Here is a 72,089-nt window from a genome sequence, read left to right as displayed (position 1 = left end):
CATTGTGTGAACCATTTGTCCTTGTCATTGTGATACATTGTGTGAACCATTTGTCCTTGTTCATTAGTCATTGTGACTCGTTGTGTGAACCATTTATCCTTGTCATTGTGACTCCTTATGTAAACTATTTGTCCTAGTTCATTAAGAATTGTGACTGGTGTGACCATTGCCAGGGTTGTCGTATACCTATCAAAAATAACTAACTACACTAACTATATAGCTAGGAAAGTCAGGTCGATCTCCTCAGGGAGGCAAGATATCTGTAAGGTCCGTCTATTTGGTCACAAATGGGGGGGGGGGTTGTAATTTGATTTCTAAACTAATTAAGGTTTTAAAAGAAGAGAAATAAAGAAAGAGCAATTAAGGCAGAAAATAGAAATAAACTATCAATAGAGAAGGGGCATGTCAGGATTTCGGTTCACTAAGGTAGTCCAGTGACTCAACTGTAAACAACTTAGATGAATTACTGCGACACGGATATGGAAAGGTCCTTCCAGTCCACTTTCTACCCTAGATTCCCACTAACTTAACTTCCGTCCTCGTCAGGGTAGTCTACTGTTCATAGCAGGTCTATTTAGTCCAATCTTCCGATCTAGGATTAAATTTAACCAGATTAAAAGGTGACTCAGAAGCGTGCACTCAACTAAGTCGGTAAATACAGTTATATTGCTATGGGGACAGAATCTCACAAATAATTCATCCAACTTATTTACTACATCGTCACATTTCAACCGTAGATCCCCTAATCCTAACATGAAACAAATTAGCTACTCATGCTATCAGTATCGTCAAAACTAACAACGATGAATAAACTAATATTAAACATGATGAGACAATAATAAAATTGCATAAAAGGTAATTAGGGAAGAATATTAAATGAAGTAAAATAAATAATTAAAGTAAATGAAAGAGAGATTAATATTAAAAAGGGAGAAAGAGATTACAATCGCAAGAATCCGGCGTAAAGAACAAACAAATCCGAGCGAGAAAATCCGAAAGCAAAAGTTACAGTGGAAGGAAGAAAAGTAACGCAGTCTTTTACTGTGAAGATGAATGATAAGATAAAACTTGGATCCTCATGACCTAGTTGAAGTACGTTTAAATAGAAAAAATGCCAAGTCTAATAACTAAAACGAGTTCACGGGCTAATTAAAGCTCACGACAGCCAAAACCAGTCGATCGAGTAGTCTGAAACCACTCGATCGAGCATTTCTCTAGATAATCTACTCGATCGAGTAGAATTGTTACTCGATCGAGTAACCTCTAATTCCAGCGCTTCTTGATCGATTAAAATATTACTCGATCGACCATTCTCAGCTATAGAAACCACTCGATCGAGTGTTCTTCCTCCAAAACAGCTCAAACTCGTGACCGACTGCTCCGTAGACCGTTCCTTCACACATCCTAATGCAAGATCTCACTCTGAACAATCTCGTCCCCTCAAAATGCATGCAAAAAAAGGACTAAAATGGTACGATTCGACTACTTTCGCGTTCATTTCTACAAAATGGACAAAACGAACCAAAGTAGCCAATTCGGGGCATAATGCAATATAAACAGTACGAAAGTACATAGAAATACGTGCTAAAATAGGCTAAAAAGACTATACAAAATGCACGTATCAAATCTCCCCAAATCGAACCTTTACTCATCCTCGAGTAAACAAAAATGCAAATAATGGAACGGAAATGAAAACTCAGAGCTAACTTAACTTGTCTACTTGAACCAATTTAATGCAACAAAAATTAACAGTTATAGCTATGCACTCAATACGCAAACGAGTTATAAGCTGTTCAGAAATATAGCCAACCTATCGACCTTGCAAGACCAACAAAATTGGACTCTCACGTGGTCACTCTTCTCTCATGAAGCAAAGGGTGAATAATATATGTGAAAGAGAGAAAGAGAAACAGTCACTTACCTAACTGCGACCTACATAGAATGCATGCAATAAAAATGAAAGATGATTCAAGTACTAATGCACACACTCCAACCATTAATGTCCGTCACAGCCGAGGGCTTACAAATGATATGGGAATAGTAAGGTTCAGGTGAGAAAAGGCAGGGTGTCACAAGGAAGGTCCACGGACAAATAACCATCTATCTTCCATGTCCGGTAGTCTGTGGTCAGCCAAGTCTGAGAGTGCATGGCACCTAGGCTCAGATACCTATCACCGTCTATGTAAGGTAAGTCACGAGGCAAGACGGTGAGGAGAGAATGGGCAAGAAAGGTAGCTACGCCACCGCAGACGATAGTGCCCATGAGCTTATCTTTCTGAGCCTGGAAGTACCTGGCGGTCAAATACGCGATGTTGACGGTAAAGGGACCCTCGCCGTCGATGTTCAGGTAACCGCCTAAGATGGAGAGCTCGTTGTTGTTGATGTTGTTTGGCTCCTTTCGACCAAAAATAGTGCTCCCCATCAGTCTAACAAAGTAACGGGCGGGAGGTAGGTGGACCTGAGCGAGCTTTCGCTCTTGAAAAGGGGTCTGTGCCAAAGCCCGCCAAAGATGACTAATGACCTTTCTAGGGGCGATAGTGGTGCCCGTAAAATAAAGGCCAAGTCGGGTACCAAACTCCTCAAGTGTTATAGAAAAGGTCCGGTTATACAACCGGAAGGACACAGAAAGACTAGTAGGGACAGCGTCGTGTGCCCCTGAGGAGAAGGTGAAGGAGCTGAAGAACTCAAGGCTCAGCTCCCTAAAAGTGTGGCCGCTCATAGTGATGAGTCCGGCCATCCCCGTGCCCCGTAAAAGCTCACAAACTGGCTCGTCGAAGCCGAGCCTCTGAAGTGACGTACGGCAAAGAAAGCGCGTAGGGAGAAAGTCACAGTCAACCAAGTTATAGAACCTCTCACGATGAATACTATTAATAAAAGTTACCTGCAGGTACTCAGGGTGGGAGTCAAGAGTGTCGTCCACTCAGATCGTAACACGGCCAGCAGCGGGTGTAGCACGACCACGACCGTGACCCCGACCTCTAGAACCTGAAGTAGAAGACCGTCCACTGACGGTACGAGGAATTAGAGCCGCCCGTAAAGCAGTTGCGACTGCGGGTGAGTCCGCCACAGGTGTGCTCACCACGGCTGAAGTAGAGGTTGTGGCTGCAGCTGTGACCGCCACTGAGGAATAAAGACTAGCAGCACTGCTAGCAGTAGTAGTGGCTGTGACTGAGGTGGTAGCTGAAACAGGGCTAGCAGCAGTGCTAGCAGGCGTAAAAACAGTACCATCAGCAGAGACTAAGAACACGGGAGCTGCGGTAATAACAGAAGTGGAGGCGGTGGTGACAGCAGGGACCACCGTCTCAGACAAGGACGGACTAGAAGTCGAGCTAGTTGAGGGCACGGAGCTAAAATCCATCCTAAACAAATAAGGCAGGGGAATTTGATAAGCGATTAACGAATTAGCAGCACTGAAAAACTGCAGTTAACAGCAGAGAATTCCCAAAGACGGCGAAAAATCCGACTAACAACCCTTATTCCCATAATTTTCCTCAAAAATTCGAATGGTAGCATGTAAACAGCGATAGGGGAAGGGTAGCAGATGACAAAAGCAACAATTTAAGCAACAATGGAGACAAATTGAGCTAATGGCTGCAGCAAAAGCCAATTAATAGTCGAGAAATTAGACTGAATTTAACCCTAATCGCGAATTTCTCACAAAAATTCGAATTAAACAAGTAAAAATAAACGAGGCATGGGAATTAAGCATCAAGTAAGACAAATTAGCCATTTAATCAACATTATAGTAAAAAAATTCGACCTAATATGAACATCGAAACCCTAATTCCTAATTCACTTCATAAGAAGCAAAATTAACGAAATTAAAATGCAAAGAAGTGTAGGAATTACTTACTTGATGATTAGGAACCTACAAATTGAGCAATTAATCGACTAACAAGCATATTGGGCGATTTTTTGACCGAAAATTCGCAAACCCTAATTCCTCTAATAGACCGAGTAAAACAGCACGAATTAATTAGCAATAAACAAAATGTAGGTGGTAGATTTGGCAAATGGGCAAGAAAAATTGAGATTTTGGAGTTCTTTTAATCGCAAATAAGGAAGAAGGGGTGAAAAATTGGGAATAAAATGAAGTAATAGGAAAAATAAAGAAGTTAAAAGGACTCCCTGTGTGCAATTTCCACTTTCACTCGATCGAGTAGTTTAGAACTGCTCGATCGAGAACTTTTTGTATTAATCTACATCGAGAACTCCCCTTTTCAGCTTTTGTCGATCGAGTAACTGGAAACCATTCGATCGAACAATTCCACTCTATCGAGCTCTTTTCCTCGTGTAAGCTCTTGAATTTGCGTAAAATTCCCCAAACCTGCATAAAAACACTCGCAAAAATATCCCAAAATACCAAATACGAAAAGTAACAGTCTATAGTCTTCTAATCTATACTAAAAATGTCTAAATTCTAATTGCCCTAATTAAAAGCAATAAACAAATACGACGGAAATTTAAAATTGTTTATACAAATTGGTACACGGTGCATTTCCCCGCTCATTTCTCAAAGCAATTCAGTAGCCCCTTGGAGGGCTCCTGACTGGAGGACGTCATCTCAGCAACATTAATCGTCCTCTTCAATTTCCACGAGCTTGAACTTGAATCGTTATGAGGAGAATAGTTGACGTCCACATACGCGCGAACTTTTCTCATCCTTACTCCTTTCTCACCAGCTTTAACGTCATCGCTCCCACATTGACTGACATTAATTGCACAAAAACCATAGAGAGATCCTTCATTATTTTCATCTGTACCTGCAGCAAGGAAAACAGACGAACTTTCCTCCTTTTTGCTTTCAACCTGAGGCGGAGGGGTCACGATAGCAGCACAATGTTCCAAATCTTCAGTTGGAGTATCAGTAGGAGGGTCAGTAGAAGAGAGGGCATTGCAAGGCTGAGCTTCCATGGGAGCCCTTCGGAACTTAGACTGATGGAATATCAATTCCTCGTCCCCAACCTGAAAAGTCAATGTCTTGCCCCCGACGTCTATTACTGCACGGGCAGTAAATAAAAATGGTCTCCCTAAAATAATAGGGGTATGGGCATCTTCGGGTATGTCAAGTACAACGAAGTCAACGGGAATAAAGAACCTCCCAATCTTAATAGTTATGTCTTCTATGACACCTAGTGGCCGTGATATGCTACGGTCGGCCATCTGAACAGTCATATTTGTGCAATTAAACTTTGTCAAACCAAGTCTCTTAGCCAGAGACAGCGGTAAGACACTCACGCTAGCACCAAGATCGCATAACGCGTTATCAATCAAATGGGTACCAATATGACACGGAATCCAAAAACTACCCGGATCTGACTTTTTGGGGGGTAAATTATTCTGAACTAGGGCCGTCCCTACCTCGGTCAAAGCTACCGTCTCATGGTCGTTAATATGCCTCTTACGTGGCAAAATTTCTTTCATAAATTTAACGTAAGAGGGTACCTATGTCAGCAGTTCGGCGAATAGCACAGTGACTTGCAAGCTTTTTAGGAGTTCGGCAAATTTGCCGAATTGTTGATTAGCCTTAGTGCTCTGCAAACGCCTCAGGAAGGGCACCGTGATGGGTATCTCGAGCCCTTTATTCCTCTCTTCCAATGTATCAGCCGGATCAAGCTCTAAATCCTTCGAACGGGATTTCTTTCCTCTCGAACGAGGTCTTTCAGGCGATGTTTCACTCGATCGAGCACTAGCAGGCTCTCGATCGAGTTGTTCTTTATCAGAACTACTCGATCGACCAGAAATATCATTCGATCGAGCAGATTCTTCAGCAAATTCACTCGATCGAGTAGTTTTATTTACTCGATCGAGCACTTCTTTTTCCTGGTCACTCGATCGAGTAGAAATTTTACTCTATCGAGTCCTTTCTTCAGCAGTTTTACTCGATCGACCCCCAGAAATTAGTCGATCGAGTACTTTCTTTGTTGCCAGCTCTTTTTCTTCAATAGAACACTGTTCATCAGCAGTAATTACCTTCCCCGGGTCTGATTTCGTTCCTTCATATGAATAACCGCTCCTCAAATTGATTAAATTCACCGTCTCATGTGGATTCTTATCGGCTTGTGACGGTAAATGTCCCGGTTTCCTTGTGGACTGGTTCGCGGCTAACTGGGCAACTTGAGTTTCAAGTGCCTTGATAGATGCATATTTTTGTTGATTACTCAGTTGCCATTTGTTCGTCATAGACTGCAACATTGTCTTCAACTCACCTAGCTCACTTACCCCACGCACCAGAAGATGATGCACCTTGATTAGGTGTAGGAAACGAAGGAGGCTTCTGAAAGCCTTGTTGAGCCTTATGAGGAGGGACGTATGGTTGTTGCTGCTGCGGAGGAGGGGTAGGATTGAGCACATTTTGACTTGTCCACCTCAAATTGGGATGGACTGCCCCTTGGTTGTTATAATAGGAACCCCCTCCTTGCCTGTATTGTTGAAAAGCAAGGACCTGTTCCTTCTCCGTAAGACAACCAACAGCAGTTTGACCGCCGTTGCTCCCACACCTCTCACATATGACAGTCTCCCCTCTAGTAAGCAAATAAACCGTCTGAGGCTCCCTAGCAGAATGAAGCTCCAGCTTATCAAACCTAGCATTCATGGCTTCCAGCTGAGCCACAACTTGCTTATCGACTGCATGAACTGTTCTAATACCATCCCTCGGGTTTCCATACTCAGCACAGTGGGTCGCCATCTCTTCAATAAGAGCCCATCCCTTATCATCGTCGGTGTTCTTTTGAAATCTTTCGTTGGATGATGCATCAAGTATGGCTCTGTGATCATCGTATAGCCTATTGTAGAACTGATTGGACAGGAACCACGAATCAAAACCATGGTGAGGAATAGACCTCACCAATCTCTTGAAACGGCAACAAGCTTCATAGAAAGTTTCATCCGGTGCCTGTTTGAAACTTGTGATCTTGGCCCTCAGCTGATTAGTGTGCTGCGGAAGGAAATCTCTCTTATAAAAAGCAAGATCAAGGGTCTCCCAGTCCGTGACCCTCGCGGCCGTACGGTCCAAATCAGTCAGCCACTCCCTGGATGAGCTAGTCAAAGAAAAAGGAAACAGAACCTCCTTAATCTTGTCTTGAGTTACCCCCTTTGTGGCGGGGATAGTAGAACAGTAGTTCGTAAAGACCTCCATATGCTTCCTCGGGTCTTCAACTGCCACACCTCTAAAGAGATTTCTCTCCACCAGATTGATATAGGACGGACGGATGTCAAATGTATTCCCATCCTCAGGCTGGAGATTGAACCCTTTGGAATTGATGACGCTTTAGGCTCCGAATGACTGGCAATGTCCGGCATCTTTACTGGTTGGTTTACAGAACTGAAAGTATCTTCTTCAAAAGATGGATTTTCTGTAAATAGGAAATGCTGAAGCTCTGGTTCGAAAATACTCAAAGCTACCTTTCGTGATTCTCTTTGCAGACGGAGTCTATGCCTGAACAGCCTCTCTGGTTCAGAATTAGCTGAAACTAACTCCAACCTATGTGACCTGGACATAACAACACTGAAAGAAAATGAATAAGAACTGCCTCAAGGAATAAAAGTTCCCTGAGACGGATAAAATAAAAGAAACAAAGACAGATAGGGCAATTGCCTCCCCGGCAACGACGCCAAAATTTGACAGGGCTGTCGTATACCTATCAAAAATAACTAACTAAACTAACTATATAGCTAGGGAAGTCAGGTCGATCTCCTCAGGGAGGCAAGATATCTGAAAGGTCCGTTTATTTGGTCACAAATGGGGGGGGGGTTGTAATTTGATTTCTAAACTAATGAAGGTTTTAAAGGAAGAGAAATAAAGAAAGAGCAATTAAGGCAGAAAATAGAAATAAACTATCAATAGAGAAGGGGCATGTCAGGATTTCGGTTCACTACGGTAGTCCAGTGACTCAACTGTAAACAACTTAGATGAATTACTGTGAGACGGATATGGAAAGGTCCTTCCGGTCCACTTTCTACCCTAGATTCCCACTAACTTAACTTCCGTCCGCGTCAGGGTAGACTACTGTTCATAGCAGGTCTATTTAGTCCAATCTTCCGATCCAGGATTAAATTTAACCAGATTAAAAGGTGACTCAGAAGCGTGCACTCAACTAAGTCGGTAAATACAGTTATATTGCTATGGGGACAGAATCTCACAAATAATTCATCCAACTTATTTACTACATCGTCACATTTCTACCATAGATCCCCTAATCCTAACATGAAACAGATTAGCTACTCATGCTATCAGTATCGTCAAAACTAACAACGATGAATAAACTAATATTAAACATGATGAGACAATAATAAAATTGCATAAAAGGTAATTAGGTCAGAAAATTAAATGAAGTAAAACAAACAATTAAAGTAAATGAAAGAGAGATTAATATTAAAAAGGGAGAAAGAGATTACAATCGTAAGAATCCGGCGTAAAGAACAAACAAATCCGAGCGAGAAATTCCGAAAGCAAAAGTTACAGTGGAAGGAAGAAAAGTAACGCAGTCTTTTACTGTGAAGATGAATGATAAGATAAAACTTGGATCCTCATGACCTAGTTGAAGTACGTTTAAATAGAAAAAATGTTCAAGTCTAATAACTAAAACGAGTTCACGGGCCAATTAAAGCCCACGACAGTCAAAACCACTCGATCGAGTAGTCTGAAACCACTCGATCGAGCATTTCTCCAGATAATCTACTCGATCGAGTAGAATTGTTACTCGATCGAGTAACCTCTAATTCCAGCGCTTCTTGATCGAGTAAAATATTACTCGATCGACAATTCTCAGCTATAGAAACCACTCGATCGAGTGTTCTTTCTCCAAAACAGCTCAAACTCGTGATCGACTTCTCCGTAGACTGTTCCTTCATGCATCCCAATGCAAGATCTCACTGTGAACAATCTCGTCTCCTCAAAATGCATGCACAAAGGGACGAAAATGGTACGATTCCACTACTTTCGCGTTCATTTCTACAAAATGGACAAAACGAACCAAAGTAGCCAATTTTTGGTGCATAATGCAATATAAACAGTACGAAATTACATAGAAATACGTGCTAAAATAGGCTAAAAAGACTATACAAAATGAACGTATCAACCATTTATCCTAGTCATTGTCAGAACCGTTTGTCCTTTTCATTAGGCATTGTGACTCGTTGTGTGAACCATTTGTCCTTGTCATTGTAACTCTAATTGTGCGACCCCTTTGTCCTTGTTTATTAATCATTCTGACTCGTTGAGCGAACTATTTGTCCATGTCATCGCGACTCGTTGTGTGAACCATTTGTACTTGTTCATTAGTCATTCTGACTCGTTGTGTGATACGAAAGTTAACAAACTTTTGTTGCAGCGGAAGCAAGAACAACAATAACCAGGCCTGTGTTAGAACTTCGCCTCTGAAATCCGATCAAAATAATAGTCTTTATGAAAATACCGATCAATAAGGAGCAAAACACCAGTAAACGAGATAATAAAAACAGCAACAACGCCGAACACCATAGTTCGGATCAACAACAACCCAATAAATACGGAACCACAATAGCAGCAACAATAACCCAATAACAAAACTGCATCAATAACAACAATAACGAATAACACTAACTATAGCAACAATAACGAATAATGGATGTACGAAGTAGACCTAATCTCTGCTCGAAAACCAACGCACAAATAATCAACAATGAACAGTACCGACGATGAACAGTAATGACGATGAATAGTAACTTGAATAGTGGGGTGAACAGCAGCGTGAACATTAATGGAAACAACGAAACAGAAGCAATGTATAGACCGGATATTTGCTCAAGTTAGACCTATAACTTGCTCAATGGTGATCGATTTCAGAAGTCCTATTGCTAGTCGATCTAGTTAGAGTCTTAACACACATCTTACTTAAACCGGAGTTGAAACGAACGCGTCGAACAGAGTTTTAGCAAATGCAAACAGTAAATACTAGGGTTTTTATTATCATTCAACGTATGATTATTAGGAATCAAATACAAGCCTTATATAAGCCAAGAGAAAACTGAAATAAAGACCTAAAACAACTAGCTCTTCTTAGCTAAAACTTACCTAAAACCCGACTTTCCTAAAGCTAATAGGACTGACTTATTATTCTTATTCTATAAAGTAAAATTACGAAATAAACTAAATTAATGTGTTTAGGAAATAAACTAACTTTTAATTGCTGGAAAATAAACACCTAAATAACAATATAATAGAAGATGGCGATATTCTATTTCCGAGGTTTGAACACCGTTCCACGAGCTGCACTAGTTTTTGAATGCAAGCTGAAATGCGTGATAAGCATAGCTCATTCCTTCGACATCTACCACAAACTCGTTATCCTCATTTGAGCTATTCATTCTCGGATCATCCCCTCCCTCCTTGAAAGGAACTGACCTCAATTCCCGCAACTTCAAACGATCAGGACCAAAAACGAGTATGAGCAAAAAAGTGACTTGGACAACAAACACCCAAAATAAACTCGAAGATAGAAATGAACCAGCCTTGCTACCAAGCCTCATCTCGATCCATCTTCTTAAGTACAACATGCCCTGGTGCCATCCTTCCCTCCACCCTCCGCGCACAAGACATGACAATTTCGGACACAACAAACCGCTGCTCAAGGTTATTGAATTCGCAGTATAACTAGCTATTTGGAACTCGAACAAAGAGTGGCCTGCACCCTTGGTTAGTTTAGCAAAGAATACGAACCTATGACCATCCTTAAGTGAGTAATATGTCTTCTGGGCATTTGCAACAACCACTTCCGCATCTCCATAACCATCATAAATAAGAGGTCAATTAAAATCAATCGAAGAATAACCGTCACGGCACTCCAATGCCGCCTCCACCAGGCCGGATTCAAGCTCCACACTCCTAGCTAGCATTGTGAGACTCGATCTCTTCTAAATACCACCAGAAATAAGTTCATAATCATTGCTTCGACCTCTGTTAACCACATCTCGATCATATTTCCATGGATGCCCCAAAAGAATGTCTCAAGCATCCATAGGAACCACGTCACAAAACATCTCATCGTTGTAAGAACCCATTGTAAAACAGATGTGTACCTGTTTCCAAACTTGAACCTTCTTATCATCCCCTAACCAATGTACAGCATACGGATTTGGATGAGAAGTGGTTAGGAAAGCTAACTTCAAAACCATCTCACTTGAACCTGTATTAGTACAACTTCCGTAGTCAATTATCACACTACACCATTTATCTTGCACTTAAAACTTAGTATGAAACAATTGGTCACATTACTCCAAATCAACTGAAATTGAATTAGCTTGTAGGGACTGAATAACCAACGTTTCATACACAGGTGCGACATAGACTACTCGGCCTACTCCTTCTCTCCCTTGATCTCATTGACACCAAATACATATCCCATAGTATCGTCCTCTTCATTAAGTAGCACATCCCGAACAGCCACCGCTGCCTTCAGTGTAATATTGCATTTATCTGGGCACGCATTCTGGTAATGCCCGAAACCTTGGCATTTAAAACAGCGAACTATCATCACACTTTGCTCTTTCGGAGTGGCTGCGGCTTTAGCAACCGCAGGGGCTTCCACGGATGGGTTCACGGCATGAACCACCGTGTTAGAGCATGTACCAACATCCCCTGAATTTGTCAATTCATTTTGCGACCAAGCTACTGATTTATTAGAGCCAACCGCACCATACTTCGATTTACCTTAAGCATTGACTTTCAAACATAAGCTACAAAGTTTGTCAAAATCAGAATATTGTTGTAGCTCAACTGTATTAGCTATACTCCGGAAGCTGCATCAATTAAAACTCATCACTCGAACGAACAAGTTCTCCACGTCGTGGCTGCCAACCTGGGTTAGTCTCATGAATACTTTCCAAAGCCTTACGGAAGCTTTCCATAAACGCATGATCGTTAAAATCAATATGGATAAATGATCAAGAGCCGAAGCTATGATACCACTTATGGTACGAAAGTTAAAATTTTTTTGTTGTAGCGGAAGCGAGAACAACAATAACCAAGCATGTGTTAGAACTCGGCCTCTGAAATCCTATCAACAGAAAGTCTTTATGCAAATACCGATCAAAAAGGAGCAAAACACCAGAAAACGAGATAATAACGACAGCAACAACGCCCAACACCAAAGTTCGGATAAGCAATTGTAACAACCCCATTTATCCAAGAGCCTTACTAGGAATTCCTAGGTAAATGAAGCTCTTACCATCTCGGATTGACCGAGGCGGTGAATAACAAAGTACGACAAAATGCAGTACTTTAAGTAAATAATATTAGATGGCCTAATTACTTTGTTCCAAAATAAATAACTGTAGTTTAATAAAATACAACTGCAGCGGAAACTAAATAAAACAAATGATAAACGGTGAATGTCCATTCTAATTGATCTAGACAGCTAAGAATATGCCAGTGCCTCATGCCCTTCTGCACCCTTTTGAGGCAGCTCCATTACCTGAAATCAATCTGCCTCCCAATAATTGGTTCATCACAGGTGTTTAACGAATACACGGTCAACAAAACGGTTAAGTAGGATTATCTAAACAACAAGAATAACACCATAATAAGACAATAAAATATGCAAATGCTCAAACGAGTTCACAATTCCGACATCCACACATCCTCCGTGACAACCATATATATATATATATATATATATATATATATATATATATATATATATATATATATATATATATATATATATAGAGAGAGAGAGAGAGAGAGAGAGAGAGTCAAGTTCAAATGAGTCCACCTAAAAAAATAAGTCCCTAAGTCCTATTTTAAGCCATTAGATCTTATAAGATTGATGGTTGAGATTTAAAGCAAAATCACACTCACCCACTAGCAATTAATGCTAAATTAATTTCTCTCTTTCATACATTTAATTCCCAATCCATCAATTAATTACATTCTCTTTCACATCAACTCACTTTATTATGCCATTTTCAATTCAAATATAAAAATTATGGTTTTAAAATCTGAATTTTTATTCCCGCGTAAAATAAAAGCGGTTTTTTAAAAAGCTTCGTAAATCTTCATTCGGACTCCGATTAAGGCGAAACAAAAGCCTAAATTTATTATTTTTTCGAGCCCGTCGTAATGGTGATATTTTTGTATACCATTGATTTTTCGAAAATTTCAGTACTTCTCGGTGAATTGAAAGTTACACCATATCTGCTTGAAGTTGCAAAATAACCTCTTGAAGTTACACTTTAATTTAATTGAAGTTACACCATATCACATTAAAGTTACTTCATATTTATTTGAAATTACATTATATCTCATTAAAATTGTAACATATCTACTTGAAATTACACCATCTATAAGTTCACAAATTCTCATTGAAGACATGACATATCCGTCACAAGCTTGTGACGGATACCATTTTACCTCACAATGTACCCACTTTTTCTCTCTCTGCAACACTATTCATGTGGTCCCCTTTCTCCACTAACCCATTTTGTTACCATTTTATCTCACAAAATATCCGCCACAAATGGTAACCCGTCACAAGGGAGACCAATTGCTATAAGTTACACCATATTAAAGTTACATCATATCTACTCCAAGTTAAACAATGCTTGATTAAAGTTACACCATATCAAGTTAAAATTACACTATTTCTCATTAAAGTTGCACTATTTTTTTTTATTAAAGTTACACTATTTCTGATTAATGTTACACCATATCTACTTAAAGTTACATTATTTTTTATTAAAGTTACGCTATTTCTGATTAAAGTTACACCATATCTACTTAAAGTTACACAATTTTATGATTAAAGTTATGATTAAAGTTACGTCATCTATGATTAAAGTTACACTATTCTTGATTAAAGTTACCTCATATATGATTAAAGTTATACTATTTTTTATTAAAGTTACGCAATTTCTGATTAAAGTTACACAATTTTATGATTAAAGTTACACTATTCTTGATTAAAGTTACATTATTTTTTATTAAAGTTACGATATTTCTAATTAAAGTTACACAATTTTATGATTAAAGTTATGCCATCTATGATTAAAGTTACCCCATATATGATTAAAGTTGCGCCATTTCTTATTAACGTTACGCTATTTCTTATTAAAGTTATACCATATCTACTTAAAGTTACACAATTTTATGATTAAAGTTACACCATATCAACTTAAAATTACACAATTTTATGATTAAAGTTCCACCATCTATGATTAAAGTTACACTATTCTTGATTAAAATTACACCATATATGATTAAAAAAAAAAAAAAAAAAAAAAAAAAAGTTACACCATATATGATTAAAATTACACTATTTTTTTATTAAAATTACACAATTTCTAATTAAATTTACACCATATCTATTTAAAGTTACACTATTTTCTAATTAAAGTTACACCGTATATGATTAAAATTACACTATTTTTGATTAAAGTTACACCATATATGATTAAAATTGAACCATATATACATTAGTACGAACTATTTTACACCACCACCAATGACCACCATTAGCAACTCTTATTTACGAAGCTTGTCGTCTTAGTTGCACCTGCCCTCTCCCCTGACCACCATTAACAACTCTTATTTACGAAGCTAGTGCCAGATGTATGAAAAACGAGCCTAGTAGATGCTGCGGAGACTTCGATCCCGCATACCACAGCAACCATGAACCACCAGTGCAAACTTCAAGCTAGGAAATCAAACAAACGTAAACTTATATAGGTGGGTAAAGTGGTATGTACCGAAACATGTTACACGAGTAGCAGTTAACCATATGAGATATGACATAAGAATCAGATGAGAGCATTATTGATTAGTGACACTAGAACTTTGATTAAATAAAATTTTATGTACTGTATGTTTATGACAAACGCAAAATAACATCCAGATGGAAACTAGCAGACAATAGGAAATTTTCTCCCTTTCTATTTTCCAAAACCCAATTACTCAAGTCTATTTCATATTAGTGGGATGGTACTTGACCCGTTTATGATTAAGACGGATATATACATCTTATAAAACAACATTTTAATATCAGCAAACTAGATTAAGAGGTGACATTGAAATATACAAGTATAATAGTTGGAAAAGGCAACAAAAATCATGAACAACTAAATCCTGAGAAACCCATAATTTTATTGCATTAGTTCATAATTAGTAATCCACCCAACTTAATTACTTTAAGTTGAATTTTTCTTTGGGAAATGTCATCAAACAAGTTGTAAGCATAATTCAGACGCAAAATTTAGCCGAAAATTTACTCCATCAAACAAGTTGTAAGCACAATAACAACATTAAATAAAATCAAGAATCAATTGCATAGCTACCTCTTGAACTGATTAGACGCCTTTTTTTATTTGCTTAGAAACTTAATTTTGCAGCTATAAAATCTCAAATTAGACACAAATCGAATATTTAAGATGAAATCACATCAGCGAGATAATCGAACCAGCCCGAAAAATCAAACTATTGACGTGTATTTATAATAAGATCTAAACTGAGAAACAACAACTCATACTAACAAAGATCTAGATACAAAACCCAACAACTAAATAAATCAATAGCAACAAATAAAGAATTGGAGGGAAATTACAAAAGCCATTGGAGATGATAAAACGGAGTGGCATGCTCCGGCAATTTTGCAGATGGCGACGGGTTGCGATGGTTTGGAGATGCAAGAGGATAAAGATGTTGGAGTTTGAAGTTGTGGGGAAGGTGACAGGAGATGAGAAAGAGAACCGGTGTGAAGAGGCGGTGGCTGCCGGCATCTAGAATGTTTGGTGGGTATGAGAGAGAGTTGAGGGTGATTGAATATGTGACGATGAGAGTGAATAAGGAATGAGAATAAGATTGGAAAATGAACAGAAATATGGGCATTGGGAAATGAATAGAAGATTGGAAATTGGGAAATATTAATGCAATTGGGTGGGTTGATGTGTTTTTTGATTTTAATCTCAGCCACTCATTAGGATTCATCTAAGGGCTTAGATGAGGACTAATGGACTCATCTAAACTAAGTGGACTTAGTTGAACCTAATTCTATATATATATATATATATATATATATATATATATATATATATATATATATATATATATATATATATATATATATATATATATCTATATAGAGGTGGGATCCGGTGAGAACAAACACTCGGTGAGAACGATTGACTCGGTGAGAACGCACATATTTACACCTTAATTAATTATTAACTAAACTCAGGTGTTGTACAATGTACATCAAATTCACTCAACAGGACACTATCACCCTTTTCCATTTATTAAACACGACATACCAACCCCACATTATAAACAACACACTACCCCAAACCACAATCTCATTCATCTCAACCTGCCACCAGTACCAGAATCCAGCGACCACCACTCATCGCCGACACTGAGCTCCGGCACAGACTGTCGTTGTCAAGATGCTGGCGGAAGGAGCACCACCGTCGTCTGACTTCTTCGTTATTCCGCATCCAAATCGCCTACAATGACTGAGCTGGAAGCCTGGAATGAGACTGGTTGGGGTTTGAGGTGTGATCTGGAACGTGTGCCTATTCACAATCAGCCTATTTCTAACTTCCCTCACCTGAATTCGCGCATCAACCACTGCCACGACCTCTACAAACATCTCAACCCACAACCACCACCACCCCTATGTCAACGACGGCGTGAACTCCATGAGATCTGAAAATAAATTGAACACCGGCAAAGCACGTGTGACAATGGTCCTCGTCAATCTTTCACCGACGATATCCTCGGCCAACGCAATAACACTTTACCGGCATCAACACCGTCGGAGCTAAACAGAATTGATGTATCCGGTTTGTTAATTGATGTATCTCAAACCAATTTTGATGTACCTAATAATCAATTTTGTGTATCTACTTTAGATACATTAAAACAGTGGCTAGATACATCAAATTTTAGAGTGGATACATCAAATTATAGAGCAGATACATTGAAAGTTTGGATCGAAAATGGCTTGATATCATCTCCGACGATGTTAACGCAGTAACACAATTCCATCAATCACCATTAACGGCGGCTCGAGCGGAGGTTATTGATAGTTTGGTGGCACCGTAATGTGAGAGACGACCGGAGCTCCGGTGATGTCAATGAATTAGAGTAGAATATTGAGGGCGCTAAATCAGGGATGATGTGTCACCAACGGGGATAGAGGAGAAAGTGTGCGCGCGCGTGACTGGTCGACATCACCGGCGTATTATGGGAGCCTGCCGGTGGTTTCTTCGCTAGAGGTGCACCGGTGGTGCGCTGATGTGATAACGAGAATAGAGTAACAGAAATGCACGGTAGGTGCGGCGACGGTGCCGGTCTCTCCCTTTGCATCTTGTCAACAGACGAAGTTCGGTGTTGGCGTGAGTGTGGTGGTCGCCGGATTCTGGTGATCGCCGGATTCTGGTGGTGGTAAATTGGGATAAAGGGGATTTGTGTTTGGGCCTTTGGATAGTCTTGTAATATTGGGGTTGGCAGTGTCGTGATAACAATGGGCTGATTGATAGTGTCGTGTATTTACTGTAACAATTAATAATGGCTTGGATACTTCGTTCTCACCGGATCCTAAATCTATATATATATATATATATATATATATATATATATATATATATATATATATATATATATAGAAGATTCTAGTAAGGCCCTCATATCATATGAGTCCCTAAGTTTTTATAAGGGCCTTTGGATGGAAGGGATGGAGGGATGAGATTACATCTCATTGAAGGGTTATAAATCTCTCTCCCTAATCCTTGTATAACTCCTTCTAATCTTGTATAACTCCTTCTTCATTCTAATCTCCTTACTCACTCACCCACTCATCATCCATTTCATTCATTCACTTCTTCAATCATTCACCCCCTCTCTCCTGATTCATTCTCTCCCAACAAAAAAAAACCCAAAAAATAAAAACAAAAACCAAACAAAAACCACATTTCAGCCGAACCACCGAACCACCCCACAACCACCGTTCCCTCCACCACTCGCCTGCCGGTCTCCTCTCCACTCCTACCGCCGCCGTCCCTTCCTCACTCACCAACGCCACTCACCAACACCACCGCACCACTGCCACACACCACCACCGCCATATCCCGCCTCCCTCCTTTTCTCATTTTTTTATTTGTTGTTCAAAGTCTCGCACACCCGACAACCCCACGGCCACCCGTACCACCTTTCTCCCTCCAGATCCCGCACCTCCTTTCCTCATTGGTCGATCTCGCCTCCTCTGAACCGCACGCACCAACACTCACCGCCATCATTTTCGTTTTTGAATTTTTATTTCAGATTTCGTTTGCTTTTTTCGTTGTTGTCGTCGTTGGTGTTGTCGTTGTCGTTGGTGTTGTCGTTGGTGTTGATGTCGTTGGTGTTGTCGTTGCTTTGTTTTTTTGTTTTTTTTTTGTTTTTGTTTGCTTTTTTTGTTTTTGTTTATTTTGTTTTTTGTTTGTTTTGTTTTTTGGTTTTTGTTTATGTTGAGGAGTGTTTTTGTTTTTGTTTGTTTAGGAGATTGTCGGTTTTGTTTTTGTTTAGGAGATTTTTGGTTCTTTTTTTGTTTTTTGTTTGTTTTCTTTTTTATATTTTTTTTTTTTTGGAGTGTTACATAATTTTTTTGTTTTTAGATATTGTTACATTTTTATTATTGTTATTTGGTTTTTATTATTCGTATTTGGAATTGGGTGTTTGGTTATATGTTATTTTTCAAGTTTTTTTTTAAGTTTCATATTATGGGCTAAAGTTATACAGTAATCAAAATAGAGTTATACTGTTAATGTCTAAAGTTATACATTGTATAAATTGAAGTTACACAAATTTTGGACTAAAGTTATACATCTTGTCTATTAAAGTTATACACTGCGTGCATTAAAGTTATACGCACGATATATAAATTTGTCAAATTTAAATATTTAAATGTTTAGATCTGACGTTTTTTATTTCAATTATTGTTATTGTATTGTATTTCATTGTTATTTGGTTTTTTTAGTTATTTGGTTTTTTTCTTAGACGAGGTTTTTTTGTTAGATTGGCGGGTTTTTTATTTTAGATCTAGTATTGGCGAGATTTACGGGTTTTTCTACTTTATAGTTTTTGTTTACAATTTACATTTGTGTTTTTTTTTGTTGAATTTTCAGATCTATATGTGAATACAACAAAAGTTATACATTGTATAAATTGAAGTTACACAAATTTTGGACTAAAGTTCTACATCTTGTCTATTAAGTTATACACTGCGTGCATTAAAGTTATACATCTTGTCTATTAAAGTTATACACTGCGTGCATTAAAGTTATACTTCTTTTCTTTTTTTAAAGTTATACACACGATATACATCTTGTTTATTTTTTCAGATTTGTTGATTTTTCTTTTTTAGATCTAGATGGTTTTTATTTTTTATATCTATTTGGTTTTTATTTTTTCAGTTTTGTTGGTTTTTTATTTTTGGACTAAAGTTATACAATTTTTGGACTAAAGTTATACAATTTTGGACTAAAGTTATACAATTTTGAACTAAAGCTATACATTTGGACAAAAGTTATAAGTTTGTTGGATTAAAGTTGGATTTTGGACTAAAGTTACAGGTTTTTGGACTAAAGTTATACATTTGATGGACTAAAGTTATACAAATAAGGACTAGAGTTATACAAAAATTGACTAAAGTTATACAAATATGGACTAAAGTTATACAAATATGGACTAAAGTCATACAAAAAGAACTTATATAAATTCCAATTAATTCATCGAAAATGGACTAAAGTTATACAAAAATGGACTAAAGTTATACAAAAATGGGCTAAAGTTATTTAAATAAGGAGTAAAGTTATACAAAAATGGGCTAAGGTTATACAAAAATTGACTAAAGATATACAAAAATTGACTAAAGTCATTGAAATTATACACACTTCTACTGAAGTTATACATTCGTTGAGTAGAAGTTATTCATATCGTTACTAGAGTTATACATTCATTGAGTAGAAGTTCAACACATTTCTAATGTATTTGTATATCTTTGGTCCATTTTTGTATAACTTTAGTCCATTTTTGTGTAACTTTAGTCCTTATTTGTATAACTTTAGTCCATATTCGTATAACTTTAGTCAATTTTTTTATAACTTTAGTTCTTATTTGTATAACTTCAGTCCATATTTGTATAACTTTAGGCAATTTTTGTATAACTTTAGTCTATTTTTGTATAACTTTAGTCCATAACAGTATAACTTTAGGCAATTTTTGTATAACTTTAGTCCATTTTTGTATAACTTTAGTCCATAAAAGTAACTTTTGCCCATAACTAAAAAATTTATAATAACTTTAAAAAAACGACATTTGTAAAAATAAAAAAAACAAGACGAATTTTACAGAAACGACATTTGTAAAAATAAAAAACAAGACGATATTTGAAATGTCAAAATATGCATTATAATAACTTTAATATGTCTAAGATTAATACTAACCAATAGAACAAAAAACAACTACAACCAAAAGTTATACAAAAGTTGTACCGTTAACACATTAAAGTTATACAATTTACGACTAAAGTTATACTCGTAAAACATTAAAGTTATACAATTTACAATTAAGGTTACACTTTTTATATTTTTTTTTGGGAGTGTTATTGTTTGTGTTATTTCAAATCTGAGTTTTTTTTATAAAAAAGCGAGAATTGAGAAAATAAGTAAAAAATAACGAATGAAAAATAAATAAATAAAATAAAAGATAACAAAAATAACGAATGGAAAAAAAACAACTCAAAACATAAAAACTAACACGAAAAAAAAAAAAAAAAAAAAAAAGTCGGCGGCGGTGGGGTTGGCGGCGACGGCGGCGGGTGGTGGGGTGGTGTCGGGTAGGGTGGTGGTGGGTGGTGGTGAATGAGGAAAAGATGAATAAATGATTTTTTTGAGTTTTTGATTTATTTGGATTTTTTGGGTTTTTTTATTTATTTGGATTTTTGGGTTTATTGAGGTTTTGAGAGAAGAGAAGAGTGAAATGTGTGAGATGAGAGAGAAATGGGTGAGTGGAAAACAAATATATAGTAAATTAGTGGTTAATTAGGGTGGATTAGTAATGTGTGTTAATTAGTCTTTATAATGACTTTGAGTGGGTTCATCTCATCCCTCCATCTCCCTCCATCCAATGGCTCTTAATAGAACTTATGGACTCAAATACATATGTTGGCTTTAGTTGATCTCTTCTCTCTCTCTCTCTCTCTCTCTCTCTCTCTCTCTCTCTCTCTCTCTCTCTCTCTCTCTATATATATATATATATATATATATATATATATATATATATATATATATATATATATATATATATATATATATATAGAAATAGGGTCCTGTGCGAACCTAAAGTTCGGTGCGAACTTACGAACTAAAAATATACCACTGGATCAACTAACTCACAAACTCTCCGACACACTCATTATCTCTCTCCTCCCTATTCCTGCAAACCTCCACTCCAACAGTTAACCTTCTTATTCCTACTGCTTATCCATCCTCATCGTCATGTCGTCGGAGCTCCGGCATCAAACTCGTCGGTGCGTCACCCCAACTCCACTAATCACCGGCGAATCACCCCTCCTATTTTCGTCTTTTTACTTCTTCTTTTCGTTCCATCTCCGTCGCCGGCCACCACCATCACAAATGAAGTCGGTTTCCGCCATAATCGATTCATCTAAACCGCAAATTGTCCGACAAGGTTATATGGAAAATAATTTTTTACAAATTATTCATCAGTTCTTTAAATCTATTATTTGAATTTTAATAAAATAGAAAAATCAGTAAATCCTAGATCTACAAAAAGGAACTAGTTTTAGAAAAAAATAATCACATTAATGACTTATTCGGAAAATTTCGAGTCGAGAAATGTTCTCGTTGGGTAAGTATGACTTAATCGGTGGTGGTAATGGTGCTGATAGTTTGCGGCAACGGCGTTGGTGTGGTGGTCATAGCGGCGAGACCGATGTAGTGGTGATTCATTTGTTTTGTGGGCCTCTGTGCAAGTAATGGGACTGGGGGCAAATGGTGGTGGATGGCAACGTGCAGTGGTTGTCGGGGAAGAGGACAGTGTGTTGGAGTTGGGGTTTTTTGGTGGTAGGGGACAGTGTGTCGGAGTTGGGATGGCCAGTTGGGGTCGTCGCTGGAGCTCTCACGATGTCAGGGTGGTGGTGGTCGGGTGAGGGACCGAGAGTGTGGCAGTGCTCGTGTGGATGATAGTGGATGTCACCAATCGAGTGGTGAGTAGTGGAGGCTCAAGCGGTCGCCGTTGGTTTCTGGATACACGTAATACTACCCCAGGTACACGAGTATCGTGCTATCGATACACAATTTGACTCGTGTATCTGGGTATACTAATTTGTGTACCTGACTTTACTAATTTGTGTATTTACTAGTCGACACACCTCTACTATTCCGATATTATAATTTCATGGCAACTGCCCCTGCTATGTAATGTCGGAATGTTCAATTCCAGGAGAATCATTTAGCTTGAAAAAATTGTACTACGGATTAACTCTAAACTTTCTAATGTGTCATACTCCCTCCATTCAACTCCACTTTACATGTTTGTTTTATCACGTTTGCCAACGCGAGTTTTTCGCGGTAAATATCTTTAGCTACGTATTTGCAAAAATTATAATAGTTAGATATTTTTAATGTACTCTTAAAGACGAATCAAATAAGATCCTACATGAATATATTTTAACTTATGTATCGAGAGAAAATTGAAGTTAAATGTACGCTTGTGAATAGTGTGGAAATGAGAAACCTGCAAAGTGGAGTTGAATGGAGGGAGTATACAATAAAAATGGTGATTTCTTTATCATCAAACATCAATGCTTTTATGTATCGTTATTTGTAACACTTTCTCGACAATCACGTCACTAACTTAACATTTGACGTCATTTTTAAATTGTATGGTACTCAATTCGAGAATAATACAATCACTCCATCTTCTATAATCATAGGCAAAGTATTTTACTATAATACGTTGGTAAAATAAAATAAAATAAAATTGATTGTGTTTTGGTTAATCGACATAATACGTTGGTAAAATAAAATAAAATAAAATTCATTGTGTTTTGGTTAATCGACATGATTAGCAAAAAAGTAGTAGGAGTATTAATTAATGACCTATAAAATAGGAATATAAATAAGACATGCCGTATTGAGCGTTTGTTGTGCAATCTCATCAACTCATTTTAAGATTCCGAACAACTACCTTGCTAGATAACACCCATTTAACAAGCTACATACACTCTTTTAACTTGCTAGATACATTTATTTACCTAGCTAGATACACTTATTTACCTTGCTAGATACACATCTCTAGCAAGCTAGATACACTTCTTTACCTTACTAGATACACATCTCTTGCTAGCTAGATATACATCATTATACGCGGTCCTTATTATTTATATTTATACTCATTAAATCGTACAATTTTTTAATTTTTGAAAGTACTTGTGGGAGGGAGTACTAAATATAATCGTAGTAATTTTTTTAGGACGTAAGCTTTGTTCTTGTTTTATCACCCATCATGAACAAGAAGGATCATATGCAAATTCTACTAGTACATTACTTGGTAAAATACAGTAAGATGAAACCGCGGCTTGCTTCGCTTTTGATATCACTCATCATACTTGCTATGTCGAAAAGCTCCTAAACCCAACTTCCACGACACTGGTTTCAAACCAACCAACATAAACTTTCTTGAGGGCATCCATATGCTTGCTTTGCTTTTGTTGTCAATTACATGGACTAAGAAAAAACATGCCAAATTAGAAATGAACTCACAACTTAATCCACGGAGCATCAATTTCGCGTTCTCATGACTGATAAATTACAATTATGTTTGCTACTAAACTTAAAGAAAATTAAAACATTATTGAAACCAAGTTCATCTGGGATTTCCAGTTTAGTTTTACATGTGTTGCAAAACAAAAACTCAAATGATATGAAACTACATTAGAAAGCTCTAAAAATACTACGTGTTCCTTAGTGAAATAGATCTCCACATATGACACCTACGGTATGAACTGCAACGTCTGGTGTAAGCCTGAGTTCAGTAGTTTACCTGGCCCGAAACCATGGGAAAACAAATTAGCATAAGTTTTGCAAACTAAGGTAATGAATGTCAGACATTTCGTTAATCAATCAAACTGAAAACGAGATGGGAGTAAGAAAATTAATCAAATTAAGAACTCCTCAAATCATGACAAGTCAAAATGTCGAGTACAGGCAAAGCGATAACATATATTATATACTAGCAGTCTAGCAAAGTAGGTGACTTCTTGGCGACAACAGTCTAGCAAAGTAGGTGACTTCTTGGCGACTTCAAGGGACAGACAAGAATAACAAACAACAAGGTGCAACATAACACAATGATGCAATTGGGTTAAACTTAATAGCCTTAGAAGTTAACAACATTTAACTCAAACCAAAATAAAGTGTAACCTTACCTTGTGAGAACATCTTGATCACTGCAGAAAACCAAATATCTGAAAAAGAGAGTTATTAGAGTCCTAAATATCTCTTTGAAAGCCATAGAACCATTTGAATATTCTTATAGTATATTCACATATAGAACTTCAGCAATCAATCTTGCTAATGAAACATAATTTCACGCAATAGTTCAGACAACGAGTAAGGAAAGACGCAAGTAAGAGGAGTCGTATTACACATTGACATGCATCCAACTTATTAAGATTCTGTAGCTAAAAGCTTCACTTAAGTGCTGCACAAGAAGTTGGTTATGTGGTAGCAATATATATACACCTTAGCCATAACATCCAACGGCTTGCAGACTTGCAGTAATCGAAAGTAAACTAACATGTCGAAGGCCAAACATACACTTCCTTAAACTACTAGATACATATCTTTAGCTAGCTAAATACACCCATATAACTTTATTTTGGAAATTGATTTAACCACAAAGTTAAGTTTAGTTTCCCGGTCTATACAAAATCTTGTTAGCTGTGGAAAGAGGGGAATGTCCATTCTCTTTTTTAGCCTTGAATAATTTAAACAACCGGCATGAAGAATTCAGCTGGATATATTTCTAGTTTAAAGTAGGAAAATGAAGGTTGGATTGAAATACGGGTGTCCAGTAGAAGATGTGATAACGGGTTTGGCAATTCAGTGCCGGGGATGGAAATCAGCGTACCTGAACCCGAAAAGGAGTAGTTTCCTAGGAAAGGCAGGGACTACATTGGAAGATACACTAGTACAACATAAGAGATGGAGTGAAGGAGATCTTCAAATAATGATAGGCCATTGTCCATTATGGTATGGGAGAAATAAAATAAGCTTTGCACTTCAATTGGGTTACTCACATTATTGCTTTTGGGCTGTTAACTCCTTACCAACCTTGTGTTATTCCACCATCCCTTCTCTATACTTGTTAAGGGGCATTCCCCTCTTTCCACAGCTATCAAGTATATGGTTTTACCCTTTTGCTTACATTATTATAGTCAAGTATACATACAGCCTATTCGAATTTCTAAGTTGTAAAGGCACAATCCCTCAATGGTGGAATGAACTAAGGATATGGCTAAAAAATATTTTGTATAGATCGGGAAACTAAACTTAACTTTGTGGTTGATCTTCATATATGAGACCTACGGTATGAACAAATGCCCGGTGCTGACCTGAAACCATGGGAAAATAAATTTGCATCAGTTTTGCAAATAAGGTAATGAATGTCGGAAACTAGGACATTTTGTTAATCAATCAAATCGAAAAATTTAGTAATAAAATTAATCAAATTGAGAACTCTTCAAATCATGGCCAGTCAAAATGTTAGAGTACAGGTAAAGCGAGAGCATATCCTATATACTAAGCACAGTAGCACTTTCTTCTTTTGACAAATCCTCCATACTGTCCAGAGAATCAAAACACCATGATCCCATAATACATATATACACACAAAAACAAACAAATAATACAATTAAAATCATCAAATTTCTTTAAACCTAAAGTATTACTACCCCATGTGTCAATCAAAACACCATGAACAAACCAGCAGCAACATCGCGTCCATATTCGAGCTCACACCCGTACACTAATCTAATCGGAACCTCCCCACAGTTCTCGGAATAGGGATCAAAAACAAGCTTGGTCGATGTGGTACATATCTTAATCAAATGCTCAACTAAGTCTACCGGTTTTGATGTGAGATAAAGAACCAATCTGGAAACAATCAAACACATCCAAATGTGTTTCCTACATTACGAATTATAATAGTAGGAGCTGATACTACCCGTCTAAAATAACCCCCCAAATTGGAGTGAAGGGCAAAGCAATAGAAAAGTTCCTTACCAAACTGATATCCTACAAAGTTCAGACTAGATTTCACCAGGTATCACGATAATAATCAGTGAAAACACTAAAGCACACCCACAAAGCACCATAGCTATAGAAAAAGGATAAGGAATATGATTAGGACGCTTCCCTCTGCCAAATCAGTCAATATGAAACAATGAGTCTGCTCTATTGGAAATCAACTGATAAAAGACCATGTAATGACAAGGATATATAAGCCGCTGACATTATACTTTTCAAGGTTAATAAGTTTTTAGACATGCAAGCAAGCAACAATCAGACAATCATAATGTGAACAGAACGTTTAGTGACAAAATTCTAGAATGTTTTCCTCGCATCGTCGGATAATTTAATTCATTTTGAAGGCAATCGTATTTACAAATTCTTACTGACAAAAAGAGGTCAAAACAGAATTAAAAAATTAGAGCAGGAAGGTTATTGATTAACTTTGAAGGAAAAAAATTAAATAAAAACTTATGCTCACAGTTGAGAACCGCCATTGGTGGAGCCATGATATTACTTGCGGATACACATGATATTACTACCGGATACGCAATTCGATTTGTGTATCTAGTAATAATACCATGTGTATCCGGGATACTATTTTGTGTATTCACTATCTAAAGATACCCTAAGACAACCTACCTTGCCACCACCACCACCACCACCACCACCACCACCAACAATACCACAACCACACCTACATCTATCACCACCACCACCATCCCTATAACCTTACAACCAGCCCTTTCTCGCCATCGCGGTAGGAATCAGAGGTGCGCCGACCACTAGATCCACCCATTCACGAAGTAATATTTAAAAAAATTAATTGCACCATCCATATACGAACACAAAAGTACGAATCATTGAATAAACAATTAGTTAGAGTTCTACATGAAATGGAAAAAGCATGAAACAAAAATGGAACGATTGTTAGAGTTCTACATGCTGATTATACAATTTCAGTAGCCTCCATCAACACATTGTTACATACTAAACCCAAGGATCAATTTTGGAGACTACAAATGAATAAATGACAACAATAACAGCAACAACGACAGCAACATAATGTAAGCCTAACACGATTGAATTAAAATCTTCATTCGACATTCTAAAATCTGAAAACGAATTGAAATCCTTTCTCCACATTTTAAAAATTAGACATCGGATACCATCAAAGAAGACACAACTGAACTAAAAAAACCGAACTGAACTAAAAAACCGAACTAAACTGAAATTTGCTAGATAAAACTGAACAAAAAACCCAAACTGAATTGAACATTGCAAGACGCAACGAAACTTAAACCGAACTGAATTGAAAATTTGCTAAACGCGACTGAACTAAATAACCGAACTGAACAGAAATTTGCTATACGGAATGGTACTAAAAAACCGGAACTGAACTGAATTTTGCTAAATGCAACTGAACTATTAAAACCGAACTTACCTGATCAGCACCAGCAACATTAGCGAAAGTGACATCAGTCTCGGTGACCTCCTGAAACGTAGACTTAGACTTACCAAAATCTAAAAAATGGTGACAATTCGTTAGAGTTCACTCCACAAATTGTATCTTCAACTATAACGCATAATAGTAGCTCTTGTTTTCTATCAAGATCGTGTTTTTAGCTAAAACCGACTGCAATAACATTTAAAAAATCTACAAAATGGTGATAATTCGTTAGAGCGGCCTCTCATGATAGGTAGTATACTCCTAAATACTACTCCGTAGCTGTTGAAGGCTTTGACATTATGCGCGAATAAGTCAATAACTAAACATTAAAGGCGAAACAGAACATAAATGAATATTAGCAATAAAACTAAAACACCCCCAGCACCAAAATAGCCTTATTACTACTTCAGATACACATGGTATTACTACCGTATACACAAATCAACCTGTGTATCCGGTAGTAATACCATGTGCACCTGGGCTAGTATTTAGTGTATCCACTGCCAAAACCTACAACACCACCTGGCCAATCATCCCCACGACCAGTACCTCACCCAAACGACCACTACAAGCACATTCACCGGCGAGTACCTGCGCAATTACTGCACCTCCCAATTACAACACCGAAACCGATAACCCAACAGAACATTATCAACATTGCTATAACCACACTGACCAACATCATCTTTTCACGGCCAGCAATACGATCAACCTCCATTTGACCACGCAATTATAACCACAAAACCATATTTCAAGGAGACCAGATCTAGTAAAAAAGAAATAAGAAGATTAAATCTGATTGATATGCACTTACCCGATGGTGTTTGACGAGATTAAGAGTGATGGTCGGAGGGATGCACCGGGAAACGGGAAATCGCGGTGGTGGGAGGAGAGGACGGGGAAGAGAAGAGAAGGGAGTGTGAGAAAAGCATCACGGAGGAGCAAGTGGGTGGTCGCCGGAGATACACAAGTCACATAGGAGACCGGCGACGTCGCCGGCGACATCTAGGCTCGGGATCGGCACCGACGGCAAATGAATCGCAGGGCTATAAACGACTAGAGAGTAAAGAAGGGAGAGAAGTGGCGCATAGCCGGAGTTAAAATGGTCGGAGGCGCCGTCGTGGATATTATTGGCAGCTACCGGCATCAATCTATATGGCGCGGCTGCCGGCGGTGGGGGTGGTCGATGATATGAGAGAGAGAGAAGGAAGTCATCTGGGAGTTCAGCTGGTTTTGTGCGATTAAGGGGGCTTTTAAGTAAGTTCGTACGGTTCGTACTGAACTTTAGTTCGTACGTGACCCAGACCTATATATATATATATATATATATATATATATATATATATATATATATATATATATATATATATATATAGAGAGAGAGAGAGAGAGAGAGAGAGAGAGAGGTGGGATCCGGTGAGTCCACCTAAATATTTGAGTCCATGAGTCCATAAAACAATATCACGCACCATACAAAACAATATCACGCACCATACAAAACAATATCACGAATTTTTTTTTTTCAAAATTATTTTTTTTCAAAATAAAAATTTTTTTTCAAAATTTTGTTTTTTTCGAAATTTTCTTTTTTCGAAATTTTTTTTTCGAAAATTTTTTTTAAGAATTTTTTTTTTCGTGTAAGTTGTGATATTGTTTAGTATAACGTGTGATATTGTTTAGCATAACTTGTGATATTGTATTACAAAACAATATCACGAATTTTTTTTTTCAAAATTTTTTTTTTCGAAATTTTTTTTTTTCGAAAATGTTTTTTAACACTTTTTTTTTCGTGAAAACTGTGATATTGTTTAGTATAACGTGTGATATTGTTTAGCATAACGTGTGATATTGTATTACAAAACAATATCACGATTTTTTTTTTCAATTTTTTTTTTTCAAAAAGTTTTTTTTTCCAGCTGTGATATTGTTTAGTATAACGTATGATACTGTAAACTGTGATATTATTTAATATAACGTGTGATATTATATCATTTTTGAGTCCGTGAGTCCATGATATAATATCACACGTTATATTAAATAATATCAGAGCTTACAGTATCACACGTTATACTAAACAATATCACAACTGGAAAAAAAAAATTGAAAACAAAAATCGTGATATTGTTTTGTAATACAATATCACACGTTTTTCAATTTTTTTTTTTCGATTTTTTTTTTTTTAGCTTTGATATTGTTTAGTATAACATGTGATATTGTATTACAAAACAATATCACGATTTTTTTTTTCGATTTTTTTTTTCAAATATTTTTTTTCGAAAAAGTTTTTTTTTTTTTTTTAAACCTGTGATATTGTTTAGTGTAACGTGTGATATTGTATTACAAAACAATATCACGATTTTTTTTTCAATATTTTTTTTCGATTTTTTTTTTATGTAAGCTGTGATATTGTTTAGTATAACGTGTGATATTCTATTACAAAACAATATCACGATTTTTTTTTTCGAATTTTTTTTTTCAAAAACTTATTTTTTCAGCTGTGATATTGTTTAGTATAACGTTTGAAATTGTAAGTTGTGATATTGTGTAGCATAACGTGTGATATTGTATCATGGACTCACGGACTCAAAAAGATAGGGTGGACTCATCTGATCCTAATTCTATATATATATATATATATATATATATATATATATATATATATATATATATATATATATATATATAACAATAAGTTGTCGAAGTCGGAAACGTTTTTTTTTTTTTTTGTGACTACAAACCCTTAATGAATTTTAGAAGTTAAACTACCTGCATTTTTACTAGAATTTATTATGGTAGAAGCCGAGTCCAGCGACCTATACAATGGCGGGCATAACCAAAGAGATCAGTATCGTAAAAATACCACCACACCCAACAAAACATGTGATTGAGCACCCCACAAATGCTGGTAACCCATATGACGATATTGCTTTCTCCAAGAACACCAAACAGGGAAAACACGTTCAAGATGTTGATCACAGTAATAGGGTTGTCGAGTTAGAATGTATGAGTTCATGAGAGTCAATAGTTTCACACAGTTATTCATACATGCCTTGCTTCCTCAAGCCTTGCATGAAAGCAAAGCACATTGGACTGTGATTTAAACAAATTTTAGAACACGTGAAAAAGAAACGTCAAAGAGAATAAATTAAACAAGAAAATGTTACCAGACAAGATCATAATAGTCGACTGAGACTCTGCAGAAGCAAGCTGATCCAATATCGCAGGATCGTTAGTTGAATAAATACCACAAGATTTAAAAGAAATGCTTAGCGCTAGTCATCATCTATAACCAGGGTAAGTTTGCTGCAAAATTACATCCATCCCCAGGATGGAACTAGTATATAATCAACAGAATTCATGCGATTCCTCCCAAAAGAATGCTATAACCTGGCTTTAACAAACTTGAGTTTGCAACAAAGACTTATCTCGAATCTCAAATAGATTGCAAGTTCCCTGACTGAAGAGCACCTTGGAGGATACTCACAGCATTTTCATAATGCAAGAATCCCATGTACCAAAACTCATGGTTGTCGACAGATATAATCTGGATGTATTTCTCAGATGGATTGACTCGACTTGTAGAAGGATTGACTGCTTTAAGTTGATGCAATGGGATGACAACCTGTTGACATAGAAGCATCATACCACAAGTGAAACAGAAGACTTGGATTGTCAATATCAAATCTCGTTACAAAAAAGGTATCAAGAAAATAACTACCCAGGACTAAAAGATTTATAAATGGATATTCGTCTGCTAAACCAAGGAATAAATCACGTTAAAGTGAAGAAAAACAATCCACGAAATAGACATACAAAACCACAATATACACACCAACCAGTAAGATTTTGCAGAAATTGTTCATGTTTACCAACATCATATATACCAAGTTTGCAAGAATAACCCAGAGAAGCTTAGCAGAATGACTAGTTTGCAAGAATAATTGTTCTTGCATACCACCAACGAGAAACCAGCAACATGAACTGGGTAATTTAAACACTTTCACCTATGACAGGGTAATGGTTATCAGGTGAATGGACTCTTACATGCGTGTTGTGTTGATTTAACACTAAGAGTGTGTTTTGGACGACCCATAATGAAAATTGAGGCATAAGTTGCATTGTTTGACTATTACGTCACAATGTAAGAAGTGCATAAACTGGTGAGTCATTTTGTTTTATTCCATCATATTGTAAGCCAAACATTAGTAAGTTTTTGGCTCTAAGGTAGAGGCTACAAGAGGACAAACAGATATCCAAAACAGAGCAGAGGCTACAACTCACTTCTGCAAGAAGCTATTAAATACATCTAAATATGTGCGCAAATACATTTGAGTGTTCCATGCCCAAAAATGATGAGAGAAGTTATTCTATCAACTGTCAATTGGTTTTGGATGAACCATATTTGGCTTCTAAAGAAGACTCTCTCATTGTAGTGTATGTGGTGGGGGTGCCGATGCCCGTGTATGAATCTAACAGGATATGAAAATCCTATGTCTTTCTTCGGTCCAATAAATTTAAACTAAGCCATTTTTTTGCCAGATATAGTAGGGCGTCGAAAATTATTGCTTACCACTAAAAACACCTTTGTAAGGGACCTCACATGTAATAAAGGTCCAAATATCCCCCTTACTATGTGTACCTATGTTCCTTCCACGGGGCACATCATCCTGCACGTCGCGTGTAGACACGATTTGACATGCCGGAAACCTATAACTTGTGCCACCACAATGTAGATACCACGAAGAGATAGATACAATGGGGGGAAAGAAAAATCAAAAGCTGAAACCATGGAAGGTGGGGATTGAAAGCTGGCAAGCAATAAAGAGAGCATCTAAAAAATAAGAGATGCACCAGCCATGGAAGGAGGAGCTTGAAAGGAAGAAACAAAGGAACTAGTCATGGAACGTTAAAGTACAACGATACCGGCAAACGGAGGATTGAGCTTGTTTACTCGAAAGTAGAAGAGAAGGTTTGTTAATCAAAAAATAAGATTACAGCAACAACATTACCCCAATGGCGACTAGGCTCTAGCCAGTAGCCAATTGTAGGATAAGGGGGAATCAGATGTACCAGCGTACCTAAGGCCAAAAGATGATTCATACAGAATTATGTCTAGTTGCATCCCGTAACCGTTACTCTTCAACAACAACAACATTAGAGCCTTAATCCCAAAATAATTTGGGGTCGGCTAACATGAATCATCCTTTAGAACCGTCTGATGAGTCATAATTATATGCATATTTATGCCTCCCCTGAAAATGCTTTTGATACGATTTCGTGCTAGTTTATATTATTTATATGCCTTTGTTAGAATGTCGATACTTCCGCCTTTTGATGTTTAATGCAGAAATGACGCATTTGAGGAGCAAATGAATTAAATGGGCATCGCGGAGTAGGCATGGAGGAATACACGGAGCATGGCACGAGAATCCATAAGAAGAAGAAAACACGAAGAAAGGAGCTGAAAAGGGATGATTCCTCGATCAACTAGAGCTGGGCTCGATCGAGGAAGTGGTGACTCGATCGAGTAGCCCTACGCTCGATCGAGGAACCAAGTGTTTCTATTATTTCCGCAAATTTCCTTAAGTCGGTTATGATTTACTATAAATACCTAAACTCGCACCCTAATTTAATTACGCTTTAATTTCCATAGGTTTAGCATAGTTATTCTAAAACTCTCAAATACTTTTAGTTTAGTTTAGTTTCATTATTATTGTTCGGATCTAAGCTTGTTCTTCATTACTACGGTATTACTATTAATCTTTCCTCAATTATTGTTTAATTCATTATTCATCTTTATTATTGTTCATCATGTTCTTAATTATGCTTTCTATTATTGCTATTGTTGTTATTATAATTAGTATGAGTAGCTAATTTACTATCTAGGGTGAAAGAGGATCTAGGTTGTTAGAAAAGGGGTTATTATGAATTGATTGTTAAATTGCTTTCTATTGTTGTTTAATTATCGTATTACTTCTAATTAGTTGATTACTGATCAGAGTTAATTAATTAGCCTCGCATAACTAGGATTATCACCGATCGGGTTAAGACTAGTATAGGCCACGATAATTGAATTAGACCAACTTAATTATAGCGATTGCATGTTAAGTTAGATCTAAAAAGAAATATTGAATCGACCGATCATATGACTTTCAACAATATAAATTGTTCAATCAATGAATTAAATTTTACCCCGTATGACTACCTAGTGAACCCGAACCCCTAGACTCTTAATATTATTGTTTACAATCTTTACTTACATGCAATTAGTTGTTAGATATCAAACAATCAAACCCCCAAAATTGGTTACTTTAAGACAAACATAGATATAAACAAAAGATAAATTAACTAGCCTCCCTGTGGATTCAACCCTGACTTACCGCTAGCTATCTTGTTAGTAGTATTTTAGGATTTATTTTGATTAAGGCAAACGACTGAAAATAACCTTGTCACCGTCCATGGGTGAACGCACACCTCAAAATGCGAATAGAAAAGGGAAAAATGAAAAACAAAAGGGAGAGCGAAATAGAATACAAAGTCAAGGTAAACTTACACGTTTTAAATCGAATTCAGGATTTCTTTTATAAAAACTTAAAATTTAAATCGAGAATAAAAATTAAAACGATTTTGAAAATCGAAATAGAATTTAGGATCCGAAATGCCTTAAAAGTAAACCAAGTAAAATATATAAGAAAGTGGTTGGTAAAAAAGGTGTAATAAAGGAGAGAATAACAAATAAATTTTTAAAAATTAAATAAAAACACTAAATATGTCAAAAAAACATCAAATACTAAAAATCCACATGTATCCTTTCCCTCCATTGTGCCCTCTCCGTCACCATACTCTCCTCAAGCCCCACAAATCTCATATCGTGCTTTATCACTCTCAACCATGTTTGTCTCGGTCTCCCTCTACTCCTAGGCCCTAGGGACCTTTTCTGTTCTCCAAGTCTCCAGCCTCCTAACTGGTGCGTCCATAGGTCTCCTTCTCACATGGCCAAACCATCTTAGTCGATTTTCCATCATCTTGTCCTCTATTGGCGCTATTTTTACCTTTTCCCTAATCACCTCATTCATTAATCGATCTTTCCTTCTATGTCCGCATATCCACCTCAACATATGCATCTCCGCCACACTCATCTTTTGGATGTGACAATGTTTCACGGCCCAACACTCGGAACCGTAACCGCTACTCTTAATAAAAAAACAAAAGCCCCAGTTTAATGAGTCATTTTAACAAAGTACTCCTTAGAATCTAAAACCAAAGAATAACTAGTATTTAACTCCATTAAGATGAGGTTAGTAAGAATAATTCCAAAAACCAACGTTTATTAGGGCTTTTGAATTTTACTTGACTGCACGATTCACCTTCCTTTTTTCATTCCAAAGTCTTGAAGAAACCAATGGTTAATGTAGAAGTCATCCTGGCTTCTCATAAACTATCAACGCAATATTATCCACTATATCCTAGAGTGTCGATCTGAATATAAAACAACGATCAAGATACCTGCTTAATCGTGTTTCCATGTCTATAAAACTAGAAATTCAAGTGGCATGCATAAGTGGGTTGTCTTAATAGGTATCGATAAGTGAGTATTCCACATTGAAAGATGTGGGGATAAGTTAGCATTTTATAAACCTAAGAATTTAAGAAATGAAGTGTCTCATCATATGGTGTGACCTTAGCCCTTATTACAGGTTAAAGAGAAGCTTATAGGATTATAGGAATAAACCACCAAACCATAACGATATTTAGGACCTTCAAATAAGTTTTCACATCTAACTTTTTTACCAAACATCTCTAAAACAACTAAGCTCACACCCAACCTTGAAAAATTTATACCAGCATACTTCTACTTGGTTCAGACAAATAGCATTATCTCAAATTCTCTACTTAACCTAGAATTATTCTTAGTACTCCATATAACACAACGAATTTAGATACCACAGATCAGAATTCCATGTAGGATTGCCAATAACAGCATTGTAAACGCTTGGAGAACCAGAACATGTATACAGTTGCTTACATATTTGATGGGAAGATATACGGACAAAATTTGATATTATTTTGGGAGCGGGGGCACTGTCATGAAGTTGACATCTCACCTTATAGTAACTCCAATCAGTCTCATCACCATTCTTGTAAGGAAGAGGATTATCACTGCAAAAGGCAAGCTTCGCAGTAGAAACATACAACGTTCCCATCACCGGACCAGCTGATGTGGACAAGTAGCATGCAAATGAATCCTGGAGTAGCTCCTCAGGGACTGTGTCAAATGTTTGATGAAAAATTTTCTCATAGCCCCCTTCAGCTACAACTTTCGTGCTATGTACTATTCTTCCCATAGCAGCTTCGGAAAAACTGGGACTTGTTTTCACTGTTAAAATGCAAACAGAGGAAAATTTCAGATCAAACCATGATCCATAATAAACCAGAAAATCCGGAGCAGCAGGGATTTTCAAAGAGGCAAACAGAGAAGTTACAGTTGGATCTACACCTTCAACTACAACAGAAAAAAAAAATAATAATAATAAAAGAGAGAGAGAGAGAGAGATCCTCTGTATGAGGCTACAAACTGTTCTTCTGACAACTCTACAAAACAAATGCTGTAATGGTATCAAAATTCTTGTTCCAGATATAAAGACCTAAAGGTTATGTAAAATGGACATAAAAAAAAGTTAGATGCATAGGCGGATTTCCTCCAAAAGCACCGCCTATCAAACATAAAGTAGAAGGCGAAGAGCCCCAAACACACAAATGACGTAAAAATGTCAGCCCCCAATGCCACCAAATGGCTCATCTTGCTATCATGCATATCAGTGAAGTCTCACATCTCAGACAATCCCATCTCAAATCAGAAATACCCAAATGCTCCAAAACGCCCGAGTTACTGCAAGATAATATCGGTTGTAGTAAACCATTCAACCCCTAACAAATATTAAAACCAGTTTTGATTTTTGATCATTTGGAACCAGTTACTGAGGATTGATCTAGGCCAATGAGCTATAAATGCAGCATTACCACCCTCAAAATGGCGACAGGTTGAACCTTCCAAAAGCTTCACAAATTGATCAACATATAATGTTGCAGCTCAAATTTAATGACATGGATGATACGAAGTACTAGTACTACAAACCATTTCATCATCACACAATCTACAAACATGACATTCCCTTCCTTCATTTAGGGTAAGATTATTGGTAGTCTTGAGACAAGACTCACTCAAGACTAGCAATAATCTATAAAAGTCTTAACAAAGTCTTAAGTTGAGTCTTGGAAATCCAAGACTCAACTTAAGACTTTGGGTGAGTCTTAACCCCACATTCAAAGGAAATTATCCAATAAATGGATCACATGTGTCATTTCTTTTTGTTGTTTTTTTTTTTTTTAAAGTTTGTAAAAAAACAAGTGGTATGGAAAAGTAGAGTCTGAGATGAGTCTGATTGATAATGTATGAAGTCTGAGGTGAGTCTGAGATAAGTCTGAGCAATAAAAAAATAATAAAAGTTAGTGGAAAGCTGATGTGGTAGAGTTTAAGACTTTGGTGAGTCTGACTGATAATCTCACCCTTAGAATCCAAACAACTCCCAAATCTGCAGTGTCACCGACTCTTAGTAACAACTCGGAAAACAATATCTGATCAAGAGAACACACCATTAAAAATCACCTTAAGTTGCGAGCAGTTGCGAGAAGAGAACGCCACACAATTCTCATGTAATCTCCTTGTCGAAATTTTCATACAGAAAGTCTAGAAGACAAATTACAGTTCAATTCCTCACAATCATGCAAACCGAAAACTACAGTACAATGTAAACCACATCAATTTCATATAATCTCCTTGTCGAAAACAACATACAGAAAGTCTATAGGATTAATCACAATTCATTTCATCATGATCGCGCGAACCGAAAACTAAACTTAAAAACGAAGATTTCACACAAAAGATTCAAAAAAAAAAAAAAAGAAAGAGAGTGATGCATACAATGTTGCCAGGTATTGCCAGCGAGATCCTCAGCTTTTTTCGCAGCGTCTTTGACATTCCTTCCCCATCTTCCTAACACATTCCTAACCGCTTCCATCTTCTCTGCATTTCCACAAAAAATCATCAAAATTCTTCCAAAACCTAACAAAATTACACAAAATCGTCGCAATTATCATAAAATTAGGGAAAATCGCAATCGAACCTTCGATAGAGGGAGAAGGAGTGAGCGATGGAGCAGACGAACGAGAAATGTAAGGATTATTGATATTATTGTTGTTAGTTTGATCGGAATCAATGGCGGGAGTGTAGGTTGATTCCGACACCAATTGTTCACTCCATCGCACCGATTTCTGCGCCTTCATCGCCGGTGTTATTCCCACGGTTGAATTTTCCTGCGAGTTTTTTTCCAGATCGCGGTTTTCCGGTGGAGTTTCGTGATTAAGTGCGATCTCGTCCAACGGAACCGCGTCGGTTGCCTCGGCGTCGGAGGTGGTGGCGGTAGCGGAGGGTTTAGTGGTTTCTTCCGCCATGTGATGATGAGAATGTGAGAAATTTTGATCGATATGTTGATTTGGAAGAATTCCTTTGTCTTGGTTTTGGTTTCGATTCTGACCCAACTCCTAGGATACCGGTGTTGACCAACGGTCTATTCCCCACTTTAAACTTTTGAGAAAACACTATAATAACCCGAATCAATCTCTCTCTCTATTCCCCACGTTAACATTAAACGTTAAAACACATGGTTATAACTATGCTCAAGGATCTGAAATTATTTGTATATGTTATAGAATATACTTTAAACCATTATATATTCCGAATCCTTGTTGTAAATTGGCTGATAAACCAATTAATGAAACTATTGTCATAGAGACTAATTTTCACAAGTCTGATATAACGACCACAAGAAGGATTAAATGGGAAGAAATATCGTTCCCTGAAAATTGGAAAATTGAAAGGGCTACGACACCTAAACCTGTTATTTACACAGATTTATTAGATGTAACATAGACAGGTGATGGATCTGTTGCTTTAAACTTTGGTAATAATCAAACTAATAGACTGTTAAGAAGAACTAGTAACAGCCCTTCTAGACTTACTAGATATAATTCTTCGAGATCTTATATATCTCCATGTGACTATATACTAGATCACCCGAGTACATCTAGACACTCAACTTCTCAACTAAGAGAAGAAATTAGAGATGATGATTCATCTCTTGATGAACCTAAGGAACCTAGAATGGATGAATTTAAACTCCATAGAGATAACATATCAAGGGGACATTCTAATGAAGAGAATGTTGAGACTATGTCTCAAATGAGTTTTAGCTTTGGTAATGGATAGAAAAACTTCTATAATAGATTTTAGTTTCGGATCTGAAGCTAGATATGAGATTAAAGAAGAATTTAAGCTACCCAGATGGGAGATTTTCAGGACATGGTTCCTAAAATTTTTTGATGATAATCAAAAAGCAACAATATAAAAGGAATTTTATGACTTTTGTACTTTTCATAACCAGATTACATATTTTGTACCTTGGTTTTGTGCTACGTATGTAGAACAATACATTTATGTTTTAGAAAGAAGTTATATTTTATCTAATGGAGACGAGTTAAATGATAGTTACCCTCCTTTACAATCTTTTAGGATGGAAAACTGTAATTTTATTGCCCTAGCAAAATTATTTGACAATAAAGATACTGTTATTACAGCATTTCATCTAAATGTTTTGATAGAACAACAAAACTATTAAAATCTATTTTTAAAAATAGTAGGAGAACAAATTGGTTCTTTACACGAAAAAATAGATAATATCATTTCTCTTTTAAATAAAAGAACTACGTCTGAAGGAGATACTTCTTCCTCAACTTCTTATTCATCTTCTTCAGCTGTTAGTATCCAAGGTCCTCCTGAAATCAAGGACTTCGTGTTAAAACAAAAGCCAGAATGGGAGACCAAATTAACAGAACAAGCAAAACTGAGCGAACAAGTTCAAAATTTTCTTAAAGAAAAAATGGAAAGCCTATCTTTAAAAACTCTTAGTGACGATTTTACTAGTCGTTTTTATAACAACCCTGACCACAAGGAAGTCATAAAGGATGAGTTTAATAAACTTGATACAAAGTGGGCCGATAAACCTACTCAGAGATTGTATTACTATAATCGTCCTTCCCCCATAGATGTTCTTCATGAAGAACAAGAATACCAGTTAAATAATAGTTACAGTGGTAAATGTATCTATGAATGGAATATCGATGGTTATACTGATAAACAAATTTATAATCAAATTCATAGAATGCTCATGTATTCGACTATTTGCAAAAGTTCTGGTAATACCGATGTCAATATAGCTAAAATGATAGTTGCAGGATTCACTGACCAACTTAAAGGTTGATGGGACAATTATTTATCTACCACAGGAAGGAATGCTATTCTTAGCACTACAACCAATGTTGATGGTAAAGAAAAAGAAAACGCAGTTGACGTGGACGTGTCGTTGTACACCCAATCAAAACACATTTATAATACTCAACAAACAACTAGTTAGTGGTAAGTCGAGGTCGATCCATGGGATGGTGTGTTGTGGGTTCTAAGTTTATCTATCTCAATTTGTGCTAGTGTCACAATTGATGGGGTTTGTAGTTGTATTCTAAACTAGTGAAACTAACAAAGTAAAGCAAACAATGAACTAGGAAATGTAAACAAATGACTAAAAGCACTAGGATGTCATGGGTTCATAAGGGATTCATGGGAGTTGATCATACAAACATGTTTACAAAGTTGCAAGCAATTAATGTTGTAAAGGAACCGAGTTGGTTTATGTCTTACGGTTCATAGGAAGGGTTGGACCCCGAAGCCGAATCGATTAGATTGTACAACATCTACAAGTCGAGTTACGTTCCTCCTATTCAACTTTTATGCATGGTCTAACAAGACTCGAGTTGGTTTATATCTTACAAGTCAAGTTGAGTAGATAAGAGATGGTTGTAAATGCAAGGATTCATAGGCTTAGCATTTCATCAAACATAACATGTGCATAAAGTTGACATCACAACAAGCAAGCGATTTAATTATGTGAACATATTAGATTAAACATGAATCAATCCCATGCTGGTTGCCCCTAATTACCCACTAATCCTAGCTAAAAGATTACTCACTCATTATCATGGGAAACATGTCATTAATGGTGTCAATCATCACAACAAGTATAAACATGATAATAGAATGAAGAAATGAACAATAAAGATTAAAGGGTAAAGGAATTATACCAAACTTGAGATGATCCAAATAATAAAGCAAAGAATAATAGAAGAGACTTGATTGATTGATGAAGGGTTGTCAATCCTCCAATAATATGTAGGGAAATATCCGTAAAATTCCCTTAAAATTTAGGACTATAACGTATCTTTAACATGTGATTATTGTCATAAACGAAAAATACAAGAGAAACGATAAAGGTATAAGAATCAACCTCGGGTCCTTTGTGAATATGGCTAAGAACAAATCAAAGTAGATTTCCTCCTAATCGTTGCACCCAAGACCGTCTGAGACTATGCCCCTTGTGCTAGAAAGTACTCTCTAATTGCCTTGCAATATTGAGAGAGGTTTTGTGAGGTTTTCGATGTGAGATCTAGAATTTCAGAGAAAATTGCCCCGAAACCCTAATTTGTGTGTAAATGAAAATGCATTAGGTCAAAAAGAAGAGAAGCTCTCCTTTTTGTCCCATTCGGCCGTGAGTTTGCATGAAGGGGGAAGTGGGCTTTCCACTTTCTCCTTATTTTTAACTCGTGGTCCGACTCGATTTTCGCTAAATGTATATGACGGGATTTTATTATAAATCGTCATCGGTTATCGGTTATTGAAATATCAACTAGTAACATGACTCAGTCGATATATTAATACTTGTCCGACAATGACAATATTGTATAATTAATTCAATATACATTAATTAAATATAATCGTTTATATTCAATTTACGAATTAACCGCTTAATTCATCTTAGCCATTATTATTTAATCCGTATTAAATAATTATCTCAACATCGCGTTTGACTAATTATTAGTCAATAACTCCGACTAACTGTTTAGTCAAATTAGGCATCAACATGACTGTATTTTCATACCGTCACATCTCTCAAACGTATCCTATAGGTGTGACTTTTAGGGACCAGTTGATCACCGCCATCAATATGACAATAACGTCCAACTTATCTAGCAAGCCAACCGTTATTGATAAACGTGGACCAACTGATAATAATACAAAAGTATACCCTTTGATCCTTTTAGAGATTTAAATGTTATTGCACTAACTGTAGAGGACACCAGCCCCAACAAGCTCCCACTTGTCCGTACAAGTGTATGTGCAATAACGTTATCCGCACTAACTGGAGGACACGGCTCCAAAAAACTCCCACTTGTCCGTACAAGTGTATGTGCGATAACCGATTCTCATATTCATTTAAAATTTCTCCCACTCAATGTAAAACAATTTGCAGATCCGGATCCGCAAAGGTCGTATTTTACAATCGATCTGTATCAAGAGTGGTTTCCCCGACTAGAGAGTAACTCAACTGATAAAACGACCAGTATTCGAGCATGGCCATGCATTTCGATTCTGACTCCTCGAGTGGCCCTGAGAAATATCGAGTACCTGATAAAGGCTGAATATTTCCTTCAACTCGACTCCTGCCGATCTAAGCACAGCATGAAATGACCCAGAAACAATCTACTTGGCCCCCTGTTACGGATGACCGTGAGAAAGAAACCAAAGTCACGCACCCAAAATCTGCCTTAGTCTCAAAAGACAGTCGATAGTCAAAAGAATCGACTCTTAGGATCACCATGGAGGTCCTATCCACGACCTGACACCGAATGTTATAAAACATTTAGGACTCCACGTCGATGTCACAATTGTGTCCTACGAGATATCTGTATAACTCGCCTCTGTGATTGGTCAGTCAACCGTTTGACTTATGGCTCGTTGAACCCACCATCAACCAACGTCACAAAATAATTGCCACAGTTATCAGCTCACGTGGGCAATTAAGGACAAAAAATATAATGTTTGTTCAGTTCACTTTGTGGTGTTCAAAATTGTCGTACAAATCCACATGAAAAACAAAATATATAAATATCAAAACGATGATGTCGTATAGAGTACAAAAGAAAATGAATCTAATCCATAAAAGAGTACTACAACTCAGGAACACATTTAATTCCCATGGAATTAACATGCCCTTCATGCTTATCTTGTCGTAATGGTTTAGTGAGAGGATCTCGCTATATTATCATCTCAGAGCAATCTTTTCTATCACTACCTCCTTTTGCTCCACGTAATCTCGGATTAGATGAGCTTTCCGTTGTACATGTCTAGACTTGTTGCTAGACTTAGGCTCCTTAGCTTGGAAGATGGCACCTCTATTGTCGCAATAGATGGTGATCGGGTCATTCGAACTAGGCACTACGAGATAGTCCTTGTAAGAACCGACGCATCCATATCGCTTCCTTTGCGGCCTTCGACGCGGCATAGTACTCGGACTCGATCGTAGAATCTGTTGTAACACTTTGTTTGGAACTCTTCCACTGATCGCGCCATTAAGAGTAAAAACGAATCCAGACCGAGATTTCGAGTCATCTCGATCCGTTTGGAAGCTAGCATCTGCAGAATCGGTTGCGCATAGCTTTTGTTCGCCTCCATAAGTCAATGCCCAATCTTTAGTCCTCCGTAGGTACTTAAGAATGTTCTTGACAACCATCCAATGTGATTCACCTGGATGCTGTTGGAATCGACTTGTCATACTCAATGCATATGCCACGTCCGGACGTGTGCATATCATGGCATACATGATTGATCCTATTGCCGAGGCATAAGGAATCCGTGTCATGCGCTCTTTCTCTTCCGGTGTCTCTGGTGCCTGAGACTTGCTCAAATGCACCCCTGGAGCCATAGGAAGAAACCCCTTTTTGGAGTTAGTCATGCTGAATCTCTCTAGTATCTTGTCTATATAAGACTCCTGACTGAGAGATAACATCCGACGTGATCTATCTCGATAGATATGGATGCCCAAAATTCTTTGTGCCTCACCCAGATCTTTCATCTGGAAATGGTTTTTCAACCATACTTTTACCGAAGTTAAGAGAGGTATGTCATTCCCAATCAGGAGTATGTCATCGACATACAATATTAGGAAGACAATCTTGCTCCCACTCGACTTGATATATAGACATGGTTCCTCGACCGATCGAGTAAATCCATTTTCTTTTATCACTTGGTCGAAACGATGATTCCAACTCCGAGAAGCTTGCTTAAGTCCATAAATGGAACGCTTAAGCTTGCACACTTTCTTAGGATGTTTAGGAGCGATGAAACCTTCGGGTTGTACCATGTACAACTCTTCCTCCAAATAACCATTTAAGAAGGCGGTTTTCACATCCATCTGCCAAATTTCATAGTCATGAAAAGCGGCAATCTCTAAGATAATCCGAATGGAACGCAGCATGACCACGGGTGCAAAAATTTCATCGTAGTGCAAACCTGGCACTTGGGTGAAACCTTTAGCAACTAGTCGTGCTTTATAGATATCTTGTTGACCTTCCACAGAATGCTTTATCTTGTAAAGCCATTTGCATTGAAGGGGGCGAACCTTAGCATGTAAGTCAACAAGATCCCATACGTTGTTCTCATACATGGAGTCCATCTCGGATTGCATGGCCGCAAGCCATAGCTTTGAGTCGGAACTAGTCATGGCACCTTTATAGGTTGCGGGTTCACTACTCGTTAAAAGCAGAATGTCATCTATGTCATGTTCCTCGACCATACCAATGTATCTGTCCGGAGGAATATAGACTCTTCCCGACCTCCTAGGTTCCTCAGGAATACTAACCGCTGCCGGGATTGAAGGAACTGGTTCCTCCAATGGTTGCTCGGTATTTGGTTCTGGAATCTCCGACAGCTCGAAGGTTCTATTACTCTTCGCATTCTCGAGAAATTCCTTCTCTAAGAATGTCGCACTAGCCACAACAAATACACGTTGTTCGGTTGGCGAATAGAAGTAATGACCAAGTGTTCCTTTAGGATAACCTATAAAGTATGTCTTGACCGATCGCGGGCCGAGCTTATCCTCGTGTCTCCACTTGACATAAGCCTCGCAGCCCCAAACCCGTATAAAGGACAAGTTAGGGACCGTTCCCTTCCATAGTTCATATGGAGTCTTGTCAACAGCTTTAGACGGACTTCGGTTAAGTATTAGAGCAGCTGATAGAAGAGCATAACCCCACAATGAGTCAGGCAACACGGTGTGACTCATCATGGATCGTACCATATCAAGTAGTGTTCGATTTCTCCATTCGGACACACCATTCAACTGAGGTGTTCCAGGTGGAGTTAATCGTAAGGCAATCCCACAAATTCTTAAGGTGTTGATCAAACTCGTGAGAAAGATACTCGCCACCACGGTCCGATCGTAGTGTTTTAATATTTCTACCCGAAATTGGTTCTCAGACCCGATTCTGGTATTCTTTGAATTTCTCAAAGGATTCACTTTTGTGCTTCATTAAGTAGACATAGCCATATCTGCTTAAATCGTCCGTGAAAGTGATGAAGTACCTATAGCCTTCTCGTGCGGTGATTGACATAGGTCCACACACATCCGTATGTATGAGTCCTAATAGGTCAGCAGCGCGCATTCCAACACCTTTGAAGGAAATTCGAGTCATCTTGCCAATGAGACATGATTCACACGTGCCAAATGATTGAAAATCAAAGGCCGAGATAGCTCCATTCTTTATGAGCTGTTTAACGCGTTTCTCATTAATGTGTCCCATACGGCAGTGCCATAGATAAGTTTGATCTTTGTCACCAACCTTTAACCTTTTATTCATTACGTGCAATATTTCGGTGGTCTGATCTAAAACATAAATTCCGTTCATGGAGACTGCCTTGCCATAAATCATATCGTGTAATGAGAAAATGCAACTATTATTCTCTATTACAAATGAAAAACCAAGTTTGTCAAGTGCAGAAACTGAAATAATGTTTTTGGATAGACTGGGTACATAATAGCAGTTATATAAAAATAACTCAAATCCGCTAGGAAGCTGGATCACATATGTTCCCCTTGAGACGGTAGCCACTCGTGCTCCATTCCCAACACGCAGGTCCACCTCACCCTTTACGAGGGGTTCGATGTTTCGGAGCCCCTGCACATGATTACACAGATGAGAACCACAACCAGTATCTAGTACCCAAGTTCCGTAACTTGCGTGGTTAATCTCAATCATATGAATAAAAGTAGAAGTAGTAGAAGACATACCAACAGGAGTAACGCGACATGCTTTTATGTCCTCATGGTATACAGGACATGTACGCCTCCAATGCCCAGTCTTGTGGCAATGGTGGCATTCCATAATACCAGTCTTGCTCTTTGTCGCGCCTGATGACGTGCTCGACTCACCAGGCCCACTCTTACCTGATCCCGACTTCTTAAACTTCGGTTTGCCTACCGCTAGGTCTGCCTGAGCTTTGCCCTTACCCTTGCCCTTGTTTGACACAACGAGAACATCCTGTTTCAAGCTCCTACTAAACTTCATATCCTTCTCGGTCTGTACGAGTAGGGAGTGTAGTTCATGAGGACTTTTCTTCAAATCATTCATATAGTAATTCGCTCTAAAGAGCGCAAAACCATCGTGGAGTGAATGAAGCATGCGGTCAATCACGATGTTCTCGCTGATTTTACAATCAAACGCCTCCAGTTTCTCGACATTCTCAATCATGCTGAGAATGTGTGGGCTAACCGGTTGGCCCTTCTGGAGTTTCGCATCAAAGAAGCGAGTGGTATGCTCATAGGTCACGATTCTCGGTGCTTTCGAGAATTCCTTAGTGAGCGTGGTGAAAATCTTGTTTGCACCTTGGGCTATGAAGCGTTTCTGCAAATTGGATTCCATTACAAAAATGAGTACGTTTTTAATCGCACCCGCTTCCATGACGAAATCGTTATACTTGGCGATCTCGTTAGCTCCAGCCGTGGGGCCTGGGTTTGACGGGATGGGCTCTGTCGATATTTGAGCTTCCGTCGCCAAATGGCAAAGATTCCGTAATGCCGCCTCCCGGTCCGCGAAGTTTGATCCATCATTCTTGATCGGTCCGAGTAGACTGATTCATCTGATTCATGAAGATCCGAAGCCAGGACTCACGGTCCAATATGGCACTTGGCATTGGGTCGTCAGCACGGCCAGCCATTTTGTTATTAGCAGTTTAAGTGATCGTGATCTACACTGAAAAGGAAGGGAAAACAAAACGAAATAAGCAACTCATCGAGGTGATTTAAGTCTATTTAAAATTCATTTTAACGTGTAGACTCATTGCACTTGTATAATCAATCTACCTCAAGAATTATACAAATAATCCCAAGACTCAATTTCCGTAAATTGATAAGCCAACTGTTTAGCTAGTTCTATCGTTAGAACTCTTGGTCGATAGATTTTCGTAAATCCTATCTATAGTCCACCATAATCACAGGATCGTACGAGTGACCATAGTGTTGAGATAAATTAGGTCAATCAGTTCCAACTTACCCGACGTAGAAGGGGTCATATTATGCCTACCGACGAAGAAGGGATTCATTGGAGTTTGACCTTTAAAGACTATTCTCAATTTTTGGTTATACGAGGAAGATCCCATCAACTTAGTTTTAATTCATTTTAAGTGAACGAAAAACTAGCATTACGTGAATGAATTAACTTAGGTGATGGCTTAAGTAAAAACGTGTGATATCTGTATATCAAAGAAAGCTAACGCGTGACCTCTATATGAGTCAGTTTTCATGCAATTATTAGGTGGTTTGGTTTTAGGCGGAAAATGATGCAAACTATCGTTACAATAAAAAAAGTAAAAGAATGCAAAACGTAAATAAAAGTCCTAGTGTGGCCTATCCTAGTAAAAAGAACATAATACAACTTTGGAATCCACCGTTGGACCCGAGAAGCTTGTCTTGATGTTCCATCTTTGTCCATGCAAATGAGTGAGCATCCGATCTCCATCTTTGGTCTTCTCAAAATTACAATTTAAAAATTACAAAATATAAACCTATTTACATTCTAAATAAAAACTGTAATTACAAGGAAAAACCAAAACGGAGATACAAGATCTCAAAATACAACCAAGACCGTGTTCCATCATTACGGTAACACGTTCTACTAAGGCCACACTAAGTTACAACCGTTTGTAAAATTAAATACGTAATAAAACATTCAAGGCATTCAAATATAACGATAAATAAAAATGCATCAACTAAAAAAAATTATTCGTGACATAATTCCGTAATTATGTTAAATTTATCCAAACCACCTTTTAACGATTAAAATTATGTGACAAAACCGCTTCTATCAACTTAATTTTAATTCATGATAATCCGTTACTTTAAATTGATTTAAAATAACTAAATGGTACGTGAGTGAACCGTTTCACTATCAAGCGAATGCATAAAATCCGTATTATGCACAAATCATGGCCGAAAAAAAATTAAAAACAAAAAAAAAAACAGCACGGCTGAAAAAAACGATTTTTTTTTTCCAGCAGCTAAGACCGAGAGCTTCAACAGTCCCAAACAAAAACGATTTGATAAAACCAATTGCAAATTAAACCTAATCCGTATAGAAATAATCTACAATTGATAAAACATTCACATATTGCAATGAAAATCGATTACAAAAGCAATATGCAATGACAAAACGAAAAACAAGAGACCGTCTGATCAGACGTAAACCGTATGGCACGGTTTCCAAAGCACAAAAAAAAATTAAAACAGCCGCAATACACATTTGGCCGCACGGTTTTCTAGACAAAAATCATCGTTTCAAAATCGTTTTATGAAAATCACAATGAAAAATTTACATGGCCTCGCTCTGATACCACTTGTAGGGAAATATCCGTAAAATTCCCTTAAAATTTAGGACTATAACGTATCTTTAACATGTGATTATTGTCATAAACGAAAAATACAAGAGAAACGATAAAGGTATAAGAATCAACCTCGGGTCCTTTGTGAATATGGCCTAAGAACAGAAATCAAAGTAGATTTCCTCCTAATCGTTGCACCCAAGACCGTCTGAGACTATGCCCCTTGTGCTAGAAAGTACTCTCTAATTGCCTTGCAATATTGAGAGAGGTTTTGTGAGGTTTTCGATGTGAGATCTAGAATTTCAGAGAAAATTGCCCCGAAACCCTAATTTGTGTGTAAATGAAAATGCATTAGGTCAAAAAGAAGAGAAGCTCTCCTTTTTGTCCCATTCGGCCGTGAGTTTGCATGAAGGGGGAAGTGGGCTTTCCACTTTCTCCTTATTTTTAACTCGTGGTCCGACTCGATTTTCGCTAAATGTATATGACGGGATTTTATAATAAATCGTCATCGGTTATCGGTTATTGAAATATCAACTAGTAACATGACTCAGTCGATATATTAATACTTGTCCGACAATGACAATATTGTATAATTAATTCAATATACATTAATTAAATATAATCGTTTATATTCAATTTACGAATTAACCGCTTAATTCATCTTAGCCATTATTATTTAATCCGTATTAAATAATTATCTCAACATCGCGCTTGACTAATTATTAGTCAATAAATCCGACTAACTGTTTAGTCAAATTAGGCATCAACATGACTGTATTTTCATACCGTCACATCTCTCAAACGTATCCTATAGGTGTGACTTTTAGGGACCAGTTGATCACCGCCATCAATATGACAATAACGTCAAACTTATCTAGCAAGCCAACCGTTATTGATAAACGTGGACCAACTGATAATAATACAAAGTATACCCTTTGATCCTTTTAGAGATTTAAATGTTATTGCACTAACTGTAGAGGACACCAGCCCCAACATAATAACTCAATAATCTTCAATTACCCAAAAGTAACAAGCTTGAACAATAATTAAGGAGAGATTAATGTGTAATTTGTGGAAAGATTAAAGAGCAATCTATTCTAATCTACTCCTAATTGAATCTAAGAGGAATTTCTAATGTAGAGGCTTAACCTAATCTAAAACTCCATACCATGATTATTTACAAGTGAGGTATATATAGTAGAGCTTCATTAGGTTAACTAAGGCTAAATTAGTAATTACATTTTTGAGTTTTAAGCAGGGAAATGCTAGTCTTTTTGGAGGGATGAGCATCTCGGCTGAAGACGTTGCGGTCCGTCCGTCCAGGAAGGGAAGACGCTCGGATTCTTGAGGGGGTGCACGGGCGTCTTTCTGAAAATCCGCTCGGATTGTAGTGGAGGAATCCGAGCGTCTTTATTGCTTGGACGCTCGGATTGTCGTTCTGGACGGGCGTCTTGCCAGTGAGGCCGCTCGGATTCTGTGACAGAATCCTTTTTCTTCACTTTCTTTTCATTCTTGTAGGATTGGTCTTTAGTTCTCGCTTCCCCTTCATACTAGTCCATCAAACATCGTCAAATAGCTTCCAAATATGCACGAAGGACGGGAAATTCCGCCTAATTGTCTTATTTCCTACAAAACATACGAAATGCACTAGGGAAGCAAATAGAAAGGTTTTGACGGATAAAATGGCTATGAAAAGTTATAATAGTATGCAAAATCGGCTCAATTAGGGGACTAAATATGCTCAAATAATGGTCACATCAAATATCCCCAAACCGAACCTTTACTCGTCCCGAGTAAAGAGGTGACAAAAACTAGACCTTTATTTAAACTATCCTAATAATATAGCCGCTGTGAGACAATTAGCGGGTCTCACTCCGCCCTTTCAACTCACAACAAGACAACCATGAGGTAGGATGTCTTCTTGAAAGGCAAGGTGAGTCTTGCCAAAATGGCGACACATCCAAACATTAAAGCACATAAAATCAAGTAATGGATGCATCTACAAAAGAATAGCCACTTTCCTCATCTAAGTGGCGGAAATTATCTACAAGGGGAGCAATTCAAGGGTACACACTCCTTCATAGATGCAATTTCTTAAAACTACTAAGCCTAGAAGGATACCAATAAATCACCTCCAAATTGTGTCAAGCTAGGGTACCTTTGTCCTCAATCGTTAAATGCTTTTGTCAAGAATAGACTCCCTATGGTGTTAGAAACACTGGAGGATCGCGGAATTCCCCCTCTTGCCTAGACAAGAAGAAGGGTCGCCCCCTCTCTACCATGCAAAAAAGTGGATACGATGGATAAAGGGATTGATAGTATTTGAGTTTCATTTGGGAGTTTGTTTTTGTTGTTTGTTTTTCCCCCCAATTTCTTGTGGCATATAACATTTGAGAACACTTTCTTTTGCCATTTCTTTTGATTTTTGGCAATTCAATACTTGACAACTTTTCAACTTTTTGCATTTTCTTTTGAACATTTTCAAAGTCACTCCATATGTAGTGAGGGTGCCTTATATTTGAAACATAGGAGTCTATTTTTGCTCCTCTTTTCATTTGATGCAATTTGCAAACTTTCTTTCACTTTTCATTTCATTGAAATCAAATTGATTTCTTTTTGTGCCCATTCCCTTTGATGACAACAATGTGGTAGAACATGGATGATGGATGCCTGGTTTCAAGGGTCACCTTGGAATAAACGGTAGCCAAGGAGTTATCACACCACAAGGTACTCTTGACTAGGCCTTAATTCATGGGTCAAAGGATACTAGCATGACACATCCTAGGGTGTTTTACAAGTATTCTAACAAGCAAAGTCTTAAGAAGAAAAAGCATCTACTAGGGCCTATATACACTTGTCAAGCTTCCCAAGTAGACGGTTTCGCAAAATTTTTCTATCATGCAAACTACATGCCATGATGCAACTAGCATATAAACATCCTAATGCAAATGATTCTACCAACTAATATGACATATAATCTAAATGCAACTCCTAACAACACATAGATACACAAACCACAACAACAAAATACACCACATCCTCCTTGACATGTAAGCCCATCCTCCTCATATGGATAATGAAAAATAAATGGAAGGGAAATAGAGATTAGAGAGATCATACCAAGTGGTCTTCATTTTCCCTTGCTAATGCCTCAAATATAGTGTTGTATCTATGTGAGAAGAGAATAAAAGCACAAGTATATACAATTCTATACTACTAAATCAAAGAACATGTTTTTGGTTTTTGAAATTTTCAAATTTTTATGGGTTTTTGTTTTTATGAAATTAAAAGACATATTTTTGTGATTTTTCGAAATTTTTCAATTTTTATGCATTTTTGGAATATAAATTCCCATCCCCCACTTTATTTTGGACATTGTCCTCAATGTACATGTAGGAGTAGGAATGAAAAAGAAAGACATGTTTTTGGACTTTTGATTTTATGGAAATTGAAGTACAAATGCAATGATATGATATGAATGAATGCATGCTCTAACTAAATGCAATTCTATATGACATATGAATGCAATCTAAACTATATTATATGATGCATGATTTCTAGTAAACTATGGTCACCTATGATCAAACCTCCCCAAACCGATTTAAACACTATTTCTAGTGTAGAAATGAATAGGATTGGTCATTAGTGACTATGCATGAATTCTAGTCTATATGGAACTAACTACATGAGATATATGAGAAATATTACAATGCAAACTAATCTAATCATGTGAGGTATATACAATGCAACTATACTAAATGAACTAGCTAATGCAAATGCTATATGATACAAATGCATGCGAAAACTACACTAAATGTAATGTATATACAAAAGAGAGAGGGGGAGAGGGGTATCATACAAATGGAGGCGATGAGGTAGGCCTCTTTCACTCGTCATCCTCCTCATCTTGGGGGCAACCATACCGGCGAGAACTCCCGCCTTGGTCATATCCTCCTTCTTGGCCCCAGTACCCTCCTTGGACAAACTCTTCTTGGTCATACCCTCCTCCTTGGCCCGAGTACCCTCCTCCACCGAGATTCCAAGCTTGGTCCCCTTGATTAGGGAACAAATGTTGTGGTTGGGCCCAAGAGGGCTTAGGACCATTGGGGTCAATATACCCTTCTTGAGTCATGTTATAGTATTGGGGATAAAGGGCCAAGTAGTTGTCGACCCTCCCTTCATGTACCCCGAGATCCACTCTATTCATGAGTTTCATCAAATCATTAATACCCGGGGTATTGGGGATTTCCGGTCGAAATTAGGTATAAGGAGTAGGGTATGGTGGGATAGGCACATAGGAAGGTGGGCGAGTAGACCTTGCCGGTACCCCACGAGGTACTTGTTGTTGGCGGGGTGCCTCTTCCCTTTGAGGGGGATTGTCGAGGATTTGGATATCAAGGAGGTAGCTTGGTGCAGGCGAATATGGGCTCAATCTTGGGTCGGTGCCCGGTATATTCCAACCCGTAAGGATGATTGAGGTGCACCATTTTGTGAGCCATTCTACACTCCCTTCTTGAGTGTAGTTACACCACCGGTGGTGGGTGAAGACGGCATGTTCATCAATCAAAGTACTCCCCTCAAGAGGAGTATAAATCCCACGGGAGTTGAACCCGGGGCAAAGGTAGTTGGCCAAAATAGTAATTAGACCTCCCATTACGAAGGTCTTGAGTTGGGTGGTCCCTTGAGCACAATCATGAAACCTTGTAAGTATCTCAAGGGGTGTGTTGAAGTTATAGCGCCTCGTCCCCCGAACATTCAAATAGGACTCAAGAAAAGTTAAATCAATGAGAGTACACCTATCTTGTTCGTACCTCCCAATGATGGTACCGGCCACAAAGCGCTCGGTGATCCGAATCACCGGATGTTGGATGACGAAGGTATAACATTGCTTTAAACCGGTAAAATTCCTCCCGGAAATAGCTGTAACACCCCCATACTCCAAGTGCCTTACCAGGACCACTCAGGTATGAAGACATTACCATCTCGGTTACCCGAGGCAATGATAATCAAATAAACAATGAAGAAACAACGTTTAAATATAAATACTTAGCGAAGAGTTACAATTCTCAAAACCAAACCAAAAGTGTAATACATGTTCTCAAACCGATCGTTCTAACCAAATGTAAATAAACTAATAAGCTACGTGAAGACTCCTATCATCATGTCGTGGCAATCCTAGCTATCCCAAGACTCATCTCATACCCGCTCACCATCCCCGAATGGATCACCGCAGTTTACAAAACAACACCGGGTCGACTAATCACACAACTCAATATATATTAACAATAAGATAAACAGACAGCTTAACTGTCACACACACACAGTCACGCCAATTCCAATCATCTCGATCACTGACTGTCCACTGGACCAGCCCTGCCAGTGGGGGACCGCAGCCGTACCCACCAAATCCCCGCTCCACATAATGAGCGATAACCCTGTCCATTAATGTGCACATCCCTTCTGTGGCGAGTTCCACAGAAGGCGAAACTAGGGCGTGAAGCCACTCCCGCAAGTGACCCCACTCAGCCGAGGACACGCCTCGAGAGCCATAGACAACAATCACAATCACAATCACAATGCAATTACTATATCAAACAATCAATCTCAACACATCAACAATCATCCCATTATGGGACTAATACTGAGTAGGAAATCCTACCTGGAAAGCACACTATCAGACGGTCTCTACTGCTGTATCAAAAAGCTTCCTCTATGAAACCTCCTCCTATCATACAACATACAAACGCTACCAAATCACATACTACACATAAACCCCCAAATCCCTAAATTAGGGTTTAACCAAAACAAAGGAAAGACAATAAAAAGGGTACATAGATCTTACCCTCGACGCAAGGAACTCAACGGTATAATCAACGATGAGAACTGACCTTCCAAACTCCGGGAATTGCTAACAATGCGATTAAGATGGTGAACTTGCTTGCTTTCTCTCTTAAACAGTAAATTAGGTTTTGCAAAAGTGATTTAGAAACAATGACGGAAGGTTATATATCTTAATCGCATAATTAACAAAACCCGAGAAAACTCCCCGTAAAACCGGCTACTCGATCGAGTACCTAAGGTACTCGATCGAGTACCCCCTTACTCGATCGAGTTCCCAAACATACTCGATCGAGTACCCAACAGGTCAGAAACTTTTCTAAAACGTAACTTACCCTTACTCGACAGAGTAAGGCCTACTCGATAGAGTACCCGAAGACTCATAAATACGGAGTATTACAGTCTTCCCTCCTTAAAAAGAACTTCGTCCCCGAAGTTCAAACCACTACTAAACAAAGGTACTCCCCCAACGCTTCCGACTCACTAACAAAACAAAACCCAACATAAAACATGGTACCAACCCAACTCATCCCGACAAACATACCGACACAACATACAAAAAGGGTATAAAAACGGTTTAAAACTCTTTGCGATCATCTCCTACCCCCCTAAAAGAAACAAGGTTACGTCCCCGTAACCATACATACCTGATCAAACAGAAACGGGTATCGCTCTTTCATAGCTTCCTCTGGTTCCCATGTAGCTTCCTCAGTCTCGTGGTTAGACCAAAGGATCTTAAGCAAAACTGTCTCACCATTCCTAGTCTTCCTAACCTTTCGATCAAGAATCTGCTTAGGCACCTCAAGATATGATAAGGACTCATCTAGCTCTAAGTTCTCTGCCTCCAACACATGTGACAGATCACTCACATACTTCCACAGCTGCGATACATGAAACACATTATGCACTCTCTCTAACGCAGCTGGTAAAGCCAGACGATATGCAACTTCCCCAACTCGCTCTAAGATCTCATAAGGCCCGATAAACTTCTGACTTAACTTGCCTTTCTTCCCAAATCTCATAACCTCACGCATAGGAGACACTTTCAAAAGAACCTTGTCCCCTACTTGAAACTCTATGTCCCTGCGATGTAGATCTGCATAACTCTTTTGCCTATCTTGAGCTGCTCTCATCCGTTCCCTGATCATCTTAATCTGTTCCACCATCTCATGCACCATCTCTCGGTCCTAAAACCACTTTGCCTCAAAGACTATCGTCCCAACAGATTGGACTCCTACATCTCCTCCCATACAAAGCCTTAAACGGTGCCATGCCAATACTAGTGTGATAGCTGTTATTATAAGAAAATTCTATCAAGTCCAACCTATGTTCCCAGCTACCACCAAAGTCCATCACACAAGCTCGCAACATATCCTCAAGAGTCTTGATTGTTCTCTCAGTCTGTCCGTCTGTCGCAGGATGAAATGCTGTACTCATCTTCAAAGTTGTTCCCAACGATTCCTGCAACTCCTTCCAAAACCTTGATATAAATCTCGCATCTCTGTCAGACACTATGTCCTTAGGGACTCCATGTAACTTAAGCACGTTCTTTCGATAGGCCATAGCCAATTGTGCCTTAGTCCATGTATCTTTCATTGGAACAAAGTGAGCTGACTTGGTCAGTCGATCTATTATTACCCAAATCATGTTGTTACCTTGTTGACTCTTTGGCAAACCCACGATAAAATCCATGGAAATGGATTCCCACTTCCACTCAGGTACCTCTAACGACTGAATCTTACCTTGTGGTCATCGCTGTTCCCCTTTAACTCTCTGGCATGTCAAACAACGGGACACAAACTAAGCTGTCTCTTTCTTCATCCCAGGCCACCAAAACGTTTTCTTCAAGTCCTTGTATAGTTTGTCACCACCCGGATGTACTGAGTATGGTGTACAATGTGCCTCTGTCATGATAGTCTTTTTCAACTCCTCATCATTAGGGACACAACACCTACCATCGAACCTCAAACTACCATCTGTATGAATAGAAAATCGGGACACTGTTCCTTTCTCTACTCCAGCTCTGCACTCAACTATCTTAGGATCCAACGCCTGTTTACCTCGAATGTCATCATAAAACTCAAGCTGCACTGTCATATCACCCATGGCATCTCCCTTCTGCATCATATGTATCCCAAACCTCGCTACCTCATCTCTCAGCCTCATCAAAGATAGAGCTGTACACAGAGAATGTACACTCTTCCTACTCAAAGCATCAGCAACTACATTGGCCTTCCCTTCATGGTAGATGATTTCCATGTCATAATCGCCAATCAACTCCATCCACCTCCTCTGTCTCATGTTCAACTCCTTTTGAGTGAAGATGTACTTGAGACTCTTGTGATCAGAAAATACCTTAAAGATTGCTCCATAAAGGTAATGTCTCCAAATCTTAAGAGCAAACACCACCGCACCCGACTCCAGATCATGAGTAGGGTAGTTCTCCTCATAAGGCTTCAATTGCCTAGAAGCATAGGCAATCACTTTACCATTCTGCATCAACACACATCCCAACCCATTCTTTGAGGCATCTGTATAAACCTCAAAGTTCTCGCTCCCTTCAGGCAATGCTAAGACAGGAGCTGTGGTCAAACGCTCCTTTAATGTTTAGAACGCCGCCTGACAACTCTCATCCCAACGAAACCTGTTCTCTTTTCTCATCAACGCTGTCATAGGTCTAGCTATCTTGGAGAAATCTTTCACGAACCGTCTGTAGTATCCAGCTAAACCCAGAAAACTCCTGATCTCAGGAACATTCTTTGGTGCTTCCCACTTTGTCACTGCCTCAATCTTCGCCGGATCCACAGCCACTCCCTCCTTAGAGATCACATGCCCCAGAAAAGCAACTTTCTCTAACCAGAACTCACACTTGGACAGCTTAGCATACAACTCATGCTCCCTCAACGTTTGCAACACGATCCTCAAGTGCTCCTCATGCTCCTCCTTAGTCTTAGAATAGACTAAGATATCATCGATAAATACCACTACAAACTGGTCCAAGAACTGTCTGAAGATTCTATTCATCAAATCCATAAACAGTGCCGGTGCATTAGACAACCCAAACGGCATCATCACATACTCATAATGGCCATATCTCGACGTGAAAGCTGTCTTTGGTATGTCCACCTCTCTAATCTTCACCTGATGGTACCCCGACCTCAAATCAATCTTAGAAAAGACTGATGCACCACTCAACTGATCAAACAGGTCATCTATCCTTGGCAAAGGATACTTGTTCTTCACCGTCACTTGGTTCAGCTCCCTGTAATCTATGCACAACCTTAGACTCCCATCTTTCTTCTTTACGAAAAGAACTGGTGCTCCCCACGGCGATACACTTGGTCTAATGTATCCCTTCTCTATCAAATCATCTAACTGCTTCCTGAGCTCCTCCATCTCTTTAGGACCCATACGGTACGGTGCCTTAGAGATTGGCCCCGTCCCTGGCTTCAACTCAACGGTGAAATCTATCTCCCTCTTTGGTGGCAACCCCGGAATCTCGTCAGGAAAAACGTCGGCAAACTCTCCCACCACTGGTATCTCATCAACTGTCGGAATCTCTATCCGGTCATCTCTCACATGGCACAAGATCAAAGGACATCCCTTCCTCAGATAAGACTTCAAGGTGACAGCTGCAATCAACTTAACTTTGGGTTTGACTAGAAACCCACGATAAGACACACTAACACCCTTAGGACCTCTTAAAGACACTTTCTTTTGATGACAGTCTATCTTAGCTTTATACTTTCCTAACCAATCCATCCCGACTATCATCTCAAAACCGTCAAAAGGAAACTCTAGCAAGTCTACAGGTAGATCAACTTGCCCAACTATCATAGATACATCTCTAAACAACCTCCCACATGATACAGACTCACCCGAAGGTATAAAAACTTGCTCACTAACAGACTCATATACCCTCAAACCCAACCGCTTAACATGACTTGAAGACACAAACGACTGAGAAGCCCCCGAATCAAACAAAACAAAGGTAGGTATACCATTAACAAGGAAAGTACCGGTGATAACGTGAGCATCCTCCTCAGCTGCTTTCTTCTCCATCATGAATAACTTTCCACTGGTCTTCTGTCCACCTCCCTGGACAGTACTGGCTGATGTGGTCGGCTTAGCACCCGACCCTTGATTGTTGTTGTTGTTCGTTGGTGGTTTCTGATAAGAATTACCGCCGTTGCGGTTGCCTCCACTCTGGTAACTCTGACTTCCCCGGTTTGGCCATGACCCAGCCGGTCTGTTGCTCGCGTAGCTCTGCGCAGGTCTCTGGAAAGATCCCGGTGCACTTGTGCACTCATGTCTCTTGTGGCCTACACCACCACAGCTATAGCAGGTCACTCCCCAACTACCACTAACACTTCCACGGCCACGCCCAAAGGAAGCCCCAGCACTGAACCCTGACCCAGAAGAAAACCCCTTAGACTGATTGTGGTTGCCTTTCTTGTGATTAGACTGGCCACCACCCTCGCTCTCAGACTTCCTTTTCTCACCACCTGACCTCTCCTGAGCCATCTCCACCAACCTCTCAGCTCTCCCAGCCCTCTCATAAGCTTCCTTAACATCAGTAAGGATTCCCACGGGTAACTTATCCATAATCTTAGGGGTCAACCCCCTCTCAAACCTCAACGCCAGATTCTCCTCACTCAAACCCATATCCTCAAAGATACCTAGACTTCTCATTGAACTGCCTGTAGTACTCGGCCACAGACATCTCAGCGGTCATCTTAAAACTGTCAAACTCCTCTCTCAACTTACTCCTCACATGCTCCGGTACGAACTCCTTTCTCACAGCCCTACGAAACTCCTCCCAAGGTATAGCAGGTAAACCTTGGTTTGTATATATCTCCTTAGCACTCACTTTCACTGTATCCCACCACTTGCCAGCTGCCTCCCTCAGATAGAACGCAGCTTGTTCCACTCTCATCTCATCAGGACAGTGAACCAAATCTAATATGTTCTCCATCTCTCTAAGCCAACTATCAAGAAGGTTAGGCTCCCCAACTCCCTTGTACTCTTTCGGGTTAAACCTCGCGATATAGAGGCTGATTTTAGAATGATCAACCTCCTTCTCCTTATCCTTATCCTTATCTTTCCCCACAGTCTTTAAAGCCTCAGTGAGAGCATCCTGATGCTCCAACATCTTAACGATGTCATCTATGTTCATAAGCTCAGCTCTCGCATACAAAGCAGTCTTCTTGGGCGGCATCTTGAAACTATCATAGAAAAAGGGGTGGATATAAACATACGCGCCCAAAACCTCAAAACAAGAAAACACGCTGCCCAGACCCCTACTCGATCGAGTTCCCAAACATACTCGATCGAGTAACGGGCTACTCGATTGAGTGCCCACCATACTCGATCGAGTGCCCCAACATCAGACCCCTAACAGACCTTCTGATCTCTAACATACTCGACCGAGTAGCTAGGCTACTCGATCAAGTGACCCCCTACTCGATCGAGTGCCCGAGGTACTCGATCGAGTGCCCAAAAACACGATTCTGGACTCAAAATCGTCAAAACCCCACCCGATCAAGTCAGTCCCACTCGATCGAGTCATGCTAACTAAGAAACGCTACCCGCATGCTATATCATATGCTAACATGCTAAAACTTTATAAAACTAACATTTTATCATAACTAAGCATATAATGCTACGCATCTTTTCATACGATCTACGAGATCATTATATCATGTTATTAAATGCCACCTTGTAAACATTCAACATGTTATCACTCCAACAACAAGTCTACATATATCATTAACCTTTCTTTCACATTCTCAACTTTCTACTTCAAACATCCAACAATTACACACACTTCATCACATTCTTACACAAGCTAACCAAACAACACATACGACCTTGACATACACCCCCCATGTGACCGGTTCAAAATTGTAGGGCGAGTTCGCGACTTTAGGACATCTCCCAAGCCTTTGCATTAGCTCCTACAACCTTTACCCCGGGTTCATTTTAATTGACTCCTTAGATTCATTAGATTCATTGGTTACAGGTTTCAGGATCGTCGCTCTGATACCATTTGTAACACCCCCATACTCCAAGTGCCTTACCAGGACCACTCAGGTATGAAGACATTACCATCTCGGTTACCCGAGGCAATGATAATCAAATAAACAATGAAGAAACAACGTTTAAATATAAATACTTAGCGAAGAGTTACAATTCTCAAAACCAAACCAAAAGTGTAATACATGTTCTCAAACTGACTGTTCTAACTGAAATGTAAATAAACTAATAAGCTACAAATGGAAGACTCCTATCATCATGTCGTGGCAATCCCAAACTATCCCAAGATACTCATCTCATACCTGCTCAATATCTGCTCACCATCCCCGAATGGATCACCGCAGGTTTACAAAACAACACCGGGGTCAGTACTAATCACACAACTCAATATATATTAAAAATAAGATAAACAGACAGCTTAACTGTCACACACACACAGTCACGCCAATGGGGGACCGCAGCCGCGCACACCAAATCCCCGCTCCACATAATGAGCGATAACCCTGTCCATTAATGTGCACATCCCTTCTGTGGCGGGTTCCATAGAAGGCGAAACTAGGGCGTGAAGCCACTCCCGCAAGTGACCCCACTCAGCCGAGGACACGCCTCGAGAGCCATAGACAACGATCACAATCACAATCACAATGCAGTTACTATATCAAACAATCAATCTCAACACATCAACAATCATCCCATTATGAGACTAATACTGAGTAGGAAATCCTACCTGGAAAGCACATTATCAGACGGTCTCTACTGCTGTATCAAAAAGCTTCCCCTATGAAACCTCCTCCTATCATACAACATACAAACGCTACCAAATCACATACTACACATAAACCCCCAAATCCCTAAATTAGGGTTTAACCAAAACAAAGGAAAGACAATAAAAAGGGTACATAGATCTTACCCTCGACGCAAGGAACTCAACGGTATAATCAACGATGAGAACTGACCTTCCAAACTCCGGGAATTGCTAAAAATGCGATTAAGATGGTGAACTTGCTTGCTTTCTCTCTTAAACAGCAAATTAGGTTTTGCAAAAGTGATTTAGAAACAATGACGGAAGGTTATATATCTTAATCGCATAATTAACAAAACCCGAGAAAACTCCCCGTAAAACCGGCTACTCGATCGAGTACCTAAGGTACTCGATCGAGTACCCCCTTACTCGATCGAGTTCCCAAAAATACTCGATCGAGTACCCAACAGGTCAGAAACTTTTCTAAAATGCAACTTACCCTTACTCGACAGAGTAAGGCCTAATCGATAGAGTACCCGAAGACTCATAAATACGGAGTATTACAATAGCCCTCCAAAGTAGGTCCACATCGAAATCAGCAGGTTTTTCGGTATAGTTGGTGGGCACTTCAAGACCGAAAATGTGGGCAAATTGATCAAGTGTAAGACTATGGTCTAGGTTGCACAACCTAAACTCCATGCCCACATTGGTTCGAGTATTCGTGACAATGCGAAGGCTACTCAAAAATTCCAGGGTGAGACTAAGGTACGTCTCCTCATGGTCATGGAAAAGTTTTCCAATCCCTAAGCCATCAAAGAACATCTCGGTGTGGTACCTTATCTCGCGGACTTCCAACACCTTAGTATCTATGAATTGAGTGGGTTCATAGTTCTTACCTAGCAATTTGACAAAGTTCTTACGGTGGGCATCAGATTCGTAGAGTACCTTTGGGTAGTACTCAAGTTGCTCAATTCCTCCTCTTATGACGGGACGGAAGTTCCTTGGTAGTACTACCTCTCGCGGAGTTGAAGAGGATGATCCCTTGCGTTTCCTTCCGGCGGATTTAACAAACTTCTTAGCCTTGCCCTTGAGGTTCATCATCTTGAAGTTGAGGAAATAGGGTTTTTGTTGGCTTTTGATGTGAGGGGAGTGTTTTTGAGGATGAAGATGAGTGTTTTAGGGTTAGATAAGGTGAAGAAATGAGGGAGAAAGTAGGTGATTTTATAGAAGAAAAGGGGAAGCCGAGCGGATAAGGGTGGGGTCTGGGCGGATTGTTCGAAAAAAGACCCCAATCCGAGCATCTTTGTTGCGGGACGGGCATCTTTAGCATGTAGAAGCCGAGCGTCTTCCTTTAAATCCACGCGGATTTTGAGGCAGGACCTCAGCAATTTTGGGAGCAGGCAGAAGACGAGCGTCTTCTGTTTTGGGACGGGCGTCTTACTCGGGACGGGCGTCTTTCAAAAATCCGCTCAGATTTCCTGGCAGTTTCAAAACTTTGTTTCAGGTGTCATTTAGGACAGGCGTCCCGTGGAGAATACGATCGTCTTCCTTGAAGACGGGCGTCTTGTGCCGAATCCGCTCGGATTCTGAGACAGTGCTAAACAGTGATGCGATGAGGGCCCTGGACGAGCGTCCAGCCCTCGGGACGACCGTCTTTGGCTGCTTTTCTTCTTTTTCTTTATTTTCCTTGCACAATCATACCCTTTCACCAATTTTTTATTCCTCCTTATCTTTTTCTGGAATTTGCTCAATAAAAATGTAAGAAGACTCTCTCTCACTACTCTCATGCAAGAAATGAAATACAAATGCAAAAATGTACAATATTATACAAAGTAAGGAATCCAAGAAATATCTTACAAATGGTGGTTTAAGATAGGACTCCACCAAACTAGTTCAAATTGTAGAAATTTTTGTCCATAGAGCCCAAGGCTCTTAATAAGAGATCAAATGCTTGTGAACAAGCTCCAAATAAACACAAGTAGGGGTTGCTCCATTTGAACATGAAATTTGGCCAAGGAGGCTTGTCATATGTTCTTTCTTTCGCTTTGTTCTCGGCACTAGAGCTTTCCCAATGCTTCCAATAAACAAGCCCATGATTCTTGTCAACACTAGGCATGAAGTATGGTTCATTTTCATCCGTAGACTTCCACTCACCAACTTCTTCTTCAATTTCGGTAATGATGATAACATTTGAATTTGTCAATCCTTCAAGAGTAGAAGGAGAATTCTCATGGCATTGATGATCGAGTTCCTTAGAAGTTGTCATTGTGGGTGCCAAACTTCCATAAGCGGCTTCACGAGCAAGTTTCTCCTTGAGCTTTTTCACCAAGTAGCTTTTGTACGATGCTTTGGCCTTTTGAAGAAGATCTACCATATCCTGTTTAACGATCATTGGCTCCATGATAGGTGTCAAGTAGTCTTCATGAGGAATAGGGGAAGGACGTTCTTCTTCATGATAGGGTATCTCAAATGTCTCAAGGATAGGTTCCTCAAGCAAGGTGATATTACAAGTCCACCCGTGAAGCTCATCATCATTGTTGCTATCTCCATACGAATCATAAATGGGGGCTTCATTCTTCTTCATTATTTCTTCCTCCAACATCTCAATGTTCACATCAAAAGACACACCCTCGTACTCACAAAGGTTAAGAGTATTTGGCTTACTCAACCTCAAATCTTCCTCATCAAACACAACACTTTCTTACTCACAAGAGCTAAAGGAGATTGGCTCTTCCCATTTTTCATTTTCCATGTCAAAAGTTACTACTTCAAATTCACATTCATGATCAATGTCCAAAGAACGGTGTGGGGTGGTTGCTTGGGATTCTTTCAATTGGGTGATTTGAATCTCCAATTCTTCACCTTGGGCAACAATGCCTTGAAGAACATTGTCCCTCTTTTGGCTCTCCTCTAGCATTTGTTTGAAGAAGTTTTGTTGTTCTCCCATCATTTGGAGAATCACATTTTGGATGGGTTCGTTTTCTTGTTGTGGGTAGGTGTGAAAGTGGTTGTATTGTGGCAATTGAAGGTCATTATGAAGTGGGTATCGAGTGGGTGGTTGTTGTGGATATTGCATGAGGTGATTTTGGTAGGACAAATTGGGGTAGTGGTTAGGATTTTCCTTGTACAAATAGTAAGGTAGGTTTGTGTTGACTTGCTTCTCAAACTCCCCATACCCATAGTCATACTCAAAATATCCACCACATACTCCATATGTAAAGTCTTGAGTCATCATAACTAAGACAAGGAAGCAACGACAAGCATGGAAACTACACAAAAACGGTAAGAACAATCCTTGAGGAAAAAGTTCCTCAAGGTGAAAGCAAAATCAAAATAGACAAACAAGTAAGAACTTAATCACATAGCACCATCCCCGGCAACGGCGCCATTTTTGACGTGGACGTGTCATTGTACACCCAATCAAAACACATTTATAATACTCAACAAACAACTAGTCAGTGGTAAGTCGAGGTCGATCCATGGGATGGTGTGCTTTGGGTTCTAAGTCTATCTATCTCAATTTGTGCTAGTGTCACAATTGATGGGGTTTGTAGTTGTATTCTAAACTAGTGAAAGTAACAAAGTAAAGCAAACAATGAACTAGGAAATGTAAACAAATGACTAAAAGCACTAGGATGTCATGGGTTCATAAGGGATTCATAGGAGTTGATCATACAAACATGTTTACAAAGTTGCAAGCAATTAATGTTGTAAAGGAACCGAGTTGGTTTATGTCTTACGGTTCATAGGAAGGGTTGGGTCCCGGAGCCGAATCGATTAGATTGTACAACACCTACAAGTCGATTTACTTTCCTCCTATTCAACTTCTATGCATGGTCTAACAAGACTCGAGTTGGTTTATATCTTACAAGTCAAGTTGAGTAGATAAGAGATGGTTATAAATGCAAGGATTCATAGGCTTAGTATTTCATCAAACATAACATGTGCATAAAGTTGACATCACAACAAGCAAGCGATTTAATCATGTGAACATATTAAATTAAGCATGAATCAATCCCATGCTGGTTGCCCCTAATTACCCACTAATCCTAGCTAAAAGACTACTCACTCATTATCATGGGAAACATGTCATTAATGGTGTCAATCATCACAACAAGTATAAACATGATAATAGAATGAAGAAATTAACAATAAAGATTAAAGGGTAAAGGAATTATACCAAACTTGAGATGATCCAAATAATAAAGCAAAGAATAATAGAAGAGACTTTATTGATTGATGAAGGGTTGTCAATCCTCCAATAATAACCCAATAATCTTCAATTACCCAAAAGTAACAAGCTTGAACAATAATTAAGGAGAGATTAATGTGTAATTTGTGGAAAGATTAAAGAGCAATCTATTCTAATCTACTCCTAATTGAACCTAAGAGGAATTTCTAATGTAGAAGCTTAACCTAATCTAAAACTCAATACCATGATTATTTACAAGTGGGGTATATATAGTAGAGCTTCATTAGGTTAACTAAGGCTAAATTAGTAATTACATTTTTGAGTTTTAAGCAGGAAAATGCTAGTCTTTTTGGAGGGATGAGCATCTCGGCTGAAGACGTTGCGGTCCGTCCGTCCAGGAAGGGAAGACGCTCGGATTCTTGAGGGGGTGCATGGGCGTCTTTCTGTAAATCCGCTCGGATTGTAGTGGAGGAATCTGAGCGTCTTTGTTGCTTGGATGCTCGGATTGTCGTTCTGGACGGGCGTCTTGCCAGTGAGGCCGCTCGGATTCTGTGACAGAATCCTTTTTCTTCACTTTCTTTTTATTCTTGTAGGATTGGTCTTTAGTTCTCGCTTCCCCTTCATACTAGTCCATCAAACATCGTCAAATAGCTTCCAAATATGCACGAAGGACGGGAAATTCCGCCTAATTGTCTTATTTCCTACAAAACATACGAAATGCACTAGGGAAGAAAATAGGAAGGTTTTGACGGATAAAATGGCTATGAAAAGTTATAATAGTATGCATAATCGGCTCAATTAGGGGACTAAATATGCTCAAATAATGGTCACATCAAATATCCCCAAACCGAACCTTTACTCGTCCCGAGTAAAGAGGTGACAATTCCTTATGATAGTTATACTTATGGTAAACTTATAGGCACTTGTACCCGAGAAGGCTTGAATCTCTGTAATGAGATCAAATTAAATCAACAATTAAAACGCTAGAATTTGGTTGAAAGAAACCAACTAGGTGAATTTTGTAACCAATTTGGCATGGATGTGCCAACTTCTTCCCATAAGAAGAACAAATATTTTAATAATTCCTATAATACATATAAAAAAAGAAAAAAGAAATATTACTCTAAGGACAAGCTGGATAAAAAGGTTGAGAGAAAAGCCTTTAGAAAATCTTATAAGAAAAATAAAAAACCAGACAGACAGATTGTCTGTTATAAATGCAATAAGATTGGCCACTTTGCTAAAGACTGATGGACCAAAAATAAAATTGCTAGTCTTGATATTGATAATGAAATAAAAGACAAATTATACAAACTTTTTCTAGTTTCTGATGAGGAATTTGAAGAATCTAGTTCCAGCTCTGATAATGAGGTTAAGATTAAGGATAATGATTCTTATCTCTCTGAATCCGAAAGCTCAGAATGTGAACCTTGTTTAAAGGGTACATCTTGTGACAAAAATAACATTAATAATCATGATTATTATAATCTAGTATCTCAGTTTCAAGAAAATCAGATAAATGTTCTCGATAATAATCAATGGGTTGAATTACTTAGAACCATCAAAGACCCTGAAATGAGGTCTAAGATAATAGATCAAATAGGTAATGAACCTAGTACTTCTAATACTGAAATTAGTTTTCGTACGGAAACAAATTACAAAGAACCTTATACTATGTCTGAAGTTTATAATCTTCTAAAAACACGACAGATAAATTCTCACCCTACTTCTTTAAAAGATATTTTATCTGAAATTGAAAATCTTAAGCTAGAAATAAAAAATTTAAAAAATGAGACTAAAAGTCAAGATATCAGAATATCTAATCTTGAAATTCTTAGTCTTCTAGACCAAGCTCCCAAGAATAAAGAGACTCAAGAAAGTCAGATAAATTCCGAAAGCGCTAATAAGAATCCAGACATACCTGACAAAATTGTTGGAAGTAAAGAGACTATAAAATCTCTAAATCTTAATAATGAATTTCTTCAAACCCTTGAGACTATTGATAGTCAAAAATGGTATATCAAAATTATCCTAAAAATTGATAATTATTTTTCAAAAGAATTTATTGCTCTTATAGATAGCGGTGTAGATTTAAATGTTATTCAAGAAGGATTAATTCCTACAAGGTATTTTGAAAAACTCTCTCATACCCTTTCTCATGCAGGAGGAGAAAAATTGAATATTAAATTTAAACTTCCTAGAGCTTCTATTTGTGTTGATGGGAAATGTATTCCATTAAGTTTTCTATTAGTCAAAAACAAATTATCTACCCAAGTTATTCTTGGAACACCATTTCTTAATAAGATTTATCCTTTTACTTGTGTGGACAAGAAAAAAATTGTTGCCACTTATGTCGATGCTTCAATAACTTTTAAATTTATAACAAAACCTTGTCTAAAGATTTTGCATCAGATGTATGATCATTTGGTTTTAAAAGAAAGCCAATTGGGGTTTTTAAAACAAGAAGTTTGATGCGTGTCTTAAATATGATGTTTTACACCCTATTTCACACGCATTTCAGAGCTCAATTATGTAGTTTATGCTACTATTTTCCCTATTTCCGTCTACTTTCGTGTTTTTGTGTAATATTGCAGAAATGTGAAGAATCCAGCGGAAATCGAGCCGAATCCGTCCCTAAGAACTTGGCATAGGATTTGACATGAAGATTTGACTCGGGAAATGAACTTGGTGCGCGTATCAAAGCCTGAAAGATAGATTTGCGAGAGTTTTAGAAGCAGACTACCAGCTAACTCAGTCATTAGACTGACCTACATGGTCTATTGACTGTCAGAATGCTGAATAGTTTACTGCAGCGGAGCTTGGTCGATCGACTAGTTCCAGTGGTCGATCGACCGCACCACGAGACTGACGCGCAAATTAAAAGACGAGAGTTAGAAGCCCACTTGTAATTAGGTTTTAAGAATAAGAATCACGCTATATTCCGATATAACGTGAACACTATGTTTCAGAACAGGCATCGGGTTATTTTAGGGATCGAATTAATTAGGGTTCAATACACAAAAGTTGAACTTTGATTATTTCATTAGTTTAGATTAGTTTTCATCAATAAAGTTTTCTTTTGGCATTGGGTTTTGGTCTTTTCTCTTCAATTCTTCTTTACGGTATTTCTCTGTTTCTTTATTCAATTTCGTTGCTTAAATTCTCTCGTAGTTTAGAATTGCTAGTTTAGAATTCCCGAAGCCAAATTCTCATTTCATGTTAGTTATTTATTTAATTAATTCAATTATGAATTCAATTGCTTTATTTGTTAATTTTATTATTGTTATTATCACCATCATGAGTAGCTAAATCCTGCGTGCTAAGATGTAGGGGATCTGTAGGTTAGACGGTTTCGACAATAGGTAATCTGTTATCGGGCTCTGGTCGATCGACTGACTTCGTTGGTCGATCGACTGGGTCCGTAGGTCGATCGACCGCCCTGCATGGTCGATCGACTGCCACATGTTAGATTAGCTTCGACTTAATTAATTTAATTGCTATATTTGACGAATCGAGTGCACGCGACTAGTTGAATGCTTAGGAATTGACCGAACCGATAGATCGAAAGATGGGGGAGGGAAATAGACTACTTAATTAAGACGACTAAATTAATAAGATTGAGAGATAAGTTAATTTAGGTTTTAAGTATCATTAATCAAGAACGAAAGTTAGTATTAATGAGATTTAGGGACCCGTAGCTTAGGCCGAAAGGTTGCTACCTATTAAATTGGACCGAGAGGACTTTTTATTTTCCCGTCTAACATGCTTAAATCAGTTTACTTAGAGTTACCGCCGTTGAAACTACAGTGAACCGGCCATCTTAGCATCCTTTTAATATTTGATTTCATTCATTTTCTTTAATCACTCATTTATTTGTTTTAAGTTTAATTTTAATTTGATTGCCTTTAGTTATAGAACTGTTCAAATCAAACCCTCAAAAACTGTTACTTCAGACTTAAATAAGAGAACTATTAATTGCATCGCCTCTCTGTGGTTCGACCCTGACTGCCACTAGCTATAGTAGTAGTTAGGTTATATAAATTTATCTTTGATACTCTACGACGGTATCAAAGTTAATGTATTAACCATTGAAGAACGTCTTCAAAATCCTAAATTAAAGGAAAAGATTAAAATTTTGTCTGATTCTTTTTCCACGAATATTTGTGGAGAACACTCTAATGCTTTCTGGAATAGAAAGAAACATGTAGTGAATCTACCTTATGAGGATGATTTTAAAGAAGATAATATCCCTACCATGGCTAGACCATGTCAGATGAATTCAGAGTATTTAATACTCTGTAAGAATGAGATATCCTCTTTATTAGAGAAAAAATTAATTGGGCCATCTAAATCTCCATGGTCATGTACTGCTTTTTATGTTAATAAACATTCTGAACAGGAACGAGGAGTTCCTAGACTTGTGATCAATTACAAACCCTTGAACAAAGTTTTAAAATGGATTAGATATCCAATACCTAAAAAAAAAGGATCTTTTAGATAGATTATATGATTCTATCATATTCTCTAAATTTGATTTAAAATATGGTTATTGGCAGATTCAGATTGATCCTACTGATCGTTATAAAACAGCTTTTAATGTCCCTTTTGGACAATATGAATGGCATGTTATGCCTTTTGGGCTTAAAAATGCTCCGTCAGAATTTATGAAAATTATGAATGAGATATTCAACATTTACTGTGACTTTATTATAGTCTATATTGATGATATCTTGGTTTTCTCAAAGACTATTGATATGCATTTTAGGTATTTAGATATCTTTAAAAAAATTGTTATAAATAACGGGCTAGTAATATCCAAACCAAAAATGATTTTATTTCAAACAAAAATCAGGTTTCTTGGTCATAATATTGAAAAGGGAAATATAATCCCTATCAATCGTAGTATAGAATTCGGGTCAAAATTTCCTGACGAAATAACTGATAAAACTCAGCTACAAAGATTTTTAGGAAGCCTAAATTATATTTCCCCCTACTACAAGAACATTGCCCAGGACACAACAATTCTATATGAAAGGCTAAAGAAGAATGCCCAGCCTTGGAATGAAGAGCATTCTAATGCTGTCAGGTTAATTAAAAGAAAAGTTGTTTCTTTACCTTGCTTATCTCTTGCAAATCCCCATTAGGATAAAATAATTGAAACAGATGCCTCTGATATAGGTTATGGTGGTATTTTAAAACAGGTTGATTCCACCAGCAAACAAGAATTTCTAGTCAGATTTTATTCTGGCAAATGGAATAATGCTTAAAAGAATTATGCTACTATAGCAAAAGAAATTCTTGCTATAGTCAAATGTGTTTTAAAATTTCAAGATGACTTATATAATAAACATTTTATTATTAAAACTGACTGCAAAGCAGCCAAGTTTATGTTTCTAAAAGACTTTAAACATGATGTTTCTAAGCAAATGTATGCCAGATGGCAGGGCCATTTAGCCCCTTTTGATTTTACAATTATTTACAAGAAAGGTGAAGATAATCACCTCCCTGATTTTTTGACAAGAGAATATTTATAATATTCTTTTCTTTTCAGGAATACTTACCCATAGTAAAGGCGACCCCTCTAATAGAGGTAGTAGAGGTCGTGGTAACTATTCATATAGAGGAGGAAATAGTTCTCGTTATACCATAGCTCAATATGGTAATAAAAAGCTAATAGCAGCAGACTTATCTGGAGCCAGTCAAACTGAGCTCGAGGAGTTCACAAAATGGAGGCAGCTTAAAAAAAGAGAGACTAATATTCCCAGCTCTTCTTCCGAGGAGTTCACAAAATGGAGGCAGCTTAAAAAAAGAGAGACTAATATTCCCAGCTCTTCTTCCAACCCCTCATTTTCTTCAGTTGTTCAAAACACTACCCAAAAAGAAGATGAAATGCTTCAAAATGAAAATGAAAGAGTAATACTCTTACTCAATGAATCGGATAAAAAATGGGAAGACAAGCCATGGATACTCTATGACAGATATTTAGGAGGACATGGTTATACCATGGAAACCTACAAACCTCACATTTCTATGAGACAATACTCTCTAGTAATGGTTGCACTTTCATCCATTTTACCGGGACAAATAAGGAAATTTATAATTTCTCTAAAATAATTATTGGACAGGTGATATCCATGAACGATTGGGGAATATCTCCATCAACAGAAAAAACGGTTGTGATAAAAAATACAGCAGTTAAATATAACTATTGGGATTATATCCAGGCCTTTGATAAGGTATTTCTTTATGAAAATGAAAAACGAAGTCATACTTGGTTTATCAAAATTAATTCTGATATTTATAATCATGACTTTCCAATATGGTTGGTTAATTGGTGGCGCGCTTTTATGGCACTTCAGAGTATATTCTACCATCCGTTCTAAAAGAATATTTTGATAAATGGAAGATGGTAAAACCGTTAGCACAAGATAATAATATGGTTCCTAAAAATATGAGATTTTTCATTGAATTCTCTATTCCATGGATCTGGAGAACCAGACCCGTAACAGGTTATAGCCAAAGTTTCTTTTGCCTCAAACAAAGGTCATATTCTCGGTTTTGGGAGACGATGATAAGAAAAAATGACCAAGGACAGTTAAACTGCACTCCAACCATAGATCTTATTAAA

At 38.1% G+C, this 72,089-nt stretch overlaps 1 protein-coding gene, 2 long non-coding RNA genes and 1 other non-coding gene across 4 annotated transcripts; 1 reads left to right on the top strand and 3 right to left on the bottom strand.

Moving 5' to 3' along the window:
- Window positions 1-6,821: 6,821 nt before the first annotated feature.
- Window positions 6,822-6,927, top strand: LOC141636291 (small nucleolar RNA R71). The gene has a single exon (XR_012540912.1). It is a non-coding gene; the product is annotated as a small nucleolar RNA R71 (small nucleolar RNA).
- Window positions 6,928-14,280: 7,353 nt separating this feature from the next.
- LOC141626819 (uncharacterized) lies at window positions 14,281-15,855 on the bottom strand. Its single transcript, XR_012536408.1, has 2 exons — window positions 15,576-15,855; window positions 14,281-14,672 (listed from the first exon to the last, which is right to left on the bottom strand). It is a non-coding gene; the product is annotated as an uncharacterized LOC141626819 (long non-coding RNA).
- A 7,920-nt stretch (window positions 15,856-23,775) lies between these two features.
- LOC141633658 (uncharacterized) lies at window positions 23,776-24,903 on the bottom strand. Its single transcript, XR_012538428.1, has 2 exons — window positions 24,457-24,903; window positions 23,776-24,076 (listed from the first exon to the last, which is right to left on the bottom strand). It is a non-coding gene; the product is annotated as an uncharacterized LOC141633658 (long non-coding RNA).
- Window positions 24,904-30,946: 6,043 nt separating this feature from the next.
- LOC141633657 (putative GEM-like protein 3) lies at window positions 30,947-38,470 on the bottom strand. Its single transcript, XM_074446089.1, has 4 exons — window positions 37,960-38,470; window positions 37,758-37,859; window positions 35,881-36,152; window positions 30,947-31,397 (listed from the first exon to the last, which is right to left on the bottom strand). Exons 1-4 carry the CDS (start codon window positions 38,285-38,287, stop codon window positions 31,209-31,211), a joined length of 891 nt encoding a protein of 296 aa, XP_074302190.1. The 5' UTR covers window positions 38,288-38,470; the 3' UTR covers window positions 30,947-31,208.
- Window positions 38,471-72,089: the final 33,619 nt, after the last annotated feature.

This window comes from Silene latifolia, chromosome Y (genome assembly GCF_048544455.1).
Source record: "Silene latifolia isolate original U9 population chromosome Y, ASM4854445v1, whole genome shotgun sequence".
Taxonomy (NCBI): domain Eukaryota; kingdom Viridiplantae; phylum Streptophyta; class Magnoliopsida; order Caryophyllales; family Caryophyllaceae; genus Silene; species Silene latifolia.
Note: the sequence above shows the minus strand (reverse complement) of the source record. Positions and strands in the feature narration are given on the sequence as shown.

Coding starts and splice junctions, on each gene's coding strand:
- LOC141633657 (XM_074446089.1), bottom strand. CDS start 38,287: ATGGCGGAAGAAACCACTAAACCCTCCGCTACCGCCACCACCTCCGAC. Junction 36,153..37,757: donor TGGCAATACCTGGCAACATT/GTATGCATCACT, acceptor GCATTTTAACAG/TGAAAACAAGTCCCAGTTTT. Junction 31,398..35,880: donor CTGATTGGAGTTACTATAAG/GTGAGATGTCAA, acceptor CTATGTCAACAG/GTTGTCATCCCATTGCATCA.